At 32.6% G+C, this 72,089-nt stretch overlaps 4 protein-coding genes across 8 annotated transcripts in view; 2 read left to right on the plus strand and 2 right to left on the minus strand.

Annotated features, from left to right (window-relative positions):
* The first annotated feature begins 14,041 nt into the window (after positions 1-14,041).
* On the plus strand, positions 14,042-19,637 carry LOC108322186 (G-box-binding factor 1). 3 transcript variants are annotated; one of them, XM_017554211.2, is made up of 12 exons: positions 14,042-14,412; positions 16,341-16,520; positions 16,608-16,655; positions 16,759-16,848; positions 16,932-17,021; positions 17,187-17,353; positions 17,458-17,515; positions 17,724-17,772; positions 17,854-18,056; positions 18,749-18,826; positions 19,010-19,135; positions 19,242-19,637. In XM_017554211.2, the coding sequence occupies exons 2-12, from the start codon at positions 16,464-16,466 to the stop codon at positions 19,290-19,292; spliced, it is 1,017 nt and encodes a 338-aa protein (XP_017409700.1). In that variant the 5' UTR covers positions 14,042-14,412; positions 16,341-16,463; the 3' UTR covers positions 19,293-19,637. The 3 variants fall into 3 exon arrangements, with proteins under 3 accessions (XP_017409700.1, XP_017409709.1, XP_017409692.1); XM_017554220.2 differs by having other exon boundaries at positions 16,360-16,520; XM_017554203.2 differs by having other exon boundaries at positions 14,043-14,412; positions 16,394-16,520.
* Positions 19,638-35,630: 15,993 nt separating this feature from the next.
* LOC108340760 (disease resistance response protein 206) lies at positions 35,631-36,531 on the plus strand. Its single transcript, XM_017578328.2, has one exon. The coding sequence runs from the start codon at positions 35,683-35,685 to the stop codon at positions 36,229-36,231; it is 549 nt and encodes a 182-aa protein (XP_017433817.1). The 5' UTR covers positions 35,631-35,682; the 3' UTR covers positions 36,232-36,531.
* Positions 36,532-44,160: 7,629 nt separating this feature from the next.
* On the minus strand, positions 44,161-46,409 carry LOC108331835 (scarecrow-like protein 15). Its single transcript, XM_017566805.2, has one exon. It carries the CDS (start codon positions 46,111-46,113, stop codon positions 44,497-44,499), a length of 1,617 nt encoding a protein of 538 aa, XP_017422294.1. The 5' UTR covers positions 46,114-46,409; the 3' UTR covers positions 44,161-44,496.
* Positions 46,410-65,700: 19,291 nt separating this feature from the next.
* Positions 65,701-72,089, minus strand: part of LOC108323435 (probable protein phosphatase 2C 55) — an 11,549-nt gene continuing 5,160 nt past the window's right edge. The window contains exons 4-6 of one of the 3 annotated variants that reach the window (XM_052876594.1): positions 67,220-67,510; positions 66,109-66,227; positions 65,701-66,037 (exon numbers count right to left, since the gene is read on the minus strand). In XM_052876594.1, the coding sequence (XP_052732554.1) occupies positions 66,207-66,227; positions 67,220-67,510 (312 nt within the window). In that variant the 3' untranslated portion in view covers positions 65,701-66,037; positions 66,109-66,206. Of the gene's footprint in view, positions 66,038-66,108; positions 66,228-67,040; positions 67,511-72,089 lie in introns of those variants that run through there. The other 2 variants (XM_017555907.2, XM_017555899.2) reach the window with 2 other exon arrangements.

The raw sequence follows: 72,089 nt of genomic DNA on the forward strand, positions 1-72,089 counted from the left end.
AATGAGTTGATTCTTATTTTGTTGGAAAGCTCTTTGAGTCTAGATTCCAACAAAACAAGAATCAAGTCATTTGAAGTTTGGTGGAGAAAGTTAAGAACAAAACAAGTAGAAAAGGTCAGAAAAACAGAGTTGGGGTGCAGTGTTCATCTAGCTGGGGAGTACTGTTGAAGTTTCTGTACAAATTACCAGAGGAAAAAGGGTAATTTGTACAGAAACTTCAACGGTACTCCCCAGCTAGATGAACACTGCTCCCCAAAAAAAGGTTTCAATATATATGGTCGAACAACACTAGAAGAAACGTATGGTACTCTATCAAAATTGAAATTTTATTTATATAATATATTATCAGTACATATTACCCAACATTTATAATCATAATCTTTTGTTTACAAAAAACATGTACAAGGCTCATACAATGTAAATATCTAGGCAACTAATCAACATATAATTGAAAACCTATAAAATCCTAAATGTTGCAGCACTTGTTCTCTTCACACGTTGTCATTGTCTAGAATCCAGTCCATATATATTTTTGTCTAAATACTTGCAACTGCTCTTGAAATCAACACAAGTCACTTTAAAAAATTAACACAATACCAAAATCATCTAGTCTTTTAACAAAGTTACTGATACTTACATTGTTGTAATCAAGCATACTTTTCTCATTGTAATTGAGAACATCATCCCACAGTTCAATTTTTTAACAACATACCAAAAAATAACTCAAGGTTTTGTGCCTGGGAAATGCAAAAAAACAAAAAAAAGTATAACACACCTACTAGTTAATCACATCAACAAATTATATTTGAAACATCTATTATCAAACATCAACAAATCATATGTTTGATGAGCATAATACCTAATGTTCTCAATCACCAAGGCTCCTAATAAATTAGTTATTACAAAAGTCTATAAAAAAGATTACATACTTTACCTTGCTCTGGCGAAACAAATATCTCAAATCAAGAACCAAAAAATTGGGCTGCAAAAATTCCAAATATGTAAATATAGAGAAATAATTAAAAAAATAATATAATTTTCCAAAAGCAGAAAGAACTAACAGATATAAAGATTACTAACACATTTGATAATTTCAATACCCCAACCAAGAAGCCAATAGACAACAACTTATCCCAAGAAAAGGCCATGTTAAGAGAAACTTTATTCCAACCGACGAAGGAAGAATAGCACGAGCGAGAAAACGAAAGCTTTGGAGAAATGACGCCAACGGTGGACCCAAGCGATACAAAGACAACACTTCAATGGCGGACAGAGAGAGACGAATTCCTCCGGAGACAACGGTGGACCCAAGCAACGAACAAACAACAGTGGATAAACACAGCACTTCGGTGGCGGAGATTCGAATGAGGAATGTCGAAGGCGGTGAAAGAGTTTCGAAGAGAGGAATAGGTTTTTCTTCTGAATATTATTTCAGAAAGTGAAAGGTACCAAAATGTTTCTAAACATTCTTTCCAAAGATGCCCTCGAAGACAAAATGAAACTTTTAAAAAAATCTGATAAAAACAACCAATGATAATGTGACACGTATCGTTGTCAAATTATTGTCAAAAATTTGTTGTCGAAGAAACCTTTTCCTTAAAAAAGAGCCACCCTTATTTTGCATTAATTATTTTTATAGATTTTTGTTCTTCTTATGTAGGCACAATGTTATTGTATGAGCACCAAATTTAATAAAACACATTGTTATACATGACTTTGTCATTCTTCAATTTCCAAAACATTATGTATAGTGTGAATTTGCTAGCCTAAGCGATTAGTACGTGGTGCCGAACTTATCAACACCATCTTTATGGTCGATCGATAAATGTCACAAGTTAGCACTCGAGCTTTAAAAAGCATTAACATAGATTAGCTGACTAATCATGTATAAGTATGATTGAGCTATAACACCCCAGTTCAGGAAATATCCTTCTAGAAAGAAGATCTAGTATGGAGAATGTTGGGCAACACCTACAAAACTAGAGGCAAGCTCGCCCCAATTAAGAGGGACCCTAAGTTCTTTCTTACCTAATCTCTATTCCAAGTCCTTTACTCCCAACCCACGCTCTTCCTTAGTTCTTCATATACCCTCCCATCTAACCCATGCAATCTTCCTACCTTCGTGACCTTATCCCATTGGAACTTCCTATGTAATTTCCTAATAATTTTCCACATACAAACATGCATTTTGGAGATAGATAAGTAATACAAGGGAATGGTAGAAATAAAGGTTAAATGTCTTCCTTTCCATTTAGACAACCTCTTTCTTATATTTATAATCAAATCATTCCAACAACTTTCTTCCTATGATTTTCCCCTACCTTTATGCTCAGGTATAAAAAAGGTATATTCACAATCTTACAATTCAACATTATAGAAAATTTTTCAATCCTTTTATTTTGCATACTAATACTTCCTAGCTTAGTCTTATGAAAATTGGCTTTTACTCTAGAAGCTAATTCAAAACATTTAAGAATATTATTCATTACCATTATGTTTTGTGTTTCAGGTGAGCAAACAAATGTTGTATTGTTCGCATTTATTGAGGGTATTTTTTGAAATTGGAGGCAAGAAGAAAGCTTTGGAGGTGTAAGGAGAAGCACTTATGTAGAGCATGCAACGGTGGGGAAAATAGGCTGAACAATGGTCAGTGTGGGTCAAGGATTGAATCTTTTGTCAATGACTCACAACGACTATATAAAAATTGGGCTCAGGAGTGGACACAACTTAAGCCCATAACTTAGCAGAATGATTAAATGGGCCTAATCATAAGAGTCCATTTTAATTTTAACCTTATATAAAATTGTTCAAGAGCCTGAATATCCTAAGAGATAACTCTTAGTGCAACATAAGGGAGACAAATCTAAGCCACGAGAATGAAAACAGAATGGAAGAAGAGGATCCATCTTATCAAAAGGTGCAAACGAAACCAGAGTTGACAGGGGTAGAACACGACAATATCGAAGACTTGGAAGAATATAGAAAAATTGGAAGCTCTCGCAAGAGTAATGCAAATTAGATCCAAGAAGAAGATGATATACACGATAAGATGAAACTGTAACACCCTAATATTTTAAAGGGTATTACTGATAGTTAGAGACTAAATTAATTTGATATCTCATATAAACAATCAAACTTTATTTCAATTACTCCAAAGTACAATACCAAACTTACAAACTTTAAACAATATAGTCTTCACCATTGACATTTCAACTTATAAGTTTTACACAACATAATCTTCCCAATACAAATTTATTCTTTTTACAAAAATCCCTAAAAGTTTTTCCCCGCATCTCTCTCATCTCTAAGCTTTTTCAACCGCATCTGCAACATTATCTAATCACATATAACATGAGTTATATGATCATAGTATAAACAAATAAGGGTAAGCCAACCATATCATAAAATCATTAAACTTGTAATAAAAATATTATAATCATGTGTTTCTGCAATTGATAAAATATCATTATTCCGATGTCATTAATTCATCATTATCAAAATCATCTTTCTCCTTTCCATAAATCTTACAAGTGTACCATGCTTACTCATGAAGCCTTATGGTCAGACCGCTCTCTGCCTGCTTCCTTAAGCCTCACTTATATACTATGTCTTACTTTCTGAAGTCTTATGGTCAGACCCCTCTCTGCCTGCTTTTATAAAACTTACGAATCATATGTTCATGTCAAAGCCTTATGGTCAGACCACTTTCTGCCTGCTTTCATAAACCTCATGTGTTACTTTGCTCATACCAAACTCTCATGGTATAACTCGAACATACTACTCCCGGTAGTAACATCATTTCATAAGTAATGATTTCTCATATCCACCCCAACATTTCATAAAACCAACAATTCATACCCTCTTATCCATCTAACTCAATCATGTTCATTCTTTAATCATGAATTCATAATAACCCGTTTTGGTATCAATAAATTAAACATATTTCCAGATATCATGCTTCATATTATAAACTCATTTTGCCCATAACGAGTATAACTCAACGTATTTTCACCAAACAAAGATCATGGATCAACCAAAATATATCAACATATCTTAGGAAATACATATTAAAGTCTGGGCTCAATGTAATAAAATATATATGAAATTTTTACCATGATAATATTATGTATCTACAATCAACTTGTTTTATTTTATTTTCATCCTAGTTTGGATTTTTCTTTATTCCAATTGGTCACCGGAGAGGACCCAGATGTCTGAACGCATCAAACTCACCTTCGACGCCAGCACATATGACTAGTCACAACTGACTGGACCAGGCCAGGGCTGCTCTATGATCAGGGACGTGCCAACTCAGGTTTTTAAGGTTCCTCTATCCTACCAACAAAGAAAGGCCCTCAATAATTAATAATTGATTTATTTAAATTATCTATCATGTTCTCTTATGCTCTAAATTTGAAATGTCAAATTCTAATGTGTTCACTTCCTCTCATAGCAACCTCAAACAATATCTGTACATCTATTTAATACCCATATATAAGCTATTTCAGAACCCTTACTTCAGACCTTCCAACAAGATCAATTCCAGCCAACAAACTCATTCAGAACAGATTAAATTCATCATGTCACAACATGTACAATTTCACAGTTTCAGTTATCATGCCCAATATAATAAAAGTCATAAAATAGTTTCACAAGAGCACACCAGTTCAACATTCATATGCAAATATTTTATAAAATAAATTCATACAAAAAGAATTAGCTCCCATTACCATCAAAATAATATTAATATAAAAATTTAGGGGAATCAAGAAGTTGAATCTGGCAGAGCCGGTTAGACAACTTCTCATCATACCAGAAAAATGCAATAAAAAAAATAGATAAAACAATAAAATTTCTGAGGAAACAAGAAGTTGAATCTGGCAGAGCCGGTTAGACAACTTCTAATCCATCCAAAAATACAATATAATTAAATAACACGAACATTAACATGTCTAGGGAAACAAGAAGTTGAATCTGGCAGAGTCGGTTAGACAACTTCTAATCCTTCCAAAAATGCAATAAAATAAATAAGTAAAGAAATAAAAAGTCTGGGGAAACAAGAAATTTAATCTGGCAGAGCCAGTTAGACAATTTCTAATCCTTCCAAAATACAATAAAAATAAATAAGGAAAACAGTAAAATGTTTGGGGAAACAAGAAATTGAATCTGGCAGAGCCGGTTAGACAATTTCTAATCCTTCCAAAATACAAAAATAAACAACTAATAACATACAAATGGCATAACATAATCAACATCACATTTTACAACTATCACACTTGGATATCAACACAAAAGCATACTTTTATTTAAAATTCAAGATCATACAGAAACAAAATACTCCATATTCAAGATTTAAGATCAGACAAAAGCAAAATATAGCATATTCAAGACTCAAGATAATATAAAAGGAATACTCAAAGTTAGCTCCCCTTACCTCTATTCCAGACTTAGTTTCTTCTTCTCAAACCGTTCTCCGGAAACTTCCAGAATTTCCCCTCTTCAACTAGAATTTACTCCAACTCTCTTCTCTCACAATTTCTCTAGAATTTTGATGTAAATTTCCAGCCTCCCCCCCTTGGCTATTTCTAGTAAAAAAATTTACTATTCATTTTTACTATTCATTTTTTTATTCATTTTACTATTACAAAAATAATTTTATATTTGCAAATTGGTGAATTCTGATCTCAAAGCTACGTGTAACACTTATCCTTTCCAAAAATAATTTTTTTTTTATTATTCACTTTTTACTATTCACAATTTACTATTCACTAATTTTTTTTTTCTAGTATCTAACAAATATTTTCAAGGATCTTACAATCTCCCCAACAACAATTATTTTCGTCCTCGAAAATTATTTATTTAAACAAAGACTATTTAACAAAAGATTACTTACAAAAGAGATATGGATTTTCGAAAACCATTGCTCTGATACCCAATAGTGTAATACCCCGATTTAGGCGTTACAATTTATTTTTCCACAAAAATACATATATAACTTTTCTTTAACAATTTTCAACACCAACAAAATATTAAGTGTTTTATTACAACACAAGTCTTCTAAAATAAAATTTCACACAGTTCATAAACTTCTGAAATTTAAAATTCCACACATTTTGAAATTTCAAAACATATTTATTTAGAAATCCCCGATGTCTGTTTTTTTTTTTTCCACAGATCTCTTATCTTCTAAGCAAGTCCAGAACCATATGCTAATTCATCTGAAATAGTTTCTGCTCCCGTATAATATCACACATTATACGATCATTGCATTCACATACACAAACACAAACAATAGGGTGAGCTAACTGAAACAAACATACAATCCATTCACAATTTGTTAATAATACATCCACAGTATTCAATACAGTTAAGCACACCCACTCAACATATTATCACAATATCATTGCTCAACAATTTTACTATTCCACTTATCAAAGTGTTACAACTTCACCTCATCTGACTTACTTACCAAAGTAGTACAAACCAAGTTATTCTCTCTACTTATCAAAGTAGCACTGCAAGACATTATTGTCTACTTACCAAAGCAGTACGGTATAATTAATTTGCCTACTTACCAAAGTAGCATAAAACAAGATCTTCTGCCTACTTACCAAAGTAGCGCAACAAGACAATACTCTCTACTTACAAAGTAGCACAGTATAGTTAATCTGCCTACTTATCAAAGTAGCCCGATTTATATCATTCTCTTTATCTCTTCCTTCATCATCTCATCCTGCCTACTTATCAAAGTAGCACAAATTAACCAAATTACCTTTTTCAACATATTATTTATCGACAATCTGAACCAATCAAACTAATCAACAATATGTTTAGATTATATGGTAAGCTTTTCAGTCCAATCCAACGGTTAATGAGGCAGAAATCATCAATTTTGTATAAATGATCCAAAAACATAAATTAAGCAATATTGAGATCCCTGAGAAGTTACGAAATTAATATCTCTAAATCGGTACCTCCGATCTACAATCGGAACGGTCGAAGTATGTCTCTATCTGTTACGCGCTTCATACTAAAGTTTCAGGTTAATCTAACGGTTTACTAAGTAGATATGAAGGTTTTACCGAGGTAACTCAGAGACAGAAATTTAAGTGGTTCTCGGTTAAACTCCAAATACGGAATGAATTCCTCTAAGCACAGAGATCTAATTCCAAATCTGAACGGTCAAGATCACCTAATATGTCTTATTAACTCCATACTAAAGTTTGGGCTCAATCTAACGGTAAATGGAATATACATGAAATTGTTACCAATATAACGTAAGAACAGAATTATAGTGTTCATCAAATATTTCAAACGTTCGAAATTTCTTTCTCTAAGCATAGACCTTTAATTACAAATCCAATCGGTCAAAATGTATTAATATGTCTTAGGGATTCTATATCAAATTTTGAGGTTGATCTAACGGTCAAATAGGTCAGAATTCTATATTTTACTGAGACAACTTAGTAACAGAACTACAGGGGTAACTAATTTACTCAAACTTACAGGATTTATTTCTCCAAGTACAGACTTCTATTTTCAAATCCGAACAGTCAAAGTTTAGTAATATGTCTTAGGATTCACATATTAAAATTTTAGCTAAATCCAACGGTAAAAACAATTAATAGAAATTTATCACCACAGTAACTCAAAAATAAGAAATTATAATCATGAAAACCAAATTTTACACAAGTCAATATATAACTACCATTACCAAATTTTTTTTTTTTTTAACATATTCATATTCATGATCAAAACAATAAAGGATTAGCTCCCCTTCATCAAAGTCAAGCAATTGGAACCATATTTCTAACTACAAAATTCTAGAAATTAAGTTGAGTTAGCTCCCCATACCTCATGAAGGCTCAAACACCTTAAACTCTTCTTCAAAGAGAGCAACTCCTCTCCTCCTTGCTAGACCAAGTCAGCCTCCACACTTAGGACACTTAGGATTTCGTTCACCCCCCACCAAGGACCTCTCTACTCTCCTCCAAAACTCCAAATCGGATTTCGAATTAAAAGAAGAAGCCTTAGACAACTAAGGACCCATGCACTTGCCACTTAACAATAATAAACAACCAATGGACCATCCTAAACCATTTTCCAGCCCTAAAACATGGTAGGAAAGTCTCCAAAGGGTCCCAAAATGTTCCCCTAGTGCAGAACACAACCTACCCACTCTAAAAAGTTGCAACTTGTAAAAATACACCTAAAATTAAGGTTGGACGCTAGCCCCTGGACAGCAAAACTGTCACGTTTTCCCCAGCTCGGTTAGACCCCTTCCCGAAGTCCAAAATATGCGTATGAGTAGTCAAATTGAAGCTCTTTGAGTCTAGTTTCCAATAAAATAAGAATCAACTCAATTGATATTTTACTAAGAATAATAATTTCACTCCCTAGAGTCCCAAAATATTTTCGAAAACCATTGCTCTGATACCAAAATGTAACACCCTAATATTTTAAAGGGTATTACTGATAGTTAGAGACTAAATTAATTTGATATCTCATATAAACAATCAAACTTTATTTCAATTACTCCAAAGTACAATACCAAACTTACAAACTTTAAACAATATAGTCTTCACCATTGACATTTCAACTTATAAGTTTTACACAACATAATCTTCCCAATACAAATTTATTCTTTTTACAAAAATCCCTAAAAGTTTTTCCCCGCATCTCTCTCATCTCTAAGCTTTTTCAACCGCATCTGCAACATTATCTAATCACATATAACATATATGATCATAGTATAAACAAATAAGGGTAAGCCAACCATATCATAAAATCATTAAACTTGTAATAAAAATATTATAATCATGTGTTTCTGCAATTGATAAAATATCATTATTCCGATGTCATTAATTCATCATTATCAAAATCATCTTTCTCCTTTCCATAAATCTTACAAGTGTACCATGCTTACTCATGAAGCCTTATGGTCAGACCGCTCTCTGCCTGCTTCCTTAAGCCTCACTTATATACTATGTCTTACTTTCTGAAGCCTTATGGTCAGACCCCTCTCTGCCTGCTTTTATAAAACTTACGAATCATATGTTCATGTCAAAGCCTTATGGTCAGACCACTTTTTGCCTGCTTTCATAAACCTCATGTGTTACTTTGCTCATACCAAACTCTCATGGTATAACTCGAACATACTACTCCCGGTAGTAACATCATTTCATAAGTAATGATTTCTCATATCCACCCCAACATTTCATAAAACCAACAATTCATACCCTCTTATCCATCTAACTCAATCATGTTCATTCTTTAATCATGAATTCATAATAACCCGTTTTGGTATCAATAAATTAAACATATTGCCAGATATCATGCTTCATATTATAAACTCATTTTGCCCATAACGAGTATAACTCAACGTATTTTCACCAAACAAAGATCATGGATCAACCAAAATATATCAACATATCTTAGGAAATACATATTAAAGTCTGGGCTCAATGTAATAAAATATATATGAAATTTTTACCATGATAATATTATGTATCTACAATCAACTTGTTTTATTTTATTTTCATCCTAGTTTGAATTTTTCTTTATTCCAATTGGTCACCGGAGAGGACCCAGATGTCTGAACGCAACAAACTCACCTTCGACGCCAGCACATATGACTAGTCACAACTGACTGGACCAGGCCAGGGCTGCTCTATGATCAGGGACGTGCCAACTCAGGTTTTTAAGGTTCCTCTATCCTACCAACAAAGAAAGGCCCTCAATAATTAATAATTGATTTATTTAAATTATCTATCATGTTCTCTTATGCTCTAAATTTGAAATGTCAAATTCTAATGTGTTCACTTTCTCTCATAGCAACCTTAAACAATATCTGTACATCTATTTGATACCCATATATAAGCTATTTCAGAACCCTTACTTCAGACCTTCCAACAAGATCAATTCCAGCCAACAAACTCATTCAGAACAGATTAAATTCATCATGTCACAACATGTACAATTTCATAGTTTCAGTTATCATGCCCAATATAATAAAAGTCATAAAATAGTTTCACAAGAGCACACCAGTTCAACATTCATATGCAAATATTTTATAAAATAAATTCATACAAAAATAATTAGCTCCCATTACCATCAAAATAATATTAATATAAAAATTTAGGGGAATCAAGAAGTTGAATCTGGCAGAGCCGGTTAGACAACTTCTCATCATACCAGAAAGATGCAATAAAAAAAATAGATAAAACAATAAAATTTCTGAGGAAACAAGAAGTTGAATCTGGCAGAGCCGGTTAGACAACTTCTAATCCATCCAAAAATACAATATAATTAAATAACACGAACATTAACATGTCTGGGGAAACAAGAAGTTGAATCTGGCAGAGCCGGTTAGACAACTTCTAATCCTTCCAAAAATGCAATAAAATAAATAAGTAAAGAAATAAAAAGTCCGGGGAAACAAGAAATTGAATCTGGCAGAGCCGGTTAGACAATTTCTAATCCTTCCAAAATACAATAAAAATAAATAAGGAAAACAGTAAAATGTTTGGGGAAACAAGAAATTGAATCTGGCAGAGCCGGTTAGACAATTTCTAATCCTTCCAAAATACAAAAATAAACAACTAATAACATACAAATGGAATAACATAATCAACATCACATTTTACAACTATCACACTTGGATATCAACACAAAAACATACTTTTATTTAAAATTCAAGATCATACAGAAACAAAATACTCCATATTCAAGATTTAAGATCAGACAAAAGCAAAATATAGCATATTCAAGACTCAAGATAATATAAAAGGAATACTCAAAGTTAGCTCCCCTTACCTCTATTCCAGACTTAGTTTCTTCTTCTCAAACCGTTCTCCGGAAACTTCCAGAATTTCCCCTCTTCAACTAGAATTTACTCCAACTCTCTTCTCTCACAATTTCTCTAGAATTTTGGTGTAAATTTCCAGCCTCCCCCCCTTGGCTATTTATAGTAAAAAAATTTACTATTCATTTTTACTATTAATTTTTTTTATTCATTTTACTATTACAAAAATAATTTTATATTTGCAAATTGGTGAATTCTGATCTCAAAGCTACGTGTAACACTTATCCTTTCCAAAAATAATTTTTTTTTTACTATTCACTTTTTACTATTCACAATTTACTATTCACAATTTACTATTCACTAATTTTTTTTTTCTAGTATCTAACAAATATTTTGAAGGATCCTACAGAAACTCATAAAGAAGATGCCAATCAAACTGGAGACCATGCTCTAGTGGTGGAATCTAATGGTCAATGAAACAAGTCGTGGGAGGAAAAGATAATTATCAGATATTAATATGTTATCCTTGTCAAGTGAACCTCACAAAGAAAAAAAAAGTCAATATTAACTAAATACAAAGATAAAGTCAACTCTAACTCGTCTTCTAGAATACGAAATTTATTTCTAATTGATTAGTTATTATAAAAATTATACAAAAAGATTAATAAAATAAAATAAAATTAATAAGAAGAAAAAGATAAACAAAATAAGTAAAAAAAATTAATTAACAAAAGTAAATGAAAGTAAGAAATAAAATTAAAAAAAGATAAAAAAATTGTTGATTTTATTACCCATTCAAAATAGGATTCATCATTTATTATTTAAAAATTATTGTTTAATTAATTATTGTCTTATATATTTCAAATTAATCAATGTATATTTTCAATTAATTTGTTGTCGTTATCACTATTAACCAAAATACATTCTCAATTAAAAGTCAAAACTTTGTAGATTAGTTATAATAAATTTAACTAAAGTACATTCTAAATTAAATATTATTATGTCTAATCATGTTTGTTCTTTTACCTCTTATATAAAATAAAAAGCTAATTAACCAAAGTATATTTTTGATTAATTCTTATTAAAGTTTTTACCTTTAATTAAAGTACATTATCATTTATTCACAAAAACTGAATCACATGAAAGTTTCTAAATTTAATTAAAGCAGATTTTCAATTAAAACTAAAAACCATTAGATTTATATGATTGATATGTTATGTAAATTTAATATCATGTTAACTTTGTTACAATGTAAAAATCATTACTTTTACTTGATTAATCTGCAAAAAAAATATTGATTAAAATAAACCACAACAATAATCAAAAGAATAAACCATTTATTACATTTTAACATCAAAATTAATTAATAACTTATAATAATCAATCCCAAAAACTTAGAACTCCATTAAATACATAAATAAAAAAAAATATAGAGAACATGAAAGGTGAGAGAGATGACGAAATTAGGTTTCTTCAAAAAGTTCCTAATCTTCCTTAACGTGTTTCCCTATTCCTCTTCATATATAAATTGGATTGAGTTTTGTTTTGGGTTTTTCTCTTGTTATAGTCTTTTTTCTGATAATGTAATATTCTCTTATTATATTCTAAATAATCCAATATTTTCAAGATATATTTGATTGTTGTGAAAATTTAAAAATATTTAAATTTTTTGACAAATATTATCTTTTTATATTTACTAATATATTTAAATAAGGTAATTATTTAAAAATATCAAATAAAATATTTAAAGATATATTTTTCATAAAATACCTTTTATCATAAACATTTATTAATTATTGAAGCCATTATAGAAAAAATCAAGGTCCAATTTTTGTTTTCGTTCATTTTTTTCCTAGCTTAGTCAAATTTTTTAATTCTTTTATGTTTTATTTTCCCTCTTCATGTCATGCTTTGCTTAGATTTTTATGGTTTTAATTATTTTTTGTTTTTGGATTGATCTTTAATGGATCATTAAACTTTAATAATTTATTTTCATATTTTTTATGGGCTCAATTTAACTGTAATTACACTAATTCATCTCAAACTATTTAAAGAATAAATATACAATTAAACAATTATTTTTAACATATTTTTGTATTTCATGCTTAATAAATTTAATTATAACAAATCTAATTAAAAAGAAATTAAAAATCTAATATTAAAAATTAAATAAGAATATAAAGGTTTAGCTATTCATTCCCCTGATAACCCTGTCTCTGTTATTGACATAAATAGTTGTAATAGGCTATTCTGATTAGAAATAATTCAATAGAAGCTCTCCAATTATGGAACATAGGAAAAGTCCTAGGGTTTACATGCACCCTTCCATGTACAGGTTTGCATTTTACATTCCCAATTTGTTGATTCATCTCTATGAAAACCAATTATATTTAAGAAAAATGTTTTTTTAACAATTTTTTTATAACATTTATGTGATAGTTTGATCTATTTTAGATATATATGATCAATTGTTAAAAAATTGTTAAAAAAAATTGTTAAAAAAAATTGTTAACGTAATCTTAAATAAAAACTAGGGTTACCAAAAACGTTTCATTGAATTCCATGGAATAAGTTGTAATAAAAAATATATGAGAACAGCAAGTAATTAATTTATTATTTATATTTATCAGTAAATGTGATAAATATCAAAAAGATATTATCAAATATCGGTACTCGGAGAACCATTTAAATCTACTATAATCCCAACAGATAAGAAAAGAGTAAATTACCATTGAGTCCCCGTCTCGAGCATAGGTTTAGAGATGGGCGAATCCGTGGAAGAAGGTTGTTTTTTTTAATTGAATTTAAAATTCGAACGATACACTCTGACGTTTAACAGCAGTGTTAAAGATTTGTGGTTATTTTTTAATTGAATTTAAAATTAAATAATAGACTACGAAGAGCACTGTTACGGATATGTGCGTTTTGAAATTAGGTAGAAAAGAAGGAATGGAAAGGACGGAGAGGGGAAGAATTAAAATGGAAAAAAGAAATTGATATAGTAATAATAAGTCGTATGGAATAAAAAATATTAAAAAAAGTTATCCACAAAAGCACTTAGTTGTCAGATGAGTCATCGCGAAAGTTGCAATGTCTCAAACCTAATCCAGTGAGACGCGGACACCCCACAGCTGTAACCCTATTCTCCGCACGTGTCACGCCAGAAGCCCTAAACCCAATCCAACTCACTCCTCCTCTCTGGTTGGTTTCAGTTTCAATCTAAATTTCAATTTTCAATTTTCAATTTATGTTTTCACATTCCAATTAGTGTCCGCTGGTAGAACCCACGTGCCCACTCCACACCTTCCTCCTTTTCTCTTTCGAGTTTCCAACGCAACAACAGCCACAGGAGTTGTTGAAAATAACAAACATTTACTGTTGTTACCCTTCTACCTTCTCAGACGCACGCCACAACAAACACCTTCTCAGACACAACACAACACTAACAAACGTTTGCAACACCTCAGTTTCGGTTTTCCCATAATACAACTGTAACTACATCAAACCAAAAGCCTAGTGTGAAATTATTGACTTCAAATTTCAAATCCACTTTGTCCCATCCCACCTGGACTTCCACCTCATCGCTCCTCTCAACGCCATGAAAATAGGTCAGGTTCTTTCTCTTCTCTCTAGCCCTTTCTCTAATTTATTATCAATACCAATTGCTCCAAGATCCGTGCTCAAACTTTCTGCTTTTCTTAACTAGTATTCTTCTATTTATGTGTCCCACAGTCTTTGCCTTTTTACCGGGTTTGATTTTTCCATTACACAATGCTCTCTTTCTTTATTTTCTTTTTTGTTATTGTTATTTCGGGTTGCTTTGCCGTGTGACCTTTCATAGAATTCCAATTTTCTGTTACGTCTTTTCCTGCTTGTTTCTTGATTCTCATACTTTGTTTCTTTAGTTTGTTTTTTCCTTAGTTCTTTAAATATCCTGACGAACCTGAATTGTTTTTGTTTGATGTTATTGCTAGCTAAGGAAAGTAATTTTTGGTGTGTCCGTGTCTGTGGCATTCTCTTAAACAGCAACACGATTGCTGAAAGGAGTTGCTTGGTGGTAATGCTTATGCTTGCTTAGATTTTCAACCAAATCTCTGATTTCAGAAAGATTTAATTTGATATATGGGGTTAAGTTTTGGTTTGGTTTGCGGATCTAGAAAAGAGAGGGAATTATCATGTAGTGTAAAAATATAGCACCATCTCATGAATTAGAGGGAGGGTAGAAAGGGAAATTTTACCTTTGTTTGATTAGGTTTAGTGAAGATAAAAAAAAGGACTTGCAAAATAAATAAATTGTATAGTTGAGAAGGATATTTCATATTTTTTTGTGTTGAGCTGTATTGCTTCCATTTCATCTCTTGTTTGAAAGTAATAGATTGGTTCAGAAAACTAAGGGCATTGTCAAAGCAGATAGATGGAAAATATAGTATAATAAAATTCCCTTTTTAATCTGTGGCATCTGACAAAGTACTCAAGAATTGCAATTGCATATATTTGATTTGAATGAACCTCTTTAAATGACCTAAAACGCAATTGATACACTAAATGACCTAAAACACAATCGTCACTTTGGTAAACCTGACATAATACTCAATAGCATGCAATAGCATAGAAGTGGAGAGGCCTTGAACTGATCTGAGATTCAAGTATCGGCGATTGCAGCTGTACTAGTGGCCGAAACAGTGACTTTTTGTGTGCTATAGAGGGGCTTCCATGATATATAGCCTTCAAATTCCCATTTTGACCCCTTGAATACTGTTGCGCTTTAGAAGTGTTTTTTTTTTTTTTCATGTGCCGCGTTAGTTTTTCTTCCTTTATATATATCAGTTCATATTGTAACAGTTTTTATGTAATTTGTTATGTTCTTTTTCTAAATTTAACTGTTATCTTTCATTACTATGTTGTTATTGCTTGTAGATTGGTGGTGGCTTTGTGTGTAAACTGACAGTGGGACTTGATATGTGTGACACATACCATTTATAGTTTGTATTATAACATTAAAAATAAAGGTCATCACACATCCTGCTATAGAATTTTCAAAGTTGGCTGCATCATTGTCTGAGATTGATTACCAGGATTCTAAATTCACATAACTGAAATTGCACTTATGAATATACAAACACACATCAATTTTTGCATGACATAATTATGTTATCCTTGTGTCTCTACTGCTTTATGCCCACTCAAGGTTTTTTTTTAGTATTTATTCATTGTACTAAGTTTCTGATAGTTAATGGTTACAAGAGCATTAGTTTATCCAAGTTATAAGTGGCTGCTTGGGGTTTGACTACGGGAGAGAATTGGTGAATTGGTAGAGCCAAACTTCATCAATTGAAAAGTGGGAGTCTGGTTACCCCGTAATGATGATGTAAATTCCATTTGTAAAAGAAATGTGTAATTAAATATTTCTTTGGTGAATGAAGCACACGAAATAATATTTTAAACTCATTTACACTATAATTTTGCAGTAGATTTGATAGTTTCTGCTATTTAGTGTCAGTGGTTTTGCCATCTAATTTATATTTGTTGTATTCAGTGTGTGTTTTCTGACATAGGAATCTATTCAACTTGATCTTATGACCTCCACAGATATCAGCATTTGATCATAGGTCCTTTTTTGTTTTTGTGGCTGAGAGGAACTGATTCCAAACTATTCTATATGGGGGCTGGGGAAGAGAGCACAACTAAACCTTCAAAGTCATCTTCATCAGTTCAGGTCTTTCCCCAACTCTCTTCCTGCTCTCTTTTTATTTTGCGTCTCCTTCCTCTTGTGTCTCCTTATCTTCTCTGTTTACACTAGCAGGAGACACCAACAGTGCCTGCATATCCTGATTGGTCAAGCTCCATGCAGGTAGGAATATATGTTAAATAGGTTCATCAGCCTTTACTTATGCATGCTGAAGCACTTCAGCAGATAAATTACGTTGATATCTAATGCATTTGCTTTTCACTAGGCCTATTATTCTCCTGGAGCCACTCCACCCCCCTTTTTTGCCTCAACTGTTGCTTCACCAACTCCCCATCCCTTTTTATGGGGAAGCCAGGTAAATCTAGTAAATCATTTGGGATATATTCAATTATACTTTATGGAAGAGAATCTTCATTTACAATTTTGTTATTTTTCCAGCATCCCTTGATGCCGCCATATGGGACTCCAGTTCCATATCCAGCTTTATATCCTCCTGGGAGTATCTATCCTCATCCAAGCATGGCAGTGGTAAACCACTTTTTCACACTCTAATCCCTGGAATGCCTCTATGCCTGACCAGAAAAGGATGAATTTTTATCTGTTTGTAGGCAACTATTTTCACTACTTTACTATAGATGGGCATTTTGATTCATAATCTATCTTTTTTTTTGTTGGTTTTAATCATATTGCTAGACTCCGAGTGTTATCCAGCAAAGTACGGAGATTGAAGGGAAGGGAGCTGATGGAAAGGATCGAGACTCGTCCAAAAAATTGAAAGGAACTTCTGCAAATACAGGTTCCAAAGCAGGAGAGAGTGGAAAGGCAGGCTCAGGTTCAGGCAATGATGGCATGTCGCAAAGGTTTGGCAAACAACTGAATGAACTAATTAATTGAGATCTTTTCTACTTCTTTCTCTTCAATATACATTTTTAAAATGAATTTCTATTAAAAAAATATGAAACAGTGGTGAAAGTGGTTCGGAGGGTTCATCAAATGCCTGTGATGAGAATACTAACCAACAGGTAAATAACAGATTACCATTAGTAAATGTGCTTTCACTTGTTTTTGTAAATAATAACCGTGCTGAAATATAAACAAGCCCTGTTTTTCTTTTGCAATCACTTGGCTTTGTTATTTTGATGTTCACAGCAAAAGTCTGAATGGTTTAGTTAACACCCTGATTTTTCTCTAAACTGTTTTTGGCTTCTTTTTTCTGATGTTTCTCCACAGGAATCAGCTACAAACAAGAAGGGAAGCTTTGACTTGATGCTTGTCGATGGTATTCATCACCTCCATTCATGATTATCTTTTTTTCCTTCTCAATTGCTGAGATGAGTTATCGTTTCCATTAACTTTTCAGGAGCCAATGCCCAGAACAATTCTGCGGGTGCCATTTCTCAATCTTCTGTGCCTGGAAAGCCTGTTGTCTCAATGCCAGCTACTAATCTTAATATTGGAATGGACTTATGGAACCCCTCATCTGGTGGTGCAGAAGCTGCAAAAATGAGACATAATCAATCGGGTGCCCCAGGAGTTGTTGCCCTTGGTGAACAATGGATACAAGTATGAGTCGTACAGTTGTTTTGCTAATCATGTTTTGCTTTTAGTGGTGAACAAATAAACATTCCTTTACGTATAATAATTTTGAAAAGCAATTTTTTGTTGATACTGTACATCATGTTCGTAGGTATCGTCACTCAATACTATGAGGATTTTGAAGGAAGGAAAAAAGTCCTTAAAGTTAATAGATTGTGTTGCCTAGATTATCTTTTGTTTGAACTTGATTAGTTGGTTTTAGGCTTAACAACACTTTGAGTCCTTCTACTGTTGCCAAAATTTGATTTTGGTCATTTTTTATCATGTGCAAATTTGGCCACCTATTAATATAGTGCAATTCTGGTTCATCTAATTATTCAATATCCAATGTTTGTGTTGAAGTTGTACTCTCCTGGGCTACCATGTTAGCACTTTCATGCTGATGTGGTGGCACTCCTGCGTTGTTATGTCAACATCTCTATGAAATATTAGACATCAAGTTGGTAGATGGCCCAAAATTGTAAAATAGTATAGGGATCAAATCTGTGCAAAAAAAATAGGAGGACCAAACCCCAACACTACAGTGATAAAAAAGAGTAATTAACTCTTGCTTTTATTAGTCTAACTACTGTAAAGAGTATATCCTCAAAACGAAAAGAAAAACTAAAGTAAGAGTATAATAGTAAAATATTTTTAATGGCTATGCTTGATTTTGGTAGGATGAACGTGAGCTGAAAAGACAGAAGAGGAAACAGTCGAACAGAGAGTCAGCTAGGAGGTCAAGGTTACGCAAGCAGGTAACTTTCGTCTAATATCTATTTCATGCACCCTTGTTACTGGGGAAGATTAGAAGTATTTTCAATTGCTTCATATTTTGAGGCTAGAAGCTATATTATTTGACTATGCAGGTTCTTTCATACTACCATTTTACAATTTAACAGAGAATAACGACGTGTTATGCATTTATTTGTACTAACCAGGCTGAGTGCGAAGACTTACAAAAGAGGGTGGAGACACTGGGAAGTGAGAATCGAAAACTCAGAGAAGAGCTTCAGAGACTTTCTGAAGAATGCGAGAAGCTTACATCTGAAAATAATTCAATCAAGGTACCATTCTTCCTTCTCGAGTCCTTTACCTTTTGCAATTTATAGATTTGACATGTCTGAACTCACGACATCAAATTTATCTTTTGAACATAATTGCTTTAAACAGGAAGAGTTGGAACGGATGTGTGGGCCAGAAGCAGTTGCTGACCTTGGATGAACCATCGACACGTTCCTCGGTGTAGTGTTTGATGGTAACGACAAAATTTGATAGTTTCTTAATTAAGACGAATCTGCAGCTGGAATTTTCTTATGAATGGCCCGGTCTCTTAATTGAGAATAGGATATAATGTTTTTCCTTGTTATACTAATTTATATCATTAACCCTCAATTGTAATTGCCCTTATGATTTTACATGTCATTTGTTTGTAATATTTACCAACCAGTACCGTAGAATAGACAAATGTAGGCTACTTGAGCTCTTCTGTTCAGAACATAGTTTTGCAACTGGTGTTGAGAGTCTTGCTTCAACTTTTGAAATCTTCATTACTTCACTTTAGACTCATTTTTTGTTCTATACTATTCATGTTCTTGTGTTAAGCTGATCGAAGAATGTTATAACCCTAACGCACGTTGTTATTACCTGCCAAAACTACATCCCTTCTCGCCGAAATTTTGCTTCCTGAGGGATTTTGATTTTCGTATTTTAGTTAAGAAGGCATCTTTGTCAAACATAATTCTTCTTACCTTCTAACTCAAGTTCTTATGGTTGTTTCATTTGGTTTCCTCAAGATTTTCATGTAGGAATATTGTTTTGACATCCATATGCTCTAACTCAAGATTAAGCTCAACAACAGTGTCTGTTAGAATCTTTATGGATTTGTGTATTTCAGTATTTAACTCATGCCAAATAGTCTACAATAGCTGACCTTAAAAAGTTAAATGGTCTGTTTATCAATCTCCGCCATAATGCTTCTTTCTCAGCTTCACTACTCATCTTTTATAACTTTTGTCTTATAAGCCATTTCAGCTTCATTGAAGTCAACATTATTATTGATAATATACTTCTTAATAAAATGTGAGCATAGACAATATAATCAAATATTCTCAAATTCTTTTGATTAAAGGAAGGACCTAAATTCCTCAAGGGTCTTCATATTTAGAGTAATTAAGGACATATGCTAATAAGGTCAATAATGATGATAATAACTTCGGTCCAAAACACCTTTAAAAATTTCAGTATTGAATAACACGTCTTATTCTTTCTAAAATAATCTTATTGAAAATTTTTATCAAGTCATTCTTTTGAGAATTTGTTATTGTATATTTTTTATTTCTAAAACTCCACAATCCCTAACCGTAAAGATTAAACATGTATGTCAAACTTAACAATACTTTAAATATAATGGAAATGTAGCGAGAGAAATTAATTTGTTCTTTAAGATTTTTCTCTGCTAAAGTATTCAACTTATCAAATTGTAAAACATAATTTTAAAACATTAAAACTGAGATAAAAGTTTAATATAATCAAAATACAATATTTTTTATATTGTTCTATCTCTAATTGTTATTGTTTACTATTCTAATAAGATTACTAACCATAAAATAGTTATACGTAACATATTTACCTAACCTTTATAGCATCTTAGTTGAGTATATTAGTATTTTTACCTGTGCAACGCACAATTCTTTTTCTTAAAGTGGAATTTATTTTTTATTATTAAAAATGTTTTTTATTACATAAAAAAATATAAGATTGATGTGATATTTTTTGTATAATAATTGATTTGATTTAAAAAATTAATGAGTGCTTATTTAAATTCAAATGTATTGTAAATATTTTATTACAATTTAATAAAAAAGTATCATATCTATGAATTAAATTATATATATATATATATATATATATATATATATAGAGAGAGAGAGAGAGAGAGCATATGCATTATATTATAAAAAAAATTGAATTAATATTATTGTAAGATAATATTTTAAATATAGTAATTTAAGTTGTTGAGTAAAGTGAAACTATTTATGAAATTAATATTTCTTGAATATTCATGTAAGATATAGACCAAACCCAAAATACAAATAAAAAATAAAAACAAACAAACTGAACATAAAAGATAAAAACAAGGCAAAAGATAATATATCTAACACTCTCACTCAAGCTGACACGTCTAGTATCCTCTTAGGCAACGATTTAGAGCGATGTTACTCTTTTCCTCTCTCAGATTCGTCGTGCGTGATCACACGTCCTGTCTCCTCTCAGACAGTTATTCAGAGCATCGATGTTACTTTTTTTCCTTTTTCAAGTGCCTTGATTGAAGAATCTTGAATTTTTAAGGTTTTTCTTTCATGTTCATCCATGACTTCTTTCATTGGGGTTTCTTCTGACTTTCCTTTTGTCACAATTGCGTCTGACCCATCCATATATGTTTTTTTTTCATGGCAAAGATGAATTTTGTTAGTTTATTTATAGTTGTGGTGACTCTTCAACAATGACCTCTTTATCCATTGGAAGTCAATAATGCATTTCTGAACGACGATTTGCAAAAAGAGATTTACATGGAGCAACCTCCCAGATTTGTTGCTCAGGGGAGTCTTTTGGGTTGATATTTCGTCTTCTATGTCATCTTCATAAGTCATTAAGAATTTGGCGTCACTCGTGATAGCGTCCTCCTCGAGCTAGGTTGGGCCAAAGCACGAAGATGAAGCTATGGAGGTGGAATTTGTGCGGAAGCGATGAATATGGTGGTGGGCTCACAATTTTGGTGAGTATTTGTGGTAGGATGGAGGTGTTTGATGGATCTCCGGAGAGGTTGGGCCAACTCTAGAGAAGGGTGGTTAGAGGGACCTCATGGGATGCTCTAGCCTTGACTTGAGACAAGATATGTTTGCACACATTTTGGCATAATAACATTCAAATTCATCAAGTGATTTTACAAGGAAGGAGACCCTTCTATTTATAGAGAAAGGTGTCTCCAAAGTAGACAAGAAACCCTAAAAACTATCCACTCTTAAAGAGACATGTGGCAATCCTCTTTTACAAAGTTTCTCCACTCTTAGAGTGCCATGTGGCAATCCACTTTTGTAAAGTCTTCTCCACTCATGTGGTAATCCACTTTTGCAAAGTTCCTCCACTCTTAAAGTGCCATGTGACAATCCACTTTTGCAAGAGCTTTCCACTCTTAGAGTGACATGTGGCAATCCACTTTAGGAAGAGTTTCTCCACTTGGAAAGTGACACATGGCCACTTCCTTTTTAAGAAGTGTCTTCACTAAGAGCTTGCCATGTGGCCATCATGTCCCATGGTGGGACACACTCTTTAAAAATAAGATTACAAACCATACAATACTTAGCCCTTAATACAAGGCCTAAAATTAAATACTATACTATTTGACCCTTAATACAAGGTCTAAAATACACACAATTTTACCATGGCTAGGGCATATGCCATCATACCCTCCCTCTTAAAAAGGATTTGTCCTCAAATCTTTAAGTTTCTTCAAAAACTCTCTTCTTCATATTGATCAACTTATGTATCAACAAAACCCTCCGGGGTCAAATAACTTTCTGCAAAAAACAAGAGATAAAGTAAGTGTTATTAGAATAATCAACCCAATTATGTATTTTCCCTTTAAGTCCCGGCTTATCTTGTGTTGAATGCATATGCATTTGGAGTGACTTCCTTTTTTACCACCAAGTCTCATTTGGTCTTGTCTTTCCAATCTACTAAAGGAAGATGGAAAGAATACCCCTTTTGAATCTTCACACAAGCTTGTGGCCCTTAACATGAAGGCTCTTTTGTTGGGACACTCATTGGACATGTGTGTATTGCTTTGACACTCTGAACATTTGATTTTGTATATGTTAATGTCATCTCTTTCCTTTTCTCTCTTATTTTTCATTTGTACTTGGTCTATTTCAACTTGAGATGGTGTGAGAGGATGAAGTACAAACTTTCTATCTTTATGGTTGAAGGTTATCTCATTGGTACGACCATGATGTATGGTTTCCTTTTCAAAAAGCCAAGGCCTTCCTAACAAGATGTGACAAACTTCCATAGGTACTATGTCACATAGCACACTATCTTCATAATTCCCTATGGAAAACTTAACCTTCACTTGTTGATTAACTATCATGTCTTCACCATCATTAAGCCATTGAAGTTTGTAAGGTTGGGGGTGAGGCAATATAGTTAAGGCTAACTTTTCAACCAACCTAGTGCTACAACAATTGCAACATGAGCCACTATCCACAATAAGAGAACACGTGTTTTCTAAAACTTGACATCTTGTATGAAAGATGTTCTCTCTTTGGGTTTGGACTTGGGGACTAGGTTGATTCTTCAAAACTCTTCTCATCATGAGGAGATCTCCCTCGCATGGGTAGGAATCTTCTCCTTCACTCTCATCCTTACTTGTGTCTTTCTCCTCCTCCTCTTCACTACTATATGAGTCAACATCCCTCAAGATTATGGTCCTTTTAGTGGGGCATTGTGATGCCATATGACCTCTACCTTGACATTTAAAACATTTAATTTCACTAGTACGAGTGTGTAATGATGTTCCCTCCCTTGATCTATCTTTTTCTTTCTCCTTCCATAGATTCCTAGAGGGTTCCTCTTCCATCACTTGCTTACCTTCCCTCTTATAGTCTTTCTTAACACTAGAGTTAAAGTGGTTAATTTTCAAACCTTTTCTCAAATGTTGTTGCTCAACTTTTATGCAAATTTGTACCAAATCATTGAGATCTTGATAGGGCAACAATTCCACTCTATCTCTAATATCAAGATTAAGACCACTTAGAAATCTAGAAATTGTGGTTCCTTCTTCTTCCCTAATTCCCGCCCTCATCATGTAGAGTTCCATCTTTTGCCTATACTCTTCCACACTCATGGTTCTTTGTTGGAGCCTTTGGAGTTTATCCATAAGCTCTCTATGGTAGTAGGAAGGTATGTGTCTTCTTCTTAGAGCACTCTTCAAGTCATTCCAATATTGGACTTGAGGGGAATTGGAGAGTCTTCTTTCTCTCACTAGGGCAGTCCACCAATACATGGCATTCCCTTGAAAGCTTAAGGTGGCTAGGGAAACTTTCCTTTCCTCTATTATTTGATGACACTCAAAAAGTTGTTCTACTTTCATTTCCCAATCTAGGTATGCCTCAACATCTTCTTTCCCATGGAAATGAGGAAGGTCTATCCTAATCTCTCTTGGTGGTTGTTCACTCTCCCTTCTATACCTTCTAGGTGGAGGATGTTGGTAGAATTATGCAGCAGTCCTACTATCTTGTTCAGGGTATGTGTTTTCTGTGGGAGTTTTTGAACTTCTCCTTGAGTGACTCCTACTCCTACTTTTCTTTATCTCTTCTTGGACCTTTTCTTGTTTTTGGGCTAGAACTCTAAGTTCTTCTTCTAAGGTTTCAAGATATTGTTCTCTTTCAACTCTTTCTTTTTCTCTCAAAATGGATTCTTGCTTTTGCCAAAGTTTTAGTGATTTTAGTTCCTTGGCCATTTGTTCTAAATTTGGTTGGGCCTCTTCACTATAATCACTATCAATTTGGTAAGAAGGTTCCTTAGACATTCTTAAAAAAAAATTCAAAATATGTAATGCACACACAAACTTGTATTTCAAAAGTAAATTCCTTTAGAGATTTAAGGAGGCAAAATAATCTCAAGTTCACTTCCAGGAAAGAGAGGAGAATCACTAAGGATCACTTAAAATCCAAGCCTTTCCTAGCCAAAGTTTACCTCAAGTTCTCTTGCACCAAACTTCTCAAATGGAATTAGGTTTGATACACAAGTAGACACACAATAAATTATAAGCAGTTAAAGACAACAATTAAACTAGACTATGCGGCCTAATGGTAAAGTTAGAAGGCACTTTGGAACCTTCAAACTTTAACCAACTAAAAACGTTTTCAATATGGTTTACAAGTCTTTGTTAGGATATGGGATTGAGTATCACAGACTACCCCAAGATACCTAACAAGGTTATGAGTTACAAATCCAAAAGCAATACAATTTTACAACTCAAAAATGCGTAATACAAATAAATAATGTGTGTTCCTCTCTAAAGTGTTTCACTCCTTTTCTTCTTGTCTCTTCCTCAAGGTTTCAAGGTCCATAGAGGTCTCCGATCACCCAATATACTATGTCCAATTTCGTTTTTCCTCCAAAGAATATCCTACAGCAAATATCAAACCAAATCCGAAAGGTAGGAATCCAAAGAGAATGCAAATCAAGGGCCAATTTGAACAATAGCTCTTCAAAAGGAGTTATGTTGAGACAAAACAGAGAGTAATGAACAAGACAATCAAGAAAATAAAGCTTAAAAAAACGAAGGCTAGGCACTCAAAAGAATTACCTAAAGAAAGGCACTAGAATAGATGAACAAAACAAAAAAACAATTAGAATAGAGAATTATTACTTCTTATCTTTACAAACACTGAGCTAATGGTGCACTATAAGCAGAGACAATATTTTGTCAAAAGTGTCATGTCCAAGTCTCATATCCAAGGGTCATGTCCAAGTGTCATGTCAAGGTATTATGTCCAAGTATCATCTCCAAGTGTCATGGTAAAGTCTCATGTCAAAGTCTCAAGTCAAAGTAACTTTTTTTTTTTCACTTTTGCTTTTGCTTGTACTTTTACTTTTTTTTTTTTTTTACTTTGGCTTTTTACTTTTGTCTACACTTTTGTTTTTCAACACAAATTAGATCTGGACAATTTGTTTGGGTAGCTCAAAGTTCATGACTCAAAGAAAAAAAATGGAAGAAATCTTACTAGAATCAAAAATAGAGCATGAAACTCAAAGAAACACAAGAGAAACTTAACTCTAAGAACTTGACAATGATCTAATGACAAGCATGAACTCAAATATGAAATAAAAAAGCACTCAAATGGATGTATATACTGTAATTTCGAAATCCCAATGGGACATATTTTTTTATGATTTTTGCAAAGCCCGAACTAAGAGAAAATGACATAAAAATGACTACACATGACTCTAAACAACATGGATGGAATTAAAAATAAAAAATAACCCAAAAATGACATTAAAACAGAACCAAATATATGAAGAAAGACTCAAAAAAAATATAAAAGCACGCCACAACACATGTATATGGAAACTTAGTGGTAAAAACCGAATGGTTCCGCAAAAGAACAAACTAGAACCATAAAAATAACATATATGGATGTAAACAATGGAAGACAATAAAGAACAACACAATAACAACAAGAAATACAAAAAGATAGGTAAAGGACCAAGATACTTAGCTCTTGTAGACCCAAAGCTCTTGATACCAAATGATAGCGTCCTCCTCGAGCTAGGTTGGGCCAAAGCACGAAGATGAAGCTATGGAGGTGGAATTTGTGTGGAAGCGATGAATATGGTGGTGGGCTCACAATTTTGGTGAGTATTTGTGGTAGGATGGAGGTGTTTGATGGATCTCCGGAGAGGTTGGGCCAACTCTAGAGAAGGGTGGTTAGAGGGACCTCATGGGATGCTCTAGCCTTGACTTGAGACAAGATATGTTTGCACACATTTTGGCATAATAACATTCAAATTCATCAAGTGATTTTACAAGGAAGGAGACCCTTCTATTTATAGAGAAAGGTGTCTCCAAAGTAGACAAGAAACCCTAAAAACTATCCACTCTTAAAGAGACATGTGGCAATCCTCTTTTACAAAGTTTCTCCACTCTTAGAGTGCCATGTGGCAATCCACTTTTGTAAAGTCTTCTCCACTCATGTGGTAATCCACTTTTGCAAAGTTCCTCCACTCTTAAAGTGCCATATGACAATCCACTTTTGCAAGAGCTTTCCACTCTTAGAGTGACATGTGGCAATCCACTTTAGGAAGAGTTTCTCCACTTGGAAAGTGACACATGGCCACTTCCTTTTTAAGAAGTGTCTTCACTAAGAGCTTGCCATGTGGCCATCATGTCCCATGGTGGGACACACTCTTTAAAAATAAGATTACAAACCATACAATACTTAGCCCTTAATACAAGGCCTAAAATTAAATACTATACTATTTGACCCTTAATACAAGGTCTAAAATACACACAATTTTACCATGGCTAGGGCATATGCCATCAACTCGAGTGCAAAAGCAAATATTTTCATTAAGTTTATTAATTATATTAGTAGCAAGTTTGTGCATATAAATCGTATGTACCAAGCTTGCTTCTAATATAATCAATAGACTTAGTGAAAATATCTACTTTTGCACTCGAGTGACACCAAATTGTTAATGATTTGCAAAGATGACATAAAAGACGAAAAATCAACCCAGAGGACTCCTCTTGAGTAGCAAATCTGGAAGATTGCTCCATATAAATATCTTCTTACAAATCGTCATTAAGGAATGGATTGTTGACATCCAATGGATAAAGAGGTCATTGTTGAAGAGTCACCACAACTAAAAATAAATTAACAAAAATCATCTTTGTCAAGGGAGAAAAAACATATATGAACGTGTCAAACGCAAAAGTGACAGAAGGGAGATCAGAAGAGTCAATAGCGAAAGAAGTCATGGATGAACACGATAGAGAAACCTTAAAAATCAAAGATTCTCCAATCAAGCCACCTAAAAAAAGGAAAAAGAGCAATTTCAATTCTCTAAATAACTACCTGAGAGGAGATGGGACGTGTGACTATGTACAACAAACCTGAAAGAGGAAAAAGAGCAATCTCGACGCTCTAAATCACTGTCTAAGAGGAGACGAGACATGTCACACGCACGACGAAAAATGAAGTAGATCCATAACTTCAAAAGGCGTTGAAAGTGCATAGGAGCTCTGATGAAGGCGTCATTGACGGCACGGTGGTCACCTAAACAAGACGATCAAAACCGTGTGATCATTGGTCGAAACCGGAACTCTGATAATGACAGCGATTGATGATGACAGTAGTCAATGGAGCCGCCGACAACGATAGGTGTAGTGGCAAAGGCAACAAAAAAATTTCCTCAAAAGAACCGAACTCTAGATACTATATTGAATATAGCAAAAAGTTATGTATGAGATTAGTCTCCCTTTTGTTAAATATACACATAAGATCATCTATTTATGATAGGAAAAATATGAAATAAACTCAAAATACAAATAAGAAATAGTAACAAACTAAAGATAGATAAAGAAAAGATATGAATGATATATATAATATAAGTCAAATATAACCTTATAAATTAAATAAAAATGTTATACATTACATAAATCTATTTTTATATATTTTACATAAAAATAATATAAAATAACACTAAGAAATATAGCATTAAAATAATTTTAAAAAATGAAGTACAATAAGAAATAATTAAAATAAAATAAATTTGGATCATATATAATAATGATGACTAAAATTCGACACAGATTATTAAAATTTAAATATTAAATAAAATTAATTCAGTAAAATAAATTATCATACATAATTATTAAGAAAAGGAATAATAAAATTAACAATACCTAATAGAATCAAATTATTGAAAAAAACAGTTAGACGCCTTTATAACACATTATTATAACGACGTGTCCAATACATAGCTCCAAGCACAAGCTCTTACATCGTATCTTGTTAAGCAACTCTTGGATAGTTTTTGTGCTTCCCACAGAAGACACAAACATATGTAGACTAAACCACAAATCAGATACTGTCCACTTGTTTTGGATTAAAAGAAAAGAAAAAGAACTTGGTACTTTTTCATTTTTGTTTCATTTATATATTCAGTTTAGAGAAGAGATGGAGGGATAAAAACATTATTAGGTAATTTAAGATATCGATAAGTATACTAACTCTATCATTGATAAGCCGTAATTTTTTAGAAACAAGTTTAAACCTTACTAAATAAAAACTCTAATCCTTTAGATAATTTTATCAAAAGTTCACATTAAATTTATATGTTTAAATTGATTAATTGATAAAGATTCTAAATTTATTACCCAATATTAAATACCAACAAAGAAATCAATAACTATGCAATTAAGAACAAAAACATAACACCACAATAATGAAAAAGAAGTATATTAAATATCACAAATTAAAAAGAGTGAAGATACATTTGGTCCAATCCTAATATATAAGGGAGTTAGTTATTCTTAGACATTCTCATCATTAAAAAAAAGGGATAGATGATGAGTGTCTCTAACCTGTGCTTTTGTCGTCTCTCCTATAGGGCTAGTTCCAAATTCCCAAAAGATATTTAATTCTATGACGTATTCTATTTAATGATTTTCGTAACACAAAAATCGTTAGGCGAATTGGAATTGTTGGACGACTTGACTTCTTTCCTTAGATGGCGTAGTCTTGCTTGCTAGGGAAAATGGACCGAACTAACTTGGCCTGTAAATTGCACTAAAATGAATTTTACTTGAATGATAATCCTTGGTTATTCTTCAATCTTCTTTAAGCCTTATTATGAACACTAACGTTTTAAAAGATAATTTATTATAAAATTGAAAATACTTTTATAAGAGTTGTTCTGTTTATTGTGTATTTTTTTTTATATGAATAAGTTGTATTCATACACTAATGCAAAAAAAACTTATGATATCATCAGTACCACGTTGACCCAAAATTCGACGTTAAGAATATGTCGCAACATTTTTTAAATATTTCATCCAAATTGACATCAGATCCTTCACAACAGCCAACAATTAACAATCTGACGTTCATCCCAAGACCAATAAGCGTTAAATAATGTCGGACTACCTCAGGTCCAACTTCATTTAACCTTTGTTGGCCTTAGGGTCGAAGTCAAGTTAGTAATTAACGTCTGTTGTGAGGGATCCAATCTTAATTTGACTTTTAAAATTTCAAAGTGCTCTCACTTTTCTCTTGTTTGCGAAAACCCCCCGTCAAATTGCAACAACAACATTAAACTTGCAGGAGCAAGTTCTTCAATCATTTGTAGTGATGCTCGTTTTGGCTCAAACTTTTACGTTCTGTTATTGTATTTTACATTAAGGTTGGTGTTTCATTTCACATTTTCTGTTATTTGTCACAAATTCAGAATTCTAAAGATTTGGTGATGAAAAACTTCAAATGGTCATAACTTTTGTTACAGACCTCGGATTGAAATACTTAAAAATAAAAGTTATTGAAAATGGCATGATGAATGCACAGACCAATATTAAAAGGATTGGGTCTCTGGAATTTTCAAAAATCAATCATTTAAGGGATAATTTTATTTTCTTAGCATTTTTTACCCATTTTTTTATATTGTATACTTTTATTTTAAATACCCACATTATTTATAAAATTCTAAAAATTTTATTGATGTATTCTTGTATTATATTGACTTTTTTTTTAAAAAAAACTCACTTGATGTTTGTTATTTCTACAACATACATTAACAAACATAAATGTATAAATATAACATATGTAAATTGACGTAGGTTTAAAAATCACATACATCAATTTACCTACCTCCGTTACAATATCAGACCTTCAACAAACATCAAAATCTAAAATAACATATTAAAAATCCTTTTTTGTTAGTAATAGATAAAAGAGAATAAATAATATTAAGTAATAACAAATCTTGTTAAAATAAAATAAATGTAATAACGTTCAAAAAGTTCGCTAATAAACACATTTATAAAATTAACAATACATAAAAGTATCAATAGGACTAATTTTTTTAAAGTATACTAATATTTTTAACAACTTGAGAGTCAAATTATTTGTTAAAGTACCTTCACTTACGAGATCAAGATCTTGAGATTAAGATCGTGATCTCGAGACCCCGTAAACGATAATGAATTAAAGACTTTCAGATTATAAGATTAATTAAAAAGATAATGATACTTTGACAACATTTTAACACTATCTACATGTCATTCTGTGATTGGTCTATATTGATGTTTATGATTATTATTATTGATTGTGGAATAATTTTGAACCAATCACATAATGACACGTAGATGCTATTAAAATATTGTCAAAGTATCATTATCCTAATTAAAAAAACACATAATTTTATAAACATTATCTCACCATGTGAGAACATTGTGATTTACAATTAAAGTACAATATGAAGAAAAAAAATCATTTACCCTATCAATGTACCAAAGACAAAAATCAAATTATTTGTAACACAGATGCATCTACTAAGAAAAGCATGATTAGCTAATAATGTCACAATGCATATCTTAGTTTAGCAAGTTAATCCGATAACATTAATGGTTGCACTAGTTATATAAAAATGGAAATGATCGTGGTTGTGTATAGTCCTTGTGATTTCTCATTTTTGTAGTTATCTACAATTAGAATTTATTTTGTGTCAAATGGAAAGACACCTATATATCGATCACTGAATCTTAGTTAGGAAGATACCTGCCATTGTATATTAACGTAATCAATTCCACTAAAAACAATATAAGCTAAATTAGCCATTTACAATCATACCACAAATGAGGAGACGTTTGAACCCAAATTTTCAATTATATTATTATTACTATATCAATATAATTATAATAACATTCATAACAAAAATATTAATAATATTATCGACTAAAATATCTCCATCTTCTTCTCATTTCCAACTACGTAATGCTCCATCATCATTAGACTATGATAATGTCATTTATCAATTCAACCATTCATTTATCATCCATACCTATATGTCACTCTTTATTGTCCACCAATGCCATAATTTGAGAAATATGGTCGAGTATGTCAACCATTTAAGTCGGTGACTTCTTTGAGGCATTTCAATTTACTTACGTGTGAGCTTAAAGTTTCATAATATATAAGATTGTACTTCATCAATATGTTGTGAAATTTTAAGTAAAAGTGGTGTTTCACTTTTATGCCCATAGTCCTTACTCGGCTCAATCACGTAGATATTTTTTTTTGTTTTTTTTTATTTAGTTCTTCTTGATCTTAACACTACACATGTCAAGAAAAAGCTTTGGATTTGATTTTTGACTAGAGGAAAGAGTAATGAATCAATAATTATTTTTTTATATAAATAAACGGAAACTGAAATTCTATATTAAACTCTTTTTCAATACATTGTTTTGTTTGGTTAAATTTATGGGTATTTTACTATCTCGATTCCTAATATTTAATGACTAAAAGGACTGATGTTGACAAGACTAAAATAAAATGAAGACTTTAGTGTACGTGAGTTTAAGGCTAAGTATAACATGATGGTTTTCTTCTTCTTTGTGACTAAGATGATTTAGGGTGTGTTTGTTTTTTAAGTTGGATTTGGAAAAGTGGATTTAAGGGGAAAAAGAGATGAGAGTGAGATTGTTTGGATTAAGAGAAAAAATAGTGAGAAATAAAAAGATTTGAAATAAAAAGATTTTAATAGAACTAAATAATATATATGATTAAAGAAAGGAAACTTAAAAATTAAAGAGTGCAAACAAAATAAGAGTTTAATAAACATCACTAATGCCTAAGTGTAATAAAAAGAGTTGTTTTTTGCGAAAGCATTTGTTACATAACGGTTAATAGAGAATTATCTTGATAATGGAAAGAATATATTTATATAGTAACAGTTATATATAAATATTCTGTTTATATTCTATAGTAAGGATTGGAATTTTTAGTAAGCATGATGAGATGTCTACATGTTACATCTTCAAATATTTATGGAACTATATTTCTTTTTATAGAGAAACTTTGATAAAGAAAAAAACAATTAACCTCCTTAAAGCGTTGTGTTATAAGAGTAGTGGTAATAATAATAGAAAATAACACTTTTTCTAAGTTTCTTTTCATTCTAATTTGAAAATGAGAGACACTGATTAATAGGGTCCATTTCAATTTTAACTATTCAATAAAAAAAAGCCTATAATAAAGAGTGAGCATGAAACAAATATGGCTAAGTTCCTAGCGCCATGTTGCTATTTTTCTCTATCTCTTAAAGCAATGTGTGGGTCCCACTCGAGAGTTGTCCTGAAGAAACATGGCAACAACAGGGATTAATAATGGAGGGAGACAAGGGATTACAATGGTTTAAAGAAAATACACATTAGAGTGTCGACAACAATATTATAGAATAATTAGTGGCAATGCAATTATTCAATTGTATTTTTTTTTTTATTTTACACTCATGAAAATATGTTTTCTTGGCTGTTGTTGCAACCATATTTGAATCATTATTCCATCTTCTTTTATTTCCACATTTTTTATTGGATCGGGCATTCAAATAATCCTTAAGACGCGTCTCTAGAATATTTGTAATTAAGGGTCAAAAGCTTCAAATAGTTATAATTGTATGTAAATTATATTGAATAACGAAAACAACAATGATTGAAACTTACTTACAATATTCAATATTCATATGTTGGTTAAAAAAACATTGATATTGTCATATTTAAATACTTTTTTTCTAAGCTACTTATATGTTGTACTTAGAAATTATTGGTGTATGTGTTTAAGATACTCATATTTGAAGGTAAATACAGAAAGAATATAATTTTTAGGAATACAAAGGCTAATGTTTTTTTCTTCTACTCAACTAAAGATCTGGCTGTTGTAGAAAGGTAGTTTGCAGGTTAGGAAATATTGATAGATCACATGAAATTGTGGAACGAAACAAAGAACAATACTGTTGCTCAGTAAATCTTGGGACGATAAAAGATCATTTACACTGAATACACTGAGAAAGTTTTTACTCTTTTTCTGTAATTATGTGAGATTGAAACTATGACAAGTCTATAAAGTGCAATTACATTTTGAAAACATAAAAAGTAAGATTGTCTGCCTTTATAATATTATTGTGTGTGCATTTAAAGATTAATAAATACAGAAATGAACTTTGCAGCATTAATGGATGAGTGCAACTAATAGTTGTTAGTTTTGCCTGGCTCAGCTCAAGTAATTTGTAGTTATTTAAGTAAGCATTGCTTAGAAAAGAAAGTGTTTCAAATTTTCTTAATTTAAAGATTAGTCTCCTAAAAATAAGAGATAAGGATAATAAAAATATCCTCACTTGCGTATATCTGCGGATAAAATTTGCGACAAATAGTTGGTACTAATAGATATTTATTACTCACGAATGCAGTTAGCAGATATTTTAATATTTTTTTTTAAACGAGTCGAAGACTGGTATTATACTATATTTACCTATGATATCCGTTTCCCACAAAATATAAAAATAAAATTTAATTATATTTTATTAAATTTAATTTAATTAAAATTAAAATTAATTTATATTTTATAAGGTTAAATTTAATTAAAATTAAATTTTAATTTATATTTATTTAATTTATATTATGTTTTATATATTTTTTATGATTTTATTTAAATTTTATTTTAATAATTCATAAAATATATTTTTTAAATATTTGCGACGCCAAATATCATTACCAGTCGAATTTAATTGCAAGTATTTTTTAAATAAATAGCAAACGGATAATAAGTAAATTCATTTTTTCGAATCAGATGAAGAATAAACATTACTCATACCCGACTTGTTTTTATCCAATAATATATAAAAGAAATAGAGTAAAAGAAATAGAGTAAAAGAAATAGAGTAAAAGAAATAGAGTATGTAACAATATGATTTTGGGATTAAACTTAAATTAGATGGATCACTTGCTTCTGACTCAAGAAAATACGGCATTTAAGACGCATCTTTGTCCAAATGTTGAAAACCTACTTTAACCACCCTTTAACTCAACAAAAAGTTTTAAAAAGGTACAATAGTTGACAAGTTTATTGGATGGAAAAGAGAGAAATCTCAAAGCATAAGGACCATAAGGTACGATTAGTGTATGTTTTGTTAATTTAACATGATCAAAAGTCGTCACTAGTATAAATGGAAAATAATTAAATTAAAATATAACTTTTTTAATTTTATTTTGCCGGTAGAAAGTTGAATTTAAACTAATATCTCATAAATAATAGATTAAATTACTTTTTACAAATCAAATACTACATAAATACTATTTGATCTGATCCGACAAATTATTATACTTATATTTCAGTGTAAGTTATTTAAAAGTAAAAGAAGAATAATAGACTCATACACTTTAAGTTTCACATCGATTAAGAATAACGTCAATTTATAATATATAAATAGATAGTAAATCTTATTTTACAAGTTAATTTTGTGGAGTTGAGTTATACTTAAAGTCAATTTCTTAACATGGTATTAGAGTTATGATTATAACTTATCCTAACGATATTTATTATTTGTTGAACATATTGTTCACTATCATATAATTATCTATATTAGCGATATTTGTTGTTTGTTAGACATATTATTTCACCTGCTATCGGACCGTTATCGGACTATCCATTAATGTTAGTCTGACACTCGATATGACTGAATTTTTATATTTAAAAAAAAATAGAAAAAAATAATATTAAATAAATGTGAAAATTTATATATGTAAAAATATATATTTTTTATTTAAAATATTTTTAAGAATGCTTCTTAAAGACACTAAACACTTAATTTAAAGAATAGAAAGATATTATGCATTCATTATGAAAATTTCTGGAGTTATACAGAGACTGTTTTGAAGAAACTGCATCCATGACTCCCTATAAAAAGGACCATAGAATACAAGTGAAATACTCAAAACCAGAGTGTTAGTCACAGTCCTCTTGTGTTCATCTCCCGCATTTTACCCTCAAAACTCATGGGTGCCAAAGCTACCTTCTTTCTTTTCTTCACCTTCTTTGCTTTATGCTCATCCTTCCCAGTGGAGAGGAACTATGTACCCTGCAAACACCTGGTCCTCTTCTTCCACGACATCATCTACAACGGAAGGAACGCTCTGAATGCAACCTCCGTAATAGTAGCAGCGCCACAAGGTGCCAACCTAACCAAACTGGCAAACCTCTTCCACTTCGGAAATCTAGTAGTTTTCGATGACCCCGTCACCTTGGACAACAACCTTCAGTCCGAACCTGTTGGTCGGGCACAGGGCTTCTACATTTACGACTCCAAGAACACTTTCTCTGCGTGCCTCGGATTCACCTTTGTTCTCAATAGCACACATCATGAGGGAACCATCACCCTCGCTGGAGCTGACCCCACCTTGAAGAAGACCAGAGACATCTCAGTCACCGGTGGAACTGGAGATTTCTTCATGCATAGAGGAATCGCCACCATTATGACCGATGCTTTTGAAGGTGAGGTTTATTTCCGCCTTCGTGTTGAAATCAAGTTTTATGAGTGTTGGTGATACATATATACACACACAAAGTTACATTACGGTAAATAAATGTGGCTGTTTCTGTCAACAGCCTCCTCTACTTACTGTTATTATTATATTAAATAAATATGGCTGTTTGTGTCTACAGCTTATTCTGATACTATGTGGTTTGCTTGTTGTAATAACGTTATTGGTTCTCAGTTCGAGACAATGCGTACTATATATGAAAAATCCTTTCAGCGTGTTTATCCTCCTCAAAAGTCAATACCATCCATTTCTTCACTCTCAAATCTTGTATAATGGAGAATCCTGAGCTCAGAAGCATGTTGGCCGGAGAAAAATTTGATGTTTAGAATTTGTTTTATGACATAAATATTTATGTGGATGTTGCGAGAATTCGTGAAAGATAATTTGTAATATATCAGCAAACTATTTTCAATAAATTCTTCAAAATGAAAACAACATTCAACTCACATTTAAACAATTTTATTATATAAATAACTTATATATATAGTCTTAACCGATAAACACCTGACTAAACTATAATGAATTAAAAAGTTATTTTTGTCGTACGAACCCATATCGATTACTTTAAGTTGTAAAAAAAATATATGCATGGAGATGTACGCTAATACTATTTAGTGAATATGTGTTACCATGTGACTCTTTACTAATACACTCACCTTAAATTCTTTCTCAAAAAAATATTGTTCCGAAAATTCATCTTCATAGGTGATTTTACACTGAACATGAAATCTTTTATTAGTGTACACAAATTCAATTCTCCTTCAAGTGTAATTTTGTAAGTTTATATAAATTTTATACATTCTTAATTCAATGCAGAAAAGTATTACATGATCTTAAAATCTATGACTTTTATGTATATTTCCTAATAGAAATTGTAAAAACCCAAAAAATATTAGTCTTCTTTTGTTCTAATTGTACCATCCCATTTTAATAGTAAAATACTGCTAAAATGAATATTACATATATGATAAATTAATTAATACAAGAAACAAACCTAAGAAAAACAATATCTACACCTGTAGATTTGTTCGGCTTCTTTACTGAATCTCCTCGATCACCTATCGCTGAAGTAACTAAAACAGATGTCTCCCTAACTCACACCAATCAAGTGATCATCGCAAAAGAGAAAACATACAAGGACAAACAACAGAAAAGCAAGGGTAAGCTAGATATAAAAGAGTTCATACAATTGTATCACATAACACATTCACATAATTATTCAAACAAGATAAATTAGTTCAGACATCCTAACATGTTATGACCTAGACTTGACCGTCCAGACTTAGAATGATTGCCGAGCTATGGCGGGTCATGCACTCGTGGTGGCCTCTACTGCTTTGCAAAACCATTGCCAATGAGTTTCACCCTACCACACTCACGAGGTTAGTCTGTTCCGGGCCTTGAGGCATACTGGAAGCCCCCAAGACTAAGACCTTCTGCTACTCCTCACGACATGGTTCAATCCTCTCTACTTGAGAATGAAAGACCATTGGAGTTTCAGGATAACCCCCAAGACTGAGCTCCCTGCAAATCATTCTAAACTTACACAGGGCACCACCATGAAACTTCTCCGTGAGGATCATGGAATTACGTCCATCAACCATACTTTAAAACCACATACTTTCATTCGCTTTAAATCACCATTCATACCTTTGAATCACATACTTTTATGTGTAGTTAACATTCATGTTTATGCTCTTTTATATAATACAAAACACTCTCAAACATACTTCAAAAACCAAACAACACCCAACATAGTACAACACAAGATGATAAAAAAAGATAATAAACTCAGAACTTTGGCACAGCACACTTCATTCGCAGAGCGAGACTAGGAGTTTCTCACACAGCGACACAACTCGTTGTGCGAATTAACTCACAAAGGTACCAGACTTCGAGCCCCTCGCATAGCGCACCCAGGTCACTATGCGAAAGCCCAAACAGAGACCAAAACCCTCACTCATTCGTTATGCGAATCATCAGACAGAGAACAACCATCTCCAGTCACTCGCACAGCGCACCAATTCGCTGTGCGAATGACTGAACAAAGAACACCTCACTGTAAGGACTCGCTGTGCAAAACTATCCGCACATCGAGTCTGCATAATCTGCAGAACGAAATTCTGCAGAATAATGCAACTCATACACCACTCACCAATTCTAAATATTTTGCCCAACTTCTAACACCCCTAGATTTTGTTATATACCTAATTAGACTTGTGTAAGTGATTATAAACCTTACTACCTGATAATGCTAATTCTTACCATTATCTAAGCATCATTTTAGTAGCAAAATCAACTCTTCTTTAGCTTATTACTTGCTTAAATCCTCTCTTTTATTTAGTTATAGTATTTATCTATATTTTGGGCTACATTACGTAAATAATACTCTAATCCCTTGTTTTCTTTGATCTATTTTGATGTTAGGAAGATCCTCCATTACATTGAAGAGCCTCGATGATCCAGGAAGTCATTGATTTAACAGTCATTTTCGCTTAAGCGAGAATAATTTAGCTTAAGCGAGAATGACTATCTTCTCCAAGAAGAATTCTCACTTAAGCGAGAATAATTTAGCTTAAGCGAGAATTCGGGCAGTATATATACTCACGAGGCAGAAAGAAAAATGGTCTTTGGTTCTTTGGAGGCGCGATTTCACGTCTAGAGCTCATGGAGGGCGCGAGGAGCTTGTGGGAACATCTCCTCCTCTTCCTTTGGGTCTCCTTCTTCTTCCATCTTCCATGTTTGTAAGCTTTAGGGTTCTCCATGGAAATGGAGAACCAGATTCATCTTGTTAGGGTTAGATGTAGCCTATGAACTCTTGTGTAATGAATGATTGTTTCGTATTTATAAATGCCTTTTCTATCTATTACTAGTATTCTTGTTTCCGATCTTAAAGCTTGCGTGTAATGGGAACGTTCATGACTTGATTTTAGGGTTTCATTGAGCCAGGGATGGGATATGAAATCTTGAACTGAAACAAGAGTCCTTGTGGGTCATTGAGCCAGGGATGGGATATGATTCACATGTTGTCTTAGATCCTAGTTCTTAATGCGGGTTTGCTTGTTAGATTGTCCAAGGGATTGGAGTTTGATAAGGAAAACCTAGGCTCTTTCACCTAAGGGATTAGGGCTAGAGTGTTTTAGTGGATTGACTTTAGTAAATTGATAGAGAGGAGATGAAATTGGTTATACACAAGAGTGCATTGGTGAAAACTAACCTTAACAATGTCATTTCATATCATTTCTAGTCTTTTCCATTTCCAAGTGCCTTCAATACCAAAGTCCAACCTTGTAATTACTTGTGAATTTATCTTTTTGCACATATTCTTAAATGATGAGTTGTTCTTGCGTCTAGATGAGTTGTTAATCGCACAATTTTCTAGTATTACGAGTCTCTTGGGAAAACGATACCTGGTCTTACCACGGTTTATTACTTGAACGATTCGGTACGCTTGCCGAAATCGCCTAACACTACCACCAATCTAAAGTGATTATGAACCAAATCCTATTCTAGAACATCAAATTTCTCAACTTAAAGACCCAAAATTCATTCTACCACTTTGTACATATTTTTGACCATTTTGATGACTCAACCATGTCAAATCTGACTTACCTAAATTATCCCAACAGATCAATTGAGCCCTTAACCTTCAATTCTCATTTCCACTACCTCACTTTCTCTAAAATGACTCTAAACAAGCACAATTCACTTCACTTTCTATCTAATCACTACTATAACAGATTACTCATATTTAATATGTTCAATTACAACTGCATACACCATCCAACTTAGTTCACAACCCTCATTTCACAGTTTCATGATTTGGCATTCAAAGAACAGATAATTTAATCTACTCAAAACTTAAGATTCAACTCAAATAGCACCATAACACAAAATTTATCACACACACATGTCATACTACTAATTAAAACAAAAATCTAGCTTCCCTTACCTTAGAGAAACGCAGCACAACTCACAGAAACCCCCAACAGAAGCTTGCATCGCAAGGAAATTCTACAAAAACTTACAACTCACCGATTTGTGATAGGAAACCAACCTTAGAACCCAAATTGAGCTAGAAATTGAAGAGAAACAACCAAATACATGCAAGTAGGAATCGTTGCATGATCACAGTCCAAGAACATACGAAAAAAGAGAGGGAATAACTTACCGGCTCAAAACAGGAAATTAATCGATAGGAGTTGTAGCCCTCAACACCACGATCGCCTAGACACTTCCTGATCGTCGAACAGACGACTTGAGATCAAGAACTCTTAGAGAACTAGAAAAGTGGTTTCTAGAGAGATGATACGTTTTAAAATAATGAAACTCGCTTATAACAAAACTATTTATAATAAAATCGTTTAAAATTAAAATAATCGAGTCTCACTATTTTTAGACTACCACCACTTCTAAAATATCATTTTCTGGAGTTTCACACTAATTTAATCTCATTTGATTAATATAAATATAACGTAGATCAATAATTTAAGAAGTGTATATTTCATTTTTAAGAAGAAAACATATAAATATTATATTAATAAGATAATGGGTCCGGCCAAGCATATATAAATAGTGTTTACCATTTATAAAATCCGCGTCTTATTATCATATTGGATATCTATTTAAAAATATTCGCATATATTTAAAGATATATGTCTGTATAAATACTTACGGATACTTAAAAAAGAAATTTTTTAATTTTTTAAAATACATCTAAATAAAATTACAATAAAATATATAAAATATAAAATAAATTATATTAGTGTTTTACTGTGTTTACTTTGTGCTCTTTTTTAAATATTAGTGTTGAGTAGCCTTATAATTATATTTGAAATCATTTGTGGAACACGTAACAAAATCAAGTTATTTATTATTCCCTCAAATTACCTGTTTAGGAGTTTTGATTTCTGGTAAGACAAAATATGTCACTCAAAATATAAAAAAAAATTAGTTAACAGGTCTCAAAATTCCTATATTAATATTAATAAGTTCAATTATTATGAGAGGTTATTGAAAATTTGTCTTAATAAATCTGATTTATTATGACTGGTATTTGTTTATCTATTATATTAAGTCCAACTTATGATAAACTTTTAGGCCATGACGGATTTTTAAAAATTTATCATAATAAATTTAACTTTGATGCTCGTTTATGTGTTATAATAAATTTAATTTATTATGATAGATTTTTATTATATTATAGAAAATTCAAACTTTTTATGATTATGCAAGTATGATGTGAAAATATGGATTATAAAAGGTCACATGTTATAAAAAATTTTATATGCATTAGTGTTAATTTTTTTAAACCATTTTATACATTGGAGGTAATGTGATCATTATTATAAGAAAAATAATAATTTACATTGGTAAAAAAATAAAAGAAATCTATTTTTGTAAATAATTTTATATTTAGGAGTGTGAACCGAGTTAGAATATACATCTTTTTTATTATCAGTAGATATGAAAATTATATAATGATGCATATAATGAAATCTTTTATAAAAACAAGATAAAAGTAGTGTCAAGATATCAGTACTCTAACTAAACTGGTGCAGTGATCCAATTATGGAGTAATTCAAGACTAAAATTAAATTTTGATAAAACTTTAACCAAACGTTAATCCTCTCCTTTTACGTCATTGACCAAACGTTAATCCTCTCCTTTTCCTAAGTCCATGCTGCTATTTGATTGTAGAAAGGTCCATCTAGGTATCAATTCAAATTCAAGCCAATTCTGAAAATAAAAGTTAGGACATTGCTATTAGTACCCCGAAATTAGCTATGTAAACCAACATCTTTGCACAAATGTGTTTGACTTTTAACATATCACAAGACAGTGGAAATAAGTTTTCGTGTTTGATTTCGCCAACATATACTAATGCAAACATTTGTTGAGATACAAATTTTTATTGCATTTATGTTGACTAATTACTAATATATAAACCGTTACTTATCTTTTGTCGACATATATAAAATAAAAAATATTATATATATATATATATATATATATATATATATATATATATATATATATATATATATATATATATATCTGAATCATATTTTACACATTATAAAAAAAATATGTTTTAGTTGTGAAGTGGAGTGTCAAATGTTAAACAAAAACATATTTTGGAAAGGTAGGAATTTTTCTACAAAATTTCATACACCTCAAATCAATTAACAAAATAGTTAATAAAGTTATCTTAATGCAGGCGTGTTATTGTGACATGAGATAAGCTTCTTCACCAAGAGTTTTCTCGCTAGAGGAAGAAATCAATTTAGGAGGAAAAAAGTTCTAACATTTTTCTAAAAGTGGAAATCTATATTTTCAAAAAAAAAATATTTTTACCTACTTTGTTAAAAATAAACATCCAAATGCATATATACACATGCATATTTTTCTTTAGAGATACTTTAAGCATCAATGCATGTTTTATTTATGACATTTAAATATTTGTATTAATGATTGATTAATATTCACTCCACAACAATCAGGTATGGTATACAAATCACCAGTAGTGCCATTTGGGTAATGAACCATGAAAGGTGTGAATTATAGACTCACTACACCCTCCGTTTTGAGATCAAATTTTAGAAAAATGATACCTTTGTACATGTTCTTTATTTCACCTTTCTAGAAATTAAATCCCAAAAGAATCTGAACTGAGTAAAAGAATTGACTCCATAATTTAATTTCTGCAAATTATTTTTCATAGTTCTGTAATTTAAATTAAGAAAACTCAACTTTTTACATTCTGGAACACACTTTTTGAAGAACGAGAAATACATTTTTGAAATTTTATATTAACTCAAAATTCCATGGTCTGAAGACAATAAAATAAGTAGGACTTACACACTTCCCGTCCCTCTAAAATAGGCAGTCTTATTACCCATCGAATATGAAAAAAATAACAAATATTTTTTACTTTTAATTTTAACTTTTATACAATTATTTAAAAATAAAATTTTTAAAATATAAACTTGAATAAAAAATAATTTTAATAAAATTCTGTAATAAAGTATTGGTGTAAATAATTTGGTCCTTCTAAAACTACAAATTTAAATAAATTACACAATACAATATAGGTTTTCTTAAAAAATTATCATTTTAAAAATAAGTTCAATTAATAAGCATAAACAAAAAATATAAACATGCAAAATTAAACTTTAAACACGACTTTAATGATTCATGTTCCTCACGCCAATAATATTATTTTGATTTCTTGATTTGTTTTAAAAAATTTGTAAATAATTTTTTTCTAAAAGTGGTAGAGTGTTATCTAACACTTGGATATCCGTACATGTTGCGTTAATTAATTAAAATATGTGTACCTGATACCTACAGACATATGTTGATTAAAAATATTTGTTCATTAAAAAATCTCCCAAATATGATTTCAGATTGTTTTTGTCTTTGATATTTAAAATAAAATTTTCTAGTTCCTAAAAAAAAAGTTTGTTTTATTCTCGGCATAGGGTAGATCCGCAAGAATCGTTTTCCCAATAGTCGTGCTTTCTGAAGTTGTATCATGTATTGGAATAGTTGTGGTTAGGTTTGAAAAGCTTCATCTGTAAGTGATGGAACTCACCTTATCAGAAAACACAGTACAACGGGGCTACTCCCACTCTATCATAAATCGTTGGTGCTTGTTTTTCTTCCTTTTGCATTGATGTGCCATAGAATCTTCTCATCCACAAACATATACATTACATCTCCATGTGATCATGTCGCCTCCAACAACCGTCGCAGTTTGCTTTTCAGAACATATCACATACATACCATTCATAACAAAATCAGAAATTCAGCAGCTGCTCAAATTCATCAACAAGCCTAAACTATAGTATTCTTCACTGAATATGCCTATTATCACCATGCACGTGTGCTGCAATTTATGTCTGACTTTTCTACCAAAATATTCCACACCATAAGCCATAAATATGTAACTATTCATTTCCATATACTTTGAATCAAAAGCCAGATGTATTACATGGTAACTCTTCTCAAACAAATTGAATAGACACCCCCACAATTTATCTACATTACATAAAGCAAAAAAGTCTGGAAAAAATACAAGTTTATGTACCTTCCAGGGTTTTTTTCTTACATTTTTAACTTTTCATAATAAACTAAATTACAGTTAAACTAGAATCTTTGTCAAAGTGAACTTGATAATAAAGTTCACATCCTAAAACAGGTAAAATAAGGTTTTGGTGTCGTTGGATTATTTTTACTTCTTCTCTTGTATACTGTGTTATTATTCTAGCACCGCCAAGCTGACGTGGAAACCATCGCTCGTTCATGCCAGCAGAGCACCAATTCAGCATGTCGTTTTTCCACGTGGAACCCTCTGATTTGCACCTTCGCCAGCAAACACTCCGCTTGATAATCGGCGAATTGGCTCAGCTGCACTGGCCTCATTCCGGCGCCGTAAAATGCCTCCCTCCACGCTGGTGACCTCCTCCTTGCGCTTTCCACCGCTGCGAAGATCTTCGGCCGCAGAAGAAGCATCTCGATCCTCCTCACCCACTCGCCGCCTCCCCCGGCCGCCACAGACGCATCCAGCGAGTCCAGCATCATGGAGTAAAATTCCAAGCTGTTCACCACGCCTCGCCGAAAAGAGGCCGCAGCGGTAGCCTCCGTCCACCCCTCGCCGTCCACGAACACCACCACTCCGGGCGCCATCCTTCTCACGTCGGCGAGGAACGCGCCGACGGATCCGAGGCGGCAAAAGATCGCCGGCGACAGCAGCACCGCGATCTTCTCGCCGTCGACGAACCTTACCGCCTTGAATGACACCGCCTCGAAGGTCCGAAGCGGGACGAAGTCCACCTGAACGCGGATTCCGAGGTCATGCGCAAATTGGTTGAGATTCTCGCGGACGAGGCGGCTCTCCACGGCGTACTCCTCTGGCACGACTGCCGTGATGCGGAGGAGCAGCGAAGCGCCGGCGGCCTTCTCCGCGATCTCTTTCATGAGGGAGGCGTATTGGATCCCGAGCCCGATTTCGAAATCGATGACGTGCACAAAGGAGGATCCGTTTAGGGTTTCTAGCAAGGCCTGGTTGGTGGTGAAGATAGAGAACATTGGGATGGGAGAGATTCCCGAGAAGGCCTTGAAAGTTTTGATGGTTTGAACAATCTCGGCCATGGAGGAGAGGCGGTTGGAAGCGGCACGGTTGGAACCGGAGAGAATGGAATGGAGAGCATCTTTGAAGTGAAACGCGGCTCGGTGGAGCGGTTTGGCCATGGGTGAGCGAATGAGGCGGCTGTTGAGGCGTTCGAGTATGGCTTGAGCCAGTTGGAAGTGACTGTTGTCGAAGCAATCGGCGGCGCGGATAAGCTCTTCGATGAAGTCCCAGTTGTTAACGTTGATGGTGGGGTTGTGGTGGTGGTGGTTGAGGTCGTGAAAGGAATGGTCCAAAGGGTTGGTGGTGGTGTAGTTGTAGGGGAGGTTTTGGTTGTAAATTTCTGAAAGAGAGGTGAAGTCGGGAGGGTGATCAAAGGGTGGGTCATGAGAAGGTGGAAAATCAGGGATGCATGGATTGATGTTGTTAGGCTTGGAGAGGGTTGTGGGAGAATCTTCGGGTAAGGCTAGGTCCTTCATGATGGACTCCCACCAATCGGAATTTGGCAAGACATGATCGTCCAGGTCTAGGCTGTTGTTGGTATTGGTAGTGGTAGTGGTAGTGGTGGTGAGGTTGTGTTGGGGTTCTGGTTTGGGGACAGTTGGTTTCTTTTCGGGACTGGGGCTGCGGCAGAGGTCGAGGACGGAGGTGGGTTCGTAGGTGAAGGTGGTGTTGGTGGTGGTGGTGGTGTGGAGGAGGAGGTTTGGGTTGGGAGAATGGGTATTGGGCTGTTGGGATGAGGGAACTCTCATCTCTAAGCGAAGGAAAAGCTGTGTTGATGATATGATGATGATGATGCCTTTGTGGCTTTCCCAACAGAGTTGTTCTATTCTTGTTTGTTCGATGGCTACTTTCCTTGGGAAACGTGGAAGAGTTTAGGAGACTGAGAGAAGCCTTTTTATCTTTGCGTGTCCTGTGGTCTCTATGTGTGTGTGCGTGTGTCTAAACCAGCCTCTTGTGGGTTACACTTAATATCTCTATCGCTCTCTCTCGAATGCCATCTATCAATACATCCATGCATACATACCATGCATCTTCTACCACCATCTCAAGCTTCTACGTCAAGCTGCCCTAAACCTCCTTCTTGCCTTTTCATTTTACTTTTTTCCCTCCACACCTATACACTTACCTAAAACTCCTTGCCTGTTCTTTATATATTAGTGTTTTGAATAATAATATATTAGAATCTGTTCTATATAATAATAATGCATGAATCACCACTATTATTGATATTATTATTATTATTATTAATAAGCTTCAAACAAATCTAAAATTATTGGAATCGGTTTCAAATGACAAGAGAACCAATTTCTACACAAGCTTCACAAAATCGATTCCATCATATTCCGGAACCAATTTTTCTTTCAACACAGCTCTTTATATGTACTCACTAATCTATCTCACCAAATCTCATTCTTGATTTAATCGCTGGGCGTGAACTTCGCATTAAAAGGGTAAAATAGTGACAGCACTAAAGCTCCAAGTTAAACAGTTGAAATTGGTCCCGCAAAAGCTGTGTATAATGGACCCTCCAAGACAAGTACTACCACCATCTTTTTTATACATATAAAGAGAAGTTAAGGGAAAAGGTTCATCATTAGCTACTTTCCATGGAGGGTTTAGTTGCTTTATCTTTCACTGCATCAAAAAAATTTCCATTTCAACGTACAACTTCTAAATGAAATACTAATTTGAAAAGTTTAGGAAATTTCAATTTTTAAGAAACTAAAATTATCATTTACTTTTTTAAAATAATTTTATGTTTTTGTTAATAATGCACAAGTCACACTACCTTAAATTTTCTTTTTCTTGTCGGAAATAAATTTAGTTTTTGTTACAATAAAAAAATATCTATCAGTTTCAATATGACCGATAATTTAACAAGAGAAAATTATGATAAACCGTCATTCGAATACATTTAATTATTATGAGCCTTGAACGAAAATCAAATAGAATATCTTAGTGCAGAGAAGTAAGTATCGATGTTAAATGTGAAAATGGTTCAAGTTAAGAAAACAGCGTTGATGAAAAGGAATAAAGTGCTTTTGACTTACTCGGTTTTATTAAAGTTGAGCAGTAAAAAATGTTGGGAATTAATGATGATGTTTAAGCAGCATGCATGGATAGTACATCCAATCACATCGACTAAATAGTCCGTACAAAGAAAGAAAGTACTTTAGCTTTATTCTTTTGCTGAGATAGATGCATGACTCATGTGCCAGGTTTTCATATCCCAATTCATTGTCACTATTACTATTATTATTACTAAGCTTCACTTGTTTATGGCCTTGTTTGACATTCTAATTCAATCATCTTTTTCGGCTAAAAAGCATAATCACTTGCATCTTTTGCTTCTAGTTTCATAACAGTACTTCATCTCTTTTATATATATATATATATATATATATATAAATTAAAACAAATTTAAGTATTAACTTATTACATAATTAACTAATTTTCATCAACTTTCATCTCAAAATTTTTGATCTTTTTATCATATTTTTCGAAACAACACTACATTCACCTCATTTCTCCCTCAAATTCACTTAAAACCACTTTTACAAATTTATCTTCAAATTCAAAAACAGCAAGTTAAATTTGATTGCACACAAAAGAAGAAAATATCCATCATATAAAATAAGGGTTTTTTTTTTTAAATATCTTTGAAGAAATAAGTTTACCCCAATTATATATATATATATATATATATATATATATATATATATATATATTCATATAATTTGTTTATTTTTATGTAATTCTCTTTAAATTTTACATATTATTTTATAAGGTTAAATTTTACATATTATTTTATAAGGTTAAATTTAACATCAAATAGTTAACTACTTAGAGAAATGGAATACGTGAAAAAAAAAAGAGAACTTCAAAGTCAAAAAAGGAAATATAAATAGTGTTGTAATACGTGGAAGATAAGATAAAATAATATCTAATAAATTATTATAAGTAGAGAAGTATATCTGTTAAATATATAATAGTCTTCGTGTATCTACGTTATGGGATAATTGTGCAATTCAGAACAATATTTTCTTGTATAATTATTTATTAGAAATCAAATTCATAATAATTGTTGGATTGAGCCTTTTTAACTTGATCAAAAGGTACAGTTGATAGATATGATGTAACTTTTCCATTTAAGATCAAATAAGTTCAAACGTCAATATTTAATTGTGACTTGGTTCACTTGATATCTGTTAAGAGATAATTGATACAACATATAACAATTTAATTATTATTTATCCACATGATAATAATCTAAAATATTTAAAATTAAATTACCCACAATTTTAAATATGTGGTATAAGTTATCCACACTTTTTAATATATGATCTAAACTACCCAAAAAAATATTTAAAATGTGGTATAAACTATCCATGTTTTAATAACGGTTGTTTATAACTATCCACATTTTCTAATGTGTTGCTTAAAGTATATAAACAACGTTTTTGTTATACATTTTAAATTAAAGAAAAGTAACTCAGTATATAACCAATAATAAAAAAATCATGCTTTATTCCTATTTTGGGCAATAGTCTTTTAACCTTTGTCATATAAGTGTTGTCTCATCTATAAAATGGTGTAGTGGGATAAGATTTGAAGTAAAATTATATGGAAGAAGTTGATTATCGTAAACCATTATTTTTGCAAAGACTCAACCAATCTTTATGTTATAGATAATAATTTGCTTTATGTACATTTCCAGCATTTTTAATTTTCTACTATGTTGTAGATAATAATTTGCCTAGTGTACACTTCCAACATGTTTATTTATCTACCTTAAAAGAAAAAAAAAACTTAATCTAGAAGGTATTATGAGTAGTAATAGTATGGGGAATTTGGAATCATATAAATAAGACATTAATATTTACACAAGGAAAGGTGGATGTTGAGAAAATCTTTAGCTTAGCAGAGTTAAACGTGAAACATATAATTTCAAATGTGACATTCTTTTTTTAGGATTGGAACTAATGTCCTATTGAATGCTTAAAAACATTGTGAGCTCAAGGTACCTAGAAACAGGCCAAATCAAAGGATAAGCCATTTAGATCTAATGGAATACAGAAAATATAATGTAATGTATAATTTAGAATGGAATACGAAACCAATACTATTGACAACAATGAAATACAAAAGTGCATATATATATGTTTTTTTTGTGCCTTGCATGTATTCAAATACAAGGGGTAAAAGTGCAACTTAACACAAATTGCAACATCCTAAAATGTGAACCATTGAAGCAAATCAACAACAAAACAGAAACTGCTGAAAGCTTAGAATTGCATGGATGCTACTACAAAGGAATTTTATCATATACAAATGACATATTACTGAACTAATATACGTTGAAATGACCTCAAGACCTGTTTGTTGCATTTGCTAAATTTAAAACATATTCATATATATTCAGGTTCTATTTAAAAAAAAAACAATGAGGATTCTTGATGAACAAGCGTTTGGATAATAATTTGAGAATTATGGCATGTTTATTTGCTAAATAGACAGGTATTCAAAATGTTTGGTCTAATTGTAATATCCATATAATCAACTGTCTTTTGTAGAAGGGTTGAGACACTCTAAATGTCTCTTTGTATATATTATAATATATCTATATATAATATATATACTTTGGTGAGAAAAAAAATATTATAGATAATAAAATATTGCGAGTTATAAAATAAAAAATAAAATATGTATCACTTGAATATTAATCAGAACTTTTTAACCTGGCGAATTCTGAAACTGATTTGGTAATTTTTTACATAACGTTTATAATATAATTATGAGGGTGTTCACTTCTTGCAATTTTACTGCATCTGATATAGGATATCGGTTGTAGTGTAAAAGCTAGTCTTGGATGAGATTCATGTATTTTTATTTTTCTTTTTTAGAAATTATGCATGGGTTGGAACAACTCAACTCTACTTATTTAATATTTTTTCACGATGTATCTTAGAGTTTAGTTTAGTTCTCTGTTACATATTAAAAATAAATAAATTTTTCATGTGTAGGTAAAAAAGGAGTCTTTAAATCAATACTCAAAAGTGAGATTCATGTCTTATCTCTTCATTTCATAAAACATGACACATTTTCTTTGTCAATTATACAAAGTTATACTTATGTACAGAGTGAAGGAAAAAAATGCTTGAAGTTTATAAAAAGGGCCTTATATAATGAGCCAAAAATATTTATGTAGGAACAATGATAAGTTTGTAGCCACCTATATTGTTGATAGTTAATCTAGTTTGAGTGATATAAATCAAGAAAACACCACAATGTTGTCTTGTTTATGTCAAATATTAAATAGAATAAAACTATGTTTTTAACTAATCATGTTTTCGTCTACCATCACTACCTCCGTTTATGATTATCGAATTCGTTCCAAATGCAAGACATGATATTGTATTAATGTTATCTTATACGAATACTAAATAGAATTAAAATTTATGTACCTTTTATCCTATTACACATGTTCTTAATTTACATTTATATCTCGTCATATTTAAACAAGAAACATGTCCTCCTAGTATATACATTAAAACTTATGCGAATAAAACTTGTATGGTATATAGTATAGATCGAACGGTTAACACTCAGGACCATTCGGTCCATCCACTACATCAACAATGTTGGGCCATAATTGAGTCAGCGTTTAAGTTATTATTGGACCAATAGTCCAGCAGACGATAAAATAATCAAAGATATCTGATTAAAGATATTGATAAGCCGTTTATGAGTAACTAATCGAATATAAAGGTAAGTTTGTTTTTATTTTATTGGATCTGTGCTAGTTTAGGATGCATGAAATGACTTATAAAAATTTAAGGTCAAGGCCAAAAATCAGGTATATTCGACTAGATCCAAAATACTCAATTTTATTAAACAATTCACTAAACCGCTCCTAACTTAAACGTCAGAGTGTCTTTTGCAGGTATCTCCCGTTAAGAATACAAGCGAGGCAGACAACTCAAACATTAAAAAGTAGGAAAGTCACGTTAGAAAGATACATCTCTCAGTCCAACACATATCCATACAGAAACAAAACTATATTATTATTTATTTAAAATTGTATTTTTTTCATACTAATTATTTAAACTAATTATTTACTGAAATGGAAAATAAGTCAGCCTTATTTTTTAACAAATAATATATTGTTTTAAGTCTGTTTGTATATTTATATGAGGTAAAATGTATTCTTTTATATACTTTTTTAATTTATATAAAAATGTGTGAAACTTTTTAAAATATTTGAATTATTTATTAATATAATTTTTAGAATATTTATTTAATTACTCTAAATTTATGTTTTAAATTAACTATTTATTTTTTTTACTTTTTATTTATATTTAAACTTAATTCTCATATATATATATATATATATATATATATATATATATATATATATATATATATATATATATATATATATATTTTGGAGACGTGAGACTAGCAAGTGACGTTTTATGGTGATGTATGAGAAGTGTGGAGCCAGTGAGTGGTATAGTTGATTGCTAAACAAATCAAGCAGAAGGACCTTGTTTAAATTTATAAAGATGCTTAGGACATGTATCATACATGCTTAGTAATTTTACTATGGAACAAAACTAATGTCATTAAAATTTCTCAAAAATAACTCGTTGCTTATGGAAGTAATTATTGTTTAAATTTAAAATTTACTATTTGTTTTGTAAGATGACAACCACTATCATGATTTACACATATGCCATTGAGATCATATATCATTCACACATAAAGATTTTGACTAAAGATCAAAACCGAAAATGTAATAGTTATATAGTTTCATTTAATTTTCGTTGTTACACATTTATTTAAATCTTATGCAGTAGATATTATTTTAAATTAATATGTTGTTATTCATTATCGATTAATTAATTTCAATGAAAAAATTAATTATTTTTCTCCAAAAAATTAATTTGAAAAATAAAGACTATCAAATACTATAATTAATTCTAAATACAAATATAAAAAAGTTCCCTTTAAAAAAATAATATAAAACCATACAACGGTTTTATACATGAATGAAATTTTAGAATATTTTATATGAAAAATTAAAAAGCTTCTGTAACGAAAAGGATAGTTTTTTAATATTTTTAAATAATAGTAGTAGTTATAATTAAATCTGATGGCTTATTTTAAATTATTTTAGCATAATCATTTTAATTTTTTTTTAAAAGACACATTAATTTAAATTTTGTTTCTAAAATTAACGTGAAAATGAATAAAACTTATTTTTTTTATAACAGGCTTTTACCCTAAACAAAGGGAACACAACTAAACGAGTAAAAGGAAATCATAAAAGGGATGTCACAAAATAAATAAAATGTGAAAAAAAAAAGATATATACATATTGATAATTGTATCATTATGAAGGAAATATACATATATTTATTATTATAGAGGTACTTTATATATATAAATATATATTTGATATGATTGTAGAAAAGTTGTGTAAAAGTATGTTATAAAAAGAATTTGTGGGATGGAATATATTCGTAAGTATGAGGATACATATAATATGTTACGTGACAGATAGAGCATAAAGATTTTTGTTAGATAGAAATATGTCCCTTCGTTTACATAGCGAAGACACACCGCACATATCTTTATCTACCACACCTCCATTATTGTAAATTATGTTGCACTTTTTTTTTTTGTTAATGGAATTACCACTTTAACAGAAAGTTTGGCCACCTAAAAAATAAAGTCTCTTTATGCCCATTTTCTATTCCAAACGTAACACCATCTCTCTACTCTTCTACCACACTTGTCATTACATGCATTACCTCTTTCATTACCACCTTTTCACAATTCTCTTTTCCATATTCTAATCACTTATTTTAATCACTTATTATTCTAATCACTTATTAGAATCATCCCTTACACAACTTATTACATATAGGATCCAATGCTAGCTCTCTATTGCAAATTTTGTTTACACTTTCTTGTATATTCTTTAAACAACCAAAGAAAACAAATCCATTCATTGTTTGGATAAAGTGTTTGATAATCAACTTTTCATAATCATATATTTGTTTACTCAGTCCTTCTACAATGTAATTACTTGCATATTCTATTAACTAAGATTATATGGTGTATCCGAAAACTAATTAAGATGACATCATGTAATACTCTGGCTAATAATACATGTATAAAAGGTTGTGAATATATTGTAATTAGTTCTTTTTTAGTGAAATTTTTTTTAACAAAGTAAGATTAAAAATAAAAATCCTCTTTCTTTCTAATTTAACCAACTAAAAGCTGTTTGTATAGGGAAAATCATTTGGAATATAAATTTTTTGCTTCTTAAAAAAGTTGTTCCGTATTTAGATAAAAGGCTTTATCTAGAAAAATCTGCTGAAGGGAGTTCCTAAAAAACTTAATTCAATTATTTAGTCTTATAATTCAAATAAATGTATTTTACAAAGCTTTAAACAGTTTAACATTTATACGAATGTGTTAATGAATGTTATAATATATGATTTTGGATGGTATTTATTGATAATGATAATGCAATACATTTATATGATATTTGTGTGTAAATATTGAGTTATATATAGAATATATTAATGTGATATCATATTTTGTATGGTGAAGTTTGAATCTAGTTATATATTCCAAATATAAGTTTTAACTCATAATTTAGATACTGTGTATATTCTAAATATAAGTTTTAAATTATGATTTTTATATCATATTAAGAGGTAAATTTTAAATTTAATTCTATCTATAAAACAAGTTTATAAGGTGAGATTCATATCACCTATATATTTTCAATTGATTTTATCTTTAATTTTTGTAAAACTTTTAACATATATGAATGAGTTAAACGGTGAAGAATCAGTATAAATTCATGTTTGTTAGCTTTTTAAGGGTCATCAATAATATTATGTCATTACGTTACATTCGAAATACTAAATGGAATTTGGAATAATTTAATGGTAAGATATATTTTGAGACATGTTGCAAAATTTAATGTAGTCTTCTGAAATTCCTTAGTCTTTAAGTGTGCATTTGGATTTAAATTAGAAATTAAGTTGAGTATTAAGTTAAGTGGAGGTTTAGCTAAATATGAAAATAAAGTGTCAAGCATGTTGGTACAACGTTAATGGAAGTGAAAATTCGTTAGTGTTCCAACTGAAATCCAAGTGCTCTCTAAGTTTTAATTCATAATTTTTTTTGTATACTTTCGAATTTGTAGTTTATATCTTCTTTTTTATTGATATCCCTTATATTTTAATATATTTTTTAATATCCTTTTTATTTATTTTAATTTTATATATACAATTAATTATTATATCATTTTCAATATTTCTTGAGTTGCTTTTAATTTTAATTTGCTTATACAGTTGAAATTAAAAAACAAATTACAAATTGTCGTAAGAATATTTGATTACATGGTAAAAATTACAAACAATAAAAATTATAGAAAAAAAATATAGTCAATGCAGCAATAGTTTAAATTAAGAAATAAAAAAAAATCAATTTAAAATATAAAAAATATAGTTTAATTAATGCTTATTTATTCGACTTGTCTAAATAAAATGACTTATTCAAATAAGACTTATATAAGTATATCTTTTTATGCTATTTTATATTTTCAACTATTTATTAGTTAGTTTATTAAATATTTTTAATCCAGTACATTAATTTATTATTTTAAAATTCATAAACTAGAAAAGATTATCAATATCGACTAGTTTCTCGAAAGACTCACTAAAACATAATGTAATAATTATATATTCACAAGTGAACATATAACAACATGGGTTAATTAAGTCTTAGGGGGCATCAATCAATAAGTATAAAAAATAGTTTAAATTTTGTTTATTTTATTTTGTAAAAATATAATCACAAAATATAAGATTAAGGTAGTGTAAATGAGGAAATTAAAATGATAAAAAATGATAGTAAAATAAAAGAAATAGTAGATGATTTACATGGATCCTTGGAAGCATATATTAATAGAAAAAATAGAAGAAAAGCGAAGATGTTTAATACTGAGAATGAGAAGATTGAAAGGAAAGGTAATAATAGAAGTGTGATATAATATAGTAATTGGAGTATGTGTGTATTTACATATACTTAAGCATTAAGATAGTGAGAAAGGAAGGAAGGACACGGGAATGACGCGTTAGGGAAAACGAGAAAGGAAGCTTGAAGAGTACAAAAGGAGATTAGATGAGAGTGTTATGATATGAGAGAGTAAGAGATTCTGCTTTCTATCATGACTCATTTAAAGAAAAAGCCTAAAAGAGGATGTCATTTTTCATTTCTCCGAATAATACTCTATAGTATCTTCTATCTTCTCCATCCTCTCATTCCACATTCATACCTCAAATATATATATCTTCTCATTTTCTCAAATATATATTAAATATTTTCCTTCAAATGTTTTAACAACATGTTTCAAACAATTAAAATATTATTGTTTCAATACATTCATCCAAGATTAAAAATAATTTAAATATATATTTTTCTTCTTTAATCTTTGATCTTTTCACATATTTTTCATAAGCAAAAAATTATGGTAAAAGTTTTAAGTTTCATAATATATAATAATTCAAATGTCGTAACCAATCCTGCAGTGATATTTCAACGAATTCAAAATCATCAAAATATTGATACAGTACGTAAGAACAAAAATTCTTTTAAATTTCAACTAATATGTTAAAAATTTTATATTGATAAAAGATAAAGTTAATTTATAATAAATACGTACCTCATTTTATAATACGATTTTGTAAAGTTGATTTAGATTTAAAGTTTACTTTTTAATATAGTATCATAATCATTGTTAGAATCTATCATAACAAGATTTGTTGTTTATTAGACATATTGTCGGTTTTGTATGTTGAGAATCCAAGTGTGAATCTAAGTCTCACATTAAATAAAAATGAGAAACCAACATAAAAAGGTAAAGATCTATTAATTCATTGTCTAAAAATTTTGGATAGAGAGTGATATCAATCTTGATTAGACTCAAATTTCACTAATATTATATCTCTTTAGTGAACATTCTCCTAAATATAAATGAGTTAATAATTTGTATTAATTTTCATTAGTTTTTCATGTTACATTGGAATTTTAGTTTTTCTTAATTTAACATTAAACCTAACATATTTGTTTAATTGAAATTATATATAAAATGAGAGAAGAGGGTTATGGTGATAGTATTAAAATTCCGTGCATGTTACTCAAACTCCCAGTGAAGCGAATCTGGTGGGTTTCAACGTTAGTTAGCTTATATCATGTCATATTGCATTAAAGTTGAAGATGTTGAATATAGTGTGTAGTTTTTATTGCCTGGTTTTGTATTTCCGGCATGTGATTCCTTCCCATATATATGTTCATAATCTTCTTCTTCTTTAGCTTGACATTAGTTGAAGTGAGATATTATGACACAACTTTGTAGTCTATGGAAAAAAGTCACAAAGATTTGTGGTACTTATACTATTTTCTGCCACTTCAATGCATCAATGACGTTATCAATTCCAATGGCTTCACTTCAAAAAGGAAATTGTCTTCCATATCAAAAATAGATGTCTTTTATTGGATAATTATTTTCTTTTCTCTCTTTTTATCTAATCAAATACGTGTCTAATATCTCATTAATGAAATTATATATTTTCATAGTTCAAAAATACGGAAATTCTAAATTTAAAAAAAAAAAGCTCTGTACAATGAAATAATACAACTTGCCGATAGAATACAATGGTGTATAATTATTTCCAAGACTTCTATGCAAATATTTTTTTTCTTCATAATTAACATTCTTAACATATTTGTCACATTGAATTTCGAGTCATTCAAATCGATATGGACATACTTGTTTTAAAACTGTATTTAAATTATATTATATTATATGAATTCTTAGTTTATAATTTATTGAATTGGTTATTGTTTAATAATTATTAATGTCGTTATTTTTTAAACAGTGACCTAATTTCGTTTTATTTGATTGTAAAAATGTGATACAAATTAATTTTATTGCACTTGTTGCTGAAGAACTACTTTTGTACACAATTAGTTTGATATCTTTAATTTATTAACCTGATTTAAGTATAAACTTCGGTTTTGGTTATTATAATATAAGTCTAGCAGTCTTATTGGACTTCTTTCTATCTATATAGAGGTTACTCCCTACACCAACTCACATTATTCCCTGCACCATCATATTTTCTTAAAATTTTAAAACTATCTTTTATATTTTAAAATATCTTACATTCTCACCTTTTTTCTTCAACGGATGTCAGCATCCGTTAAAATAAAAAATTTCAACGAATATGTCATATTTGTTAACGGATGTGGCCACATCTATAGAGGTTTTCTTTTTTTCTAGTTTATTAATTTATTGTATTTTAAATTAATATATAAATATTATTTAATTTTTTTAAAATTTATTACGTAATTGTATAAATTAATTTTATTTTATTCAATAAAATAATTATTATTTAAATATTATTTAAATATTTTTTATAAATCTACTTAAACGGATGTATCATATCATTTAACAGATGTGGCGACGTCTATTGAGGTTTTTTTTTTTAGTTTTTAGTTTATTAATTTATTGTATTTTAAATTAATATATAAATATTATTTAATTCTTTTTTAAATTTATTACGTAATTATATATAAATTAATTTTATTTTATTTAATAAAATAATTTTTATTAATTTAATTTATGTATTATTATTTAAATAATTATTTAAATATTTTTTATAAATCTACTTAAACGGATGTGCCATCCGTTCAGTTTTTTTTTTCAGTTTTTAATTTATTAATTTATTATATTTTAAATTAATATATAAATATTATTAATTTTTTAAAATTTATTATGTAATTATATATAAATTAATTTTATTTTATTTTATAAAATAATTATTATTAATTTAATTTATGTATTATTATTTAATAAATTATTTAAATGTTTTTTATAAAATTACTTAAATGGATATAACCACATCCGCTAAGGTTTTATTTTTTCTTTTAATTAAAAATAATAAACTAAAATATAAAATATGTTCACGGATGGCAATCTCCGTCCACCAAACGGATGTTGACATCTGTTTTATAACAATGACAAATTAGGTATGAGATAATGCATTTGGTGGTGGTGAAAGAAGCAACGTCCCTATCTTTAATAATTATGTAAATGTTAATCACTGTCCTGATTAAGAAATTAAACAAATTACTAATCAATTATTAAAAATATTATTAATTAAAAAATTAGGAATTCCTTAAACCCTGATTAGCGAGACCCGTGTTTGATAGGAAAATCAGTCAGCATTATTTCAATTACGAGATTCTGTCAACAGTTAATTTCTTGGAGGTTTTAAATTTTGTCCCTCTCCTGAATAGTGAAATTGAATTATAGGCACATAATTTTAGTGGTTAACTTGAAATAATTGCAAGTACCGATACTCTTCATTAAATATAAAAAATACAAAATACAAAAAATGTGATTAGCATTTGTTTTTTAGAAATATTGATTATAGTATTCGATATATTTATATATGTGAAACCGACACCTCTTTTTCTACATCTATCCGAATACATATCCAAATAACAAAAATAAAACATTTTCATTATATATCTCATTCCTTTAAAACAAAATTACAAACAAAAAAAAAACAATTCGATGATATCATATAGCTAAAACAAATTGCAATTTAGGGACAAGAAATTGAGGAAAGAAAAAAAAGTATAAGTGGGAGCTTAAAGCTTGTAATTTGGGCCTTTCATATAAGATGCCAACCTTGTCTGGTGGCTTTAAAATGTGTTGTGTGATGGGTCCAATGGTTGTATCCCACAATAAATTTGAGGATAGGACAAAAAATAAAAAGACACGTTTGATAGATGGCAATGACTAAACAAAAACTTTAATTTATGCCGTCTTTTTCACCTAGCACCAAAGATGCACTTTTTAATGTCCAATCCAATACTTAGCATGAGTTTCAAGAAACTACCGACCATAAAAATAATTTCATTTCTTTTCCTTCTCATTTAACCTAATATTGTTTACTTTTTTAAGATTTTTTAAAAACAAAATATACAAGACAATGCCTAAACATGCAGACACGTGATTCATGCAACAAGAATATTTTACAGAACTCTGTAGTTATGATTTTAGGATGTTCACCCCATCGCTGCTCTATGTTATACGATGAAACAGGAAACTCTGAATTTGAGAAGAAAATGAAATATATTTTTCTGTTCTTTTCAAAGCACAGTACAACAATTAAAATAGTTACTCCAAAGATTTTTTTAGGACAGGTGGCACACAGGTCAAATAACACAATAACAAAAACTCTAACTAACTTCTTATAGAACATCTGGCATCAACAGAAACAATTAAAAATAGGATATATTAGTGATGAATGAAATCAGACCACCCAGCTGGTCTTTTCACCACTCTTTTGGGTCTAGCACCCTCATCCAAAGGACCTTGCATAACAATACCATCCCCTTCAACAAGGACCTTGTCCTCAAGGTATACAATGATTTGACTTCCTGCCATTTTTCCCACGACGTGTCATCCGGGGACAACCCGTTCCATTGAACCAAGGCAAAATGAGTGGGAACACCATCCACAGGAGCTGTCTTAAAATCCAAAACAGCCAATGGAGTGACAAGAGGGTTGTTCTCCACAAACTTAGGAGGAAGATGATCAATACTTGGAGGAACGGGTCATTCATGACGCTTCAACATAGAACAGTGAAATACATTGTGTATCTTGGACTGTGACGGAAGATCAATCTTATATGCGAATGGTCCAATACGTTCAAGCACTTTATAAGGGCCATAGAAGCGCTTGGCTAGTTTATGATACCTGTGTCCAGAAACTGAAACTTGTCTGTATGGCTGAAGTTTCAAATACACCCATGTCCCAACCTCAAATTTCAAATCCCTACGCTTCGAATCTGCAAGCTTCTTCATTCTGATTTGTGCCTTCAACAAATTGGCTTTGAGGAGTGAAAAAATCTCCTCACGGGATGTAAGCACCGAGTCACAACCTGCATTAGAAGAAGTGCCTTCAATGTACGCTGGTATAGAGGGAGGTGGCTTGCCATAAACCACTTCAAATGGAGTCAATCCAGACCCAGAATGGATTGAAGTATTGTAGTGGTATTCTGTCCAAGGAAGGTATTTGAACCAATGATTAGGTTTGTTGTGGACGAAAGCTCTTAGGTATTGCTCAATTGTATAATTCATGACTTCGGTTTGTCCATCCATTTGAGGATGGTAAGAGGAGCTCATTCGGAGAAGGGTGCCACTGAACTTGAACAAATCAGACCAAAAACGGCTAATGAAAATCGGATCTCTATCTAAAACGATACTCTTTGGCAACCCGTGGTGTTTGCAAACCAAATTGACAAACAACTCTGTTACTTTATAAGCTGTGAAGCCTGAATGTAGAGTGCCCAAATGGACAACTTTTGAGAAGCGATCCACTACCACTAATAACACAGTGTAACCATTAGAAGGAGGAAGGCCAGTTACAAAATCTAGACAAGTGTCTTCCCAAACACCCGTCGGGAGGGGTAACGGATGTAGAAGACCTCCGGGACGCTTAGTACTATACTTAGTTTGCTGACAAACATTGCACTGAGATACAAATGCCTTAACGTCCTTAGCCATAGACTCTGAATAAAAATTTGCACTTAGCCGTTTCAGAGTTTTGTTTACCCCAGCATGGCCTCCAATAGGTGTTTCATGGAACTCTCTTAACAACAAAGAAATGAATTTGGACTTGTCATTGAGCCAAATTTTGCCACGGTAAAGAAGCAACTCACCATTCCAATTGAATTGAGGATACGAAGAAGGATCCGAGAGATATTTATCCCTCATGAGGATGAAATCTGGGTCAAGTAACTGTGATTCTTTTAAATCACGCAAAAACACAAATTGAGGGATAGTGAGCATGTGCATCTCACCCTGAGTAAGGCAATCAGATCGTGAAAGGGCATCTGCCACTATGTTCAGCTTCCCTGGTTTGTACTGAATTTCATAATTATAACCGAGTAACTTAACAAGATAATGTTGTTGTTCTGGGGTCTAAATAACCTGAGTCAATAGCTCTTTCAAGCTCCTCTGATCAGTCTGGATGATAAAGAAATGGCTCAGCAAGTATTGACGCCACCGTTTCACTGCACTCATAATGGCATGAAGCTCCCGATCATAAGCAGAGGACTTGGATAAACGAGAGCAGAACACTTTACTAAAATAGGCGATCGGATGATTGTCTTGAGTTAATACTGCACCCATCGCCAATCCAGAGGCATCAGTTTGCACATAGAATGTTTTAGAGAAATCAGGCAATGACAAAACAGTAGTACTAGTCATAGCAGATTTCAATGTATCAAATGCTTGTTGAGCTGTGGAAGACCAGGTGAAGTTCCCTTTCTTGAGAAGGTCTGTCAACGGTTGGGCAATTGCCGCATAACCACGTACGAATTTGCGATAAAACCCTGTTAATCCCAAGAATCCACACAATTCCTTAATGCAAGAGGGAGTTGGCCATTGAATCATAACTTGGATTTTTGCAGGGTCTGGAGACACACCCCCTTCAGCTACAATGTGCCCCAAATAGGCAATCTCTGATTGGAAAAAGGAACACTTCTGAGGTTGCAAATAGAATTGATTGGGTTCAAGTATCTCAAATACTTGATGAAGATGTGACAAATGTTGGGCAAAATCAGTGCTGAAGACCAAGATATCGTCAAAAAATACAATAACGGGCTTGTGTAACAAGGGCCGGAAGATGTCGTTCATAATAGATTGGAATGTTGCTGGAGCGTTGCACAAACCGAAGGGCATTACACAATACTCATAATGACCTTCGTGTGTTCGAAAAGCCATTTTGTGGACATCAGTGGGTTGGAGTCGAATTTGATGGAACTTGGAGGTGAGATCTAATTTCGAAAAACAGCATGCAGATCCCAGCTCATCCAACAACTCATCGACAGTGGGAAGTGGGAATCGGTCCTTGACGGTGATGGTATTCAAGGCGCGATAATCCACGCACATCCGCCACGAGCCGTCCTTCTTTTTCAAGAGTAGAACTGAGGAAGAGAACGGACTTGAACTTTGTTGTATCCACCCTGATGCAAGCATTTTGGAAACCTGCTTTTCTATCTCCAATTTCTGAGAGTGAGGATACTTGTAAGGTCGTACATTGACAGGATGAGAATTAGGGAAAAGGGGAATGGCATGATCAGTTCCACGTGATGGGGGCAGAGATGTTGGCTCAAAAAATAAGGAGGAGAATGAAGTGAGTAATTGCTGTACCCTGGGATCAGAATGTGCAGGAAGAGAGCAGTGTGTAGAAGCTGGCCGAACGGCTAAAGAGAAAAGTTGGGCCGTTGGATCTGAACGAGCAACACGTCTAAGCTGATGCAAGGAAATGGAAGTGGGTTGTGGCCCAGAATCTCCTCTGAGTTCTATGATAGATTGATTAAAAACAAATTTCATAGTGAGTGCTTGATAATCCATTAATATGGGCCCTAATTGCTTTAACTATTGGGCCCCAAGGACTACATCAGATCCCCCTATATCCAGCACATACAAATCTATGTGAAAAGAATGCCCCTGTATTAACAACTCTACTGTAGAACACACTATAGTACAGGCCAACTCTTCGCCACTCCCAACCAGTACTTTGAGAAATGTGGTGGGGGATTGGGCCAAGCCCAAACGAATTGCCACTTCCTTTTGAATGAAATTATGGGTGCTACCCTCATCTACCAACACACGAATCGAGTTCTAGCCAATATGACCCGTGAGACGGAGGGTTTCTTGGACCCCAGCGCTAGACAAAGCATGTAAACTAATTTGAGCCGGTAAGTCCAATAAATCCATGGGTTGTATTGGTTGTTCATCCATTCGCGGTTTAGGATTCAAACTCGTTGGATCTGAGGCCAACCCACCCGCGGAATCATCCTCTTCAGCGATAAGAAGAAGGAATCGAGCTGGGCACCGATGAGAGCGTGAGTATTTCTGATCACAATTAAAGCAAAGCCCCTTCTCACGGCGCTCCGCCATCTCTGTCTCCGTTAACTGACGATAACGAGTTTTTGGAGATGGAGAAGGCAAAATGGGAGGAAGAGGTTTCGGTGGTGGTTGCTGTATAGGAGTGGGAACAGTGCGCGTAGGAGATGAAGATGGCCAGGATGAGAGTGGTTTAACACGCTGAACCCTAGAAAGATCCCATAATTTCTCTTCCTGCAACCAAGCCAAACCCACTGTTACCGACAACGTCTGTGGTTGTTGAGCCACCACCTCACGGTGGATTTCCGACTTGAGGCCGGAGAGGAAACAACTCAATAAGAAAGGCGGTGACAACCTAGTCACGCGATTTGTCGTGGCCTCAAATTCATTGAGGTAAGCAGAAACAGAGGATGTCTGAGAAAGCTTATAGAGCTTACCCCTTGGATCTTCAAATGCGGTGGAAGCAAATCTAACCTCGAGAGCTTGCAGCAAATGAGACTAGGAAAGAATTTGGCCGTTACGGTACATCCATTGAAACCATGCCAAAGTCGCCCCATCAAGATAGAAAGATGCAACAGTGATACATTCCTCTTCAGGTGTATTATGATAGTCAAAAAAATTGGGTAATCTCAAAAATTCAGCCAACAGGATCAGTACCGTCAAAACAGGATACATCCAGTTTCAAGAAATGACGTTGTGAAGGTGAGTTTTCAATGGAATGGAATGGTGGAGGGGTTGAAGGAGATTCCAAGTGAGAAAGACGATTGTGCATATCAGTCATTTGGGTGGAAAAGATTGACATATGTGAAAACATTTTATCAAGCTTATCATAAAGGGTTTTAAGGCGCGTGTTGTCTGCCATGGAAGAGAACACAACGAAAGCACCAAATGTTATATGATGAAACATGGAACCCTGAATTCGAGGTCAGGTACCTCCGAAGAAATTAAGAGAAGAGAATGAAATATATTTTTCTACCCTTTCCAAAGCATAGTACAGCAATTAAAATAGTTACTCCAAAGATTCCTCTAAGTCAGGTGACACACAGACCAAATAACACAATAACAAAAACTCTAACTAACTTCTTCTAGAACATCTGACACCAACAGAAACAATTAAAAATAGAATATATTAGTGATGAATGAAATCAGACAACTCAGCTGGTCTTTTCACCACTCTTTTGGGTCTAACACCCTCATCCAAAGGACCTTGCATAACACTCTCAACGACATGACATAAAAACGCCATGCACCCTACTACGTTAAGGAGATTCTAACAAATCCTCAAAAGTGTTTTTATTTTCTAAGATATGATTCATTCATTCAATTAAATTCTGATATGCTATTTGTAAGCGAAAAACTATTGAATAAATTGTTGATAAAATTGTAATAAACGCAAGTAAATAAATCGTTTATTTAATTTAACAAAATAACAATTCAAGTAAAGGATGTTGTATCCTCTATTAAAACAATACTCATTAGGCTCAAATGCCCACAAAAGTATTCCGGTAAATGTTTTTACAGTGATACTGTTGCAGGGGGGAGGCGTCAGATGTATATCAAAAGCATATCGTAAATTAATGCATTCTTTTTTTTACAAAATAAACTGACTTTTAAGTTTACAAAAACTAAATCTCAAATTATAGGAATCACTAGCATAAATTCACAGACAAATTTCCAGACACTGCTACGTAGAGACAGGAAAACAAAAGTAATTGATGGATCTAGAGACAAAATGGACTTAAATCTAACTTAAGAAATTGACACAACTTCTATCCCAGACTTTAAGACATTAGATTTATGGTCTATTAAGAAAAGAATTTTCCAAAAAGTCATAACAACAATGAGACATGAATTTAACGTACATAAAATATTAACACCACTTTTAACTACTCAAAATATTAACCATAAAATATTAACGCCACTTTTAACTACTCAAAATATTAACCTTAGATTTACGAATATTAATTCTTATATGATTTTTAACTTTCTTAATTTTATCAAATGCAAAACTTAAATTCACATTTGAATTCATAAGAATAATAACTATAACAATAACAGAAAATGTTTGCATTAACCAAGCAACAACAGCTTAACACATAATTCCATTCTGACCCAAAATTTGCACTCCAAACTATTACCAAAATATTCCCAACGACGTATTCTTGGTGCTATACGAATTAGTTTCTTCATAAATATTTATATAAAAACGTAAGATGAAATAATTTCTCTCTTAAGTTAAAATCAGCTTTTTAGAAAAACTGGTCATTTAACTTCTCTTAAAAAATTAAGTTTAACTTGGCCTAAATTAATTATAGTTTATGGAAAAAGGTTTTTCTATTTTTCTTTCTTATTTACTTATATAAATGTCTATGGAAATATATTTTTAAACAAAACTTTTCAACCATGATAATCCTAGAACATAAATAAAAGTAAAGGACCATTGGGGCATTTGCTACCGGTTTCTGGGGGAGGGGGATCATTCCTCCTTTCCGTGTACTCATTTTGTATTTGCTTGAGTTTCGGGGTTATGCTTGCATTTAGTAGTGGTTGCAGATGACAATTTTCCCCTGCAATATCTCTACCAACATTCCCTTGTTTATTACCATGAAACCTTCTCAGCATACGCTCCAATCCCCTGGTTTTGACCCCTCACTGAAACAGAACAAGAAAATGAACACAACTCCTCAGCCAAGAGCACACTAAAACAGAGCCAACATACTCACCAGAGCTACATCCCCGTATTGCACCAGTAATTAAACCCCTGATCAAACAGCATCACATGCAAGCTCCATAAAAGAAGCTACATATCAAAACACATGAACTATGCAAAACCCCATCCTACCTGTTTAACACACAACATCTGTCCCATCTTAAACAGATATCGGAACCAAATAAAATTATCTGAATAAAACCTAAACCTCAAATAGCAGAAACTCAACTAAAATATAGACCGCTGCTGTGTCTATTTACACACTATCAAGTCCTCCCGTTGTGAGCCACAATCAACCTCACCAACCATCTTAAATGCAATTATTTTCAGGAAACAAACCATTTTTCAATCAAACTAATCAGAAAAGAACACCATCAACCTCTACAAAAGACAACCCTCAGAAATCAACCTCCATTGTGACATTGTCACCATTCCTAACTGTAACAACACAGACATAAACCACAACCATGAAGGACTATCCTGCCGAAATCAAAAACCAGCCCCAGTCCTAGTCAAACCCCTAGCAGATCCATTATGACACTGTATCCACACTCATGCTTGTGAGTACCCAACAAAAAAACTAATGGCATGCATTCAGTAGAATAGAGCGCATTTTTTGTGTAAGAATGGGATAAAATTTCAATTGACCATACCGAAGGGTAATTTGTGTCATTTCCAAAAAATAAATATTGACACGACTCATTAACTTCTATCTGGTTCAAAGGTCCAAGCTTGGCCCAAGGGTTGGCGTGTAACTACAATAATATGGTCCCACAAGAAAGAATTGAATATGGTTTTGCAGCTGCTGTTTGGCAGGGGATAGTTGACTTTAAGGATGATCATTGATCGTTATACTAAAGCTATTCACATTCGTGAAAAAAAAAATTCAGATGGCCAAAATAATTGGTGGCGTATAAAATGCAAAGCAAGAAGATGAAGGCGTCATTGGGAAGAAATTTATATATGGTAAATCACTATAGCATGTAAGCAACTCAAGTTTTACAGAAGATTTTGAAAAAGTAGCACATTCAGGACAAAAATGACAGACAAGGCTACAAACCCAGCCCTTGTAAATAAACAGGAATATATATAATGCAACAAAGCTAAGATGGTGAAAAACTCACATATGTTGAGCCAGTTATGTATGACACTATAACTGTTATGTCATCAAGCTTCCCACCATAATAACGGAACCCAGCCTCTTGGGCGGCAGTAGCAAATGGTGTCTGTCTATTCCTGTCCAGTGCTCGCTGACGAGCCAGTGCTGCTATCTTCTGAGCAGTTACTTGGGGTTCTAGTCCAGCTCTAACTGCCTTCAAAACAACTTCAGCAACCTCATCATTGTACAGATTGTCAAACAATCCATCTGTTCCAGCAACGACAACATCTCCTGGCACAACAGATATTTTGAATACCTGGATATGTGATTGTGATGGGTTTGTTAGTCTGTTTGCTTTCCAGAGATATTATATGAACTTGTTTTGAAATACAGAAACTTAATATTCTACGAGGCTTCCTATGAAAAAAATTCTAGGATGTTAACTATGCCAAGACCCAAATAATACTCGGCAGGATAATTTCAGATTAATATTTAAAAGCAAAGAGGAAACTCATGCAAATAAAAATTGCATCGGCAAAGCTGATAGGAGCCTAGCAACCATGGACCCAACTGCATCATCAAATGATTTTCCTACGATGTATGTTTAAGACAAGGGCCAAACGTAGTACCAATAGTCCCTTTGGATGGAAGGACTTCATGCACTAAAGATTTCAGAATCTATCAAAGATCCTTAGCAATGAACTGCCAAACTGCTATAGGATAACTATTAAAGTATGTTATTTCCTTTATGATTCTGTTTTGCTTTTTCGTACCTTTATGAATAGACAAGAAGCATTATTCAGAAATCATTCTTCCTTAAATTCCTTGGGAGGTGACATTCTGAGCCTCCAATTCAGGAACATTTTCTGTTCTCATATAAATTGGTCCTTTCATTGCATCCATCATGGCTGACCCTAACCAGATCCGTGCTCAAACATGGGTTGAGGCACTGGCTCGTATAGGAGGCGCTGTTGCAAAACTTACCCAGAACCAAATTATCCTCACAACTGATCAGAGCCCCCTCCACGCCAAAATTGATGAGACCATCAGTCAAGTTTCCAACACAGAAACCTACTCTAAACCGTTTACTTATAGCACTAGTTCTCACCCTCAGCCCATGTTTCCCATTTTGATGGATCCGACGATATGCCTAGGATATTTAAAATATCCCAATTCTTTGATTACCATGCTACCTCTATTGGTGAACGCTTCCCAAATAGCAGCCTTCTACCTTAACAACCCTGCACTTAGTTGGTATTATTGGATGTATAGCAATAATAACAAAATCTTGTCTTGGGCAGATTTTCTCTAAGCATTGAATTGCGTTTTGCGCCTTCTTTATTTAAACTAAACTCAACCAACATAGTTTTGTTAACCACTGCCTCTCTAAATTCGAGAGTCTTGCTAATCACACTGTCGGCTTCCCAGCCTTTTTCCTTGAGTTGTTTAATCTCCAACCTCTTTGTCAGCATCCACCATGAGGTTCAAGCACTCTAGCCCTTAACCCTCATCCAAGTTAAAAGGATAATTTACTTGAAGCCAAAAAGTTTCACCACCCTTGATCCCCATCTTCCCATCACACCACCTTGACCCCCTTATCCTCTCTACTTCAGCCGTATCGTTACCCTTCCTACCCCTACCATAACACCCCTCAAACACTTCACCCCAACTGAATTATCATATTGTCGCAATCGTGGTCTTTGTTACAATTGTGAAACCTTCCCACAAATGCAAATTTAAATTCCTCCTATTTGTGGCTAACAAAGATATCCCACATGGCCCTGTCTCTCATCCTTCTCTTCTTGATACCAACCCATCCCATGACTTAAGCAATTCTGCTACTTTCTATCTGTGCAAAGCATTGTCAATATTTTTAATGCTCACCAACTTATTGTGTTGTCAGTGGCGATAGCACTCATAACTTTATCCAATCTCACATGGTTCATTCTCTCAACCTCACACCTCAAGCTACCACACCAATGAGTGTCACGACCAGTGATGGAAATAAACTTAATTGTTCCTATTGAATATAGTAAAAATTATATATTAGATTAATCTCCCTTGTGTTAAATACACACATAGGGTTCTCTATTTATAATAGAAGAAATATGGGCTAAGCCCAAAATACAAATGAGAAATAATAACAAACTAACTAAAAGATAAAAGATATAATATATCTAACACTCCCCCTCAAGCTGGAGCATACAAATTGTATGAACTAAGCTTGGAATAGATGAACTCAGTGTTGAACTAGATGATTTGCCTTCAAGAGTGTGAGGCAAACATAGATGGACTAACAACAGCTTGTGAAACTTCAACTTCAAGAGTGGATGAAGGAGAGCAGTGGTGGACAATGACAAACTGCAAGGACTGATTCCCAATCAATGATGGAAGAGTGACGGGATCAACAGTGGTAGCTGAAAGCTAAGAGCTACAAAACTGCAGGGACTACACTAAATCCTCATCAATGATGGATGGGTGACGGGATCAACAGTAGTAGCTGAAATCTACAAAACTGCAGGGACTACACCCATATATATGTGACTTGCAATGTCTTGGAAACGTACTCCCCCTTAGTGTGAAGGGTGGAAATGTGGAATATCACAGTTGCTGGACCACTAAAACAAAACCAAATATTAAGCTACAATGTTGAAACAAAGGCATCAAAGATCCAAAGATATGTTGGAGGTCCAAGATTCTTTGCTGGACAACTCCAAAGTGGTGATACTTAGCCGTGTATCACAAGAAGATCGGGCTAAACTCTAGCCCAAGAAGAACTGACGCAGTTGCGTCTGTCTGAGGCGGTAGCGACTGCAGCAGCGGTTGACTACTATAAAACTGTAGGGACTAAATTGCCATCACTGACTGATGGGGCCTGTAGTGGCTGGAAGCGACAAAGCTACAGGGACTGCCATCACTAACTGACGAGGTGATGGGGGCCTACAGTGGTTGGAAGCATACGGTGCTTGGACAGCGGCAAACGGCGCCTGGACAGCGGCAAACAGCGCGGGACAGCGGCAAACGGCGCGGAACAGCGGCAAACGGCGTCGGACAGCGGCAAACGGCGCCGGACAGTGGCAAACGGCGCCGGACAGCGGCAAACGGCGCGGAGAGCGGCAAAACAATGGCTGGACAGCGGCAAACAGTGCCTGTACAGCGGAAAACGGTGCCTAGACAATCAACGGCGGAGACGAAGACAGACGAAGATGGCAGCAATGGCTGCTCTGGAAGGTCTGAACAGAGAGAGGGAGGTCCGGCGAGAGCTATGGAGGTGTCGCGGTGAAACTTTGACACTGGGAAGGCGGCACGTGCAGAACACGCGCCCGAGATCTGAAGAGAAGAAGGCAGCGCGTGGAGGCGCGTTGAGCGGAGTTTGTGCTTGTCTCCGGCGGGGCTGGTCACCGGTCGAAACTGTGACGGCGGCCGGCGGCCGGCGACGGACTGGCCGGAAAGAAGCGCTGCGTGGCGGCGCGTGACTGAGAACTGGCTCTCGAAACCGGCGTGGTTGGCCGTCGCTCGAAGAGACGGTCCAGATCCGCAGGTCACCGGCTAAAACTGCGGTGGTGGCCAGCGGTGGCCGGCGGCGGCGGCGGCGGCGGCGACAGCGATAGCAGCGACGGCAGCAGAAAGCGGCGATGGTCAACGAGAGAGGCGAATGGCTGCACTAAGAATAAGAGATAATGGACTGCCGACTGAAACTGTAGGGGCTGCCGGCGGCCGACCGCCGACAGACAGCAGAGGCCACAAGAAGAGATCAGAGAACCTGCTCTGATACCATATTGAATATAGTAAAAATTATATATTAGATTAATCTCCCTTGTGTTAAATACACACATAGGGTTCTCTATTTATAATAGAAGAAATATGGGCTAAGCCCAAAATACAAATGAGAAATAATAACAAACTAACTAAAAGATAAAAGATATAATATATCTATCAGTTCCACTATTTGCAAGGGCATTTTTGCATTTCTCGTCAAAGTTTTTAGGTTTAGCTTATCATCATTGACCTTGCAAGAGCTGATTTTTATTTTTTTTTGTAGTAAATTGGCTTAAGGCCCTCAACACAATTATTATGGACTACTCTCGTCTTACGATGCATTTTATGCAGAATGCCACATGAGCTGACTTACATGGTCGTTCTGTCCCAACTAAGATTACTCATAATTAAATTAAACGTCTTTTAAACACTTACCAACCTACTTTCATATCCAACTTCAGCCCAACTCTAATTTCCTTACTCCTAACCCTTCCTTCTTAAACATTGATCAAGCCACGACCAACTTGATTCTCTGCAAACTCTGATCACACAGTTTGCACCCATTTTTAGCCCTTCACTCCTTACCCCCACCAAGAACTAGTAACCACCACATATACCTCTTTCTCAGTGTTGCACCAGTAAATGTTTCACCATACTGTTATGTACATTTTTAGAAGCAAGAAATCAAGCATCAAATTGGCTTGATTCAACCAGTCAAAGTTCATTCTCCTTTACAGTGTTACTAATCATAAAAAGAATCAGACATGGCGAGTATGCAAGGATTTTTGTTCTCTAGATGTGCTTATGATCAAGGACCAATTTCCAGTTCCCACCTTAGACAAGTTCCTTGGAGACTTGTATTTTGCTTCAAGGTTCACAAAAGTTGACCTTGTTGAAGGGTTTCACCAAATTCACATGGCCCCTTGATGACATTCCAAAAATCGTATTTCATACTCACAAAAGTCAAGGAAAAAGCTAGGCATCACAAGTGTGAAGAAAGCATGCGAAGTGTGACACAAGTATAGGAAACATGGACAAATGTAAGCCATTTATCTAGATCTAAATTTTGAATCTTAATTTAAATTTTCCCACCTTGTCTAGTTCAAATTTCGTCCACACTTAAAGTATCTAGATTC

The sequence above is a fragment of the Vigna angularis genome, chromosome 1, assembly GCF_016808095.1.
Source record: "Vigna angularis cultivar LongXiaoDou No.4 chromosome 1, ASM1680809v1, whole genome shotgun sequence".
NCBI classification, from domain to species: Eukaryota; Viridiplantae; Streptophyta; class Magnoliopsida; order Fabales; family Fabaceae; genus Vigna; species Vigna angularis.

Bases quoted from the DNA above. Each gene is read 5' to 3' on its own strand.
- LOC108340760 (XM_017578328.2), top strand. From the start codon at position 35,683: ATGGGTGCCAAAGCTACCTTCTTTCTTTTCTTCACCTTCTTTGCTTTA.
- LOC108331835 (XM_017566805.2), bottom strand. From the start codon at position 46,113: ATGAGAGTTCCCTCATCCCAACAGCCCAATACCCATTCTCCCAACCCA.
- LOC108322186 (XM_017554211.2), top strand. From the start codon at position 16,464: ATGGGGGCTGGGGAAGAGAGCACAACTAAACCTTCAAAGTCATCTTCA. The intron at 16,849-16,931 runs GTAAATCTAGTA...TTATTTTTCCAG, and splicing joins CCTTTTTATGGGGAAGCCAG to CATCCCTTGATGCCGCCATA. The intron at 19,136-19,241 runs GTACCATTCTTC...TGCTTTAAACAG, and splicing joins CTGAAAATAATTCAATCAAG to GAAGAGTTGGAACGGATGTG.